Source organism: Neophocaena asiaeorientalis, unplaced genomic scaffold (assembly GCF_003031525.2).
Source record: "Neophocaena asiaeorientalis asiaeorientalis breed wild unplaced genomic scaffold, Neophocaena_asiaeorientalis_V1.1 scaffold124, whole genome shotgun sequence".
Classification (NCBI taxonomy): domain Eukaryota; kingdom Metazoa; phylum Chordata; class Mammalia; order Artiodactyla; family Phocoenidae; genus Neophocaena; species Neophocaena asiaeorientalis.
In genome coordinates, this window is record NW_020174135.1 from 11,922,623 (window position 1) to 11,994,711 (window position 72,089).

General features: G+C 40.3%; 2 protein-coding genes and 1 non-coding gene across 3 annotated transcripts in view; all 3 read left to right on the forward strand.

Moving 5' to 3' along the window:
- The first annotated feature begins 13,990 nt into the window (after positions 1–13,990).
- On the forward strand, positions 13,991–45,124 carry VPS4B (vacuolar protein sorting 4 homolog B). The gene is made up of 11 exons (XM_024754840.1): positions 13,991–14,265; positions 25,193–25,304; positions 26,626–26,782; positions 29,893–29,960; positions 33,816–33,935; positions 36,395–36,551; positions 36,942–37,090; positions 37,593–37,674; positions 38,952–39,171; positions 41,894–42,034; positions 43,649–45,124. The coding sequence occupies exons 1-11, from the start codon at positions 14,239–14,241 to the stop codon at positions 43,748–43,750; spliced, it is 1,335 nt and encodes a 444-aa protein (XP_024610608.1). The 5' UTR covers positions 13,991–14,238; the 3' UTR covers positions 43,751–45,124.
- A 3,366-nt stretch (positions 45,125–48,490) lies between these two features.
- LOC112406217 (small nucleolar RNA SNORA70) lies at positions 48,491–48,622 on the forward strand. The gene has a single exon (XR_003004511.1). It is a non-coding gene; the product is annotated as a small nucleolar RNA SNORA70 (small nucleolar RNA).
- Positions 48,623–65,162: 16,540 nt separating this feature from the next.
- The window catches only part of KDSR (3-ketodihydrosphingosine reductase), a 39,075-nt gene continuing 32,148 nt past the window's right edge, over positions 65,163–72,089 (forward strand). The window contains exons 1-2 of the mRNA XM_024754880.1: positions 65,163–65,359; positions 70,244–70,333. Coding sequence (XP_024610648.1) covers positions 65,252–65,359; positions 70,244–70,333 — 198 coding nt within the window. The 5' untranslated portion in view covers positions 65,163–65,251. The remainder of the gene's footprint in view (positions 65,360–70,243; positions 70,334–72,089) is intronic.

The window sequence follows — 72,089 nt, forward strand, 5'->3', positions numbered from 1 at the left end:
AGTAGGAGAATTGATTAGTGAATAAGTTCTTACATAAAATGAATACACTGTAGAGATAAGCATGCCCGAAACTCACCAGTCGCATATGTATATTTACGTGCAGCAGAGGGAGAGGTGGCACCTCACATATACCAAGGCGCTGCTCTCTCCCAGTAACGTGTTCCATCTGAAACGTGCCACTAACCCTTGATGTTGGCTGTAACTGTTGAAGAAATTGGACTTTACATGGACGTATCATCCAACCAAGTTCAGGTATCCAGTACATGACACCCACTTTTCTCCCCTGTGTTATGCTAGGAAGAATGTCCACAGCAGAGATGAGCTTATGAACTGATTGCATAATAAGAATCTTCTGCGAAACTTCTGTGCACGAACCATGTGGTCGGCACCATCCTGCCCCCACGCCTGGCCCGGGCCTCTCCTCTCCCGCTGCAAAGGACCAGCTCAAGAGTTCATGCATCTCAGTAGGCAGCCCGGTCCAGCCCAGAGCAATCTCTTCTCGCGCCTGCAGCATCCGCTCCCTGTAACACTCAGCTCACACTTGTCTCTCGGGACTGTCTACTCTGGATGCTGCAATGGATTATAAACTCTGAGAACAGGGATCGTGCCTTATACAAGGGGTTGCCAGTGAAAGCATCAAAGCAAGTACGAATCAGTGCCTACTTATGAGAACCAACAAGAAGTCCCAGGTTCAAGAACAGAGAATGGCAGATGCTCAAAAGTGGAATAAGTTAATTAATTCAAAGTTGATTCCAGAATCGAGCGTTACTCTGTAAAATGTGAAGCGTTTCTCACTTTGCACCTTACAAGAATCACTATTGCTCCAAACACGATGAAGGGAAGTGGCGAGGTTGGCAGAAACCTGCCTGCTGTTCTGTGTTTGCCTGCGAGAAAGAGGAAGCATCCGACAGCATCCAGATGTGGCTAAAATGTAGAAGCACAGAGCAGTGGTGAAGCGACATGTCAGGAATGGTGGCAAAAAAATAGAAGCCTGAAAAGATTAATAAAGAAAAATGCCATGGTGAGAAGATTCATCCAGTCCACACTGTAGCCCTGTAAGTTAATTTGGGGCCTGCTGGAGCTAACTACCGGTGGAAACCATGGGCATTAAGTGTCAGAATTAACTCTAAGATCTGAGTAAAAGGTATTACAGAGGTAACATCCAATACCTTTGTAAAGTAATGGACTCTTACTGGAGTCCATTAGTAAGTTTTCCTAAAATTTCATATCTGATCACCATCTCCATTACAAAAGATAGTATTATGCTGTCTACCACAAAGCTCCCCTAGAAACTGTAGATTGTTATGAAGTCTATTTTATTTTCCCACAGGAATAATGCTACACCTTGGCATCAAGTGGTTCACGGAGGTGAAGATAAAAAACACCACCACTTATTGAATGTCCACAATGGGCCAGACATTGTAGTTCATTATCTCTTACCTTTGCAGAGACCTTGTAAAGTAGGAATTATTAGTCCAGTTTTAAAGATAAGAAAACTAGGTTTCAGAGCAGTTAAGTGCCTGTCCTTGGGTCTCACCTCAAAATCTCTAATACTTAATGTTATATCACAGTGCCTCAAAAATCTGGCATAAAAGCAGAGATAAATCTCTAAGCATCCACAGTAATTTCGAGTAATATAATTATGCTACACTTTGAAAGGTTGGTGCAAAGCAATAAGAGATTTTAGAGATGATCTAGCTCATCCTCATCACAAACAAGCAAACTGAAAACAACAGAAGCTAATAATGACTTTCCTAAGGTCAAAAAGCAAAGGAGTTGCATAGCTGAGTATAGACCTGGGGTCTTCTGATTAAATCACACCGAGTTTCATCCAAACTCTTCTCTTAACTCTCTAAGAAAGTCCACGAAGCTGTTGAGTGGGAGAGTCAGGATTAGAACCTAGGACGTCAAGACTTCAAGCCCAGAGGGAGCTCTTTCTACCACACGACAATGTGCAGACACTACACAGTAAAATTACAACATCTCTGCGGGCATTTCTCAGACACATTTGCGTCGTAATACCCATTACTTAGACAATCAATGCACAATGCTGGCCTTTTTCATTTGGAAAATTTAGAAGGAGCTTGGAGGGTTAGATGCCTTTCACATAATAGTCAACTCAATTTAGATTTGTTGATTGACATATTGTCCACTTGGATCAATTACATGATACTTTACACTCTGGGGTCTTTGAAGAGAGCCAGCTTCTAAATAAGTTAAAGTCTCCATCTCTCTCCAAGGTATATATTTCCCCTGACCTGAATCTACTCCTTAGGGGCTCTTATAATATCCCTTTTCTGGAATTTCTCACTGGCACAATAAAACCACTTTCTTTGGGGGTATTCCTTGCCTTGATAGGGGTATATACTTTCTCTTTTAAGAGGGAACCTGAACTTTTTGCTCCTACAAAGTCCCACCATTTTAAAAACAGGTCCTAAAATGAGAAGAATGAAAGCTGAACTTTCCAGTCTTTTCACATCTTTATTTGTAATTTCCCCTAGCTTGACATCTCTTACTACAGTGTTTTAACAACCGGTAAATACCTGATCATAACAATATGTGGAAGGTACTTGGCATTAATGCTACGACTTGCTGCTTTCTCTAATTTTTACAGACCTAAGTTGTCCAGTTGTAAAGTCTATTACACAATTATTTTTCAGATTGCTACTAGTTGTCACTTATGTGTTACTGAGTGTCTTTTAAATAACTGTTTGGCCCAGCGCTTTGTTTCACTAGATTGGGTAAGCCTAGGAACCCTCCAAGAGTACCAGGGGTGGAGGATGGAATTTTGCGATGAAAAACACAGCCATTTTGCAACTTCAAAAATATCATTGGCCAGGAGTTGCCCTTGGGAGTAGTTTGTCTGGCGTAGAATAGCTTATTTTCCCAGCATGACCTTAGGATATAATTTGGTAATGAGATCATTTGGCAACCTTGAGCTTTAATACAGTGAAATTAAATAATTGAATTGGCTGTGGTTTTTAACCTATGCTTACTCTTCCAAGGTGGAATCTGGCCAAGACTGTGAATAAACACTTGAGCTTTCAAGACTTCCATTTTGTGATTATAATTTGAATAATGAGAAAGGACAACCCTCCTCAGTGGCACAGAGTGTTTTTTTTAATTTTTTTTTTTTTTTTTTTTTTGCGGTACGCAGGCCTCTCACTGTTGTGGCCTCTCCCGTTGCGGAGCACAGGCTCCGGACGCGCAGGCTCAGCGGCCATGGCTCACGGGCCCAGCCGCTCCGCGGCACGTGGGATCCTCCCGGACCGGGGCACGAACCCGTGTCCCCTGCATCGGCAGGCGGACTTTCAACCACTGCGCCACCAGGGAAGCCCCACAGAGTGTTTTTTATGAACAAATGTAAATTCCTCCATTGCTTCTAAAGTGCCCTCTCTAGGCACAATTCAGACCCAACTTTTCTATGATCACAGCAGACAACATTTCTCACCACTTTTTTTTTTTCACTCATAAGGTCTACATTGTATTTAGTATTCATTTTGCCCAGTGAAGACGGCTTTCTGATTGTAACTGCTCTGATTTTCCAACTATATTAGAAGTTTTGCGGAGAAAGGGTCATGTTTGACTTCTCATTTGGATTCATTGAAACATCAGATTCAGGTCTGACTACTTAATAGGAGCTCAATCAGTACCAGTTGGTTGAGTGATTGAAAAGTACTATTGGTTCAAACATAGGTACATCACCAATTCTATTGTTTCCTCTTAAAATCCCAGGGTTTACATTTATTTACACATATAAATAAGAATTCCATCCCACATACTTTAATTCCCAAGACCAACACAATTACAAACAGAATAGAAACAGGAGTATTAAATGTCTTATCTAGTTAAAATATTGACCTCAAGATGCGTTGAAACAACAGCTGCCAATAAAACATTTTTTAGGCTTGGCGATTCTTGGTTTTTCATTTCACCATTGAAATGTATCCTTTTCAAATCTGTTTTTAATTACAGATAAATCACAAGGAAGAAAGTTGCCAGCTTTTTTTTTTTTTTTTTTTGCGGTACGCGGGCCTCTCACTGTTGTGGCCTCTCCCGTTGCGGAGCACAGGCTCCGGACGCGCAGGCTCAGCGGCCATGGCTCACGGGCCCAGCCGCTCCACGGCATGTGGGATCCTCACGGACCGGGGCATGAACCCGCGTCCCCTGCATCGGCAGGTGGATTCCCAACCACTGCACCACCAGGGAAGCCCCGTTTATTTTGTGTTACAGTGGTCAGGTTGACCTCTTACTCAGGGGTCCCCAATCCTGCCTCAACACCCCTCTCTACCCACAGTATTACGCTCATCATTACTCAGAAATTTACCATAGTGCCACTTACTGTTTAGCTGGTAATTAAATCATGACACGTACACAAAACCACAACCAATTTTTTTTTCTGACACAATGATATCTCTTTGAAAATGTCTGCGGATATAAGTCTACACACTTTGAAAAGGAAGATGGAAACAAAGCTTAAGGTCTCAACAGATTTGCTTAAAGTTGATAATAATGAGTTTATAAAGGAGTGAAGAGAGCATTCCACTATTTTCAGAAGAAGAAAAAAAACACTAGTAAACAGACATCATATTTGAGCCCTCTCCTATAAAACACATAGTTGCTACTCTCATAGTGTATTCATTTTCTTTCTGCTTAATCTTGTTGTAGAGTTGACTTAATTTAGCAATCAAATGGGACAATGAACAACTAAATTAGGCTGTAATTCTTGGGAAAATCTTGGCTTAGATAGCGACAGGCAAAATTCCTTTGCTAATCTAGACAGTCATTACTTGATGTCGTTAATGTTGTCATTTGGGAAATCGTGCTATCCCATGCTGGGTGTTATTAGAAATGGAACCTAAACTCTCCTAAATCCTTCTCCTAAAACTAGTCCATGAGAAGTACATGGAGGTTGATTTTTTAACTAAAAATGATTCCATCCCCACAATCTCACCCCAGATCTCTGTTGATTTGGTGGTAGCAATCTTGGGAGATTTTCCCTGCTCAAAAGACAACAAGAACAAGTCATTCTGGAGAAGGAGCTCTCAGTGGACAATAAGAGCTTCTATAGCTAAACCAATTTTGCTGCTAGAATATGTATTGGTCAGCATCTCTCTAAGGAACAAAGAGGTGATTCCTCTTTCTAAACCAAATGCTCTACTCCATACAATTTTGCAAGCCATAGATATTTCATTAAGCCTTTATTTATATGCTTCTGTCTTTAGTCACTCCACTTTTTTTCTTTTTTTTAGTTGAGATATAGTTGATTTACAGTATTATATTAGTTTCAGATGTACAACATAGTGACTCAAAAATTTTATAGATTATACTCTATTTAAAGTTATTATAAAATATTGACCATATTCCCTGTGCTGTGCAATGTATCCTGGTAGTTTATTTATTTTATACATAGTAATTTGTACCTCTTAATCCCCTTCCCCACCTTGCCCCTCCCCCTTCCCTCTTCCCACTAATAACTACTAGCTTGTTCTCTATATCTATGAGTCTGCCTCTGTTTTATTATATTCATTCATTTGTTCTATTTTTTAGATTCCATATATGTGATAAAATACAGTATTTTTCTTTCTCTGTCAGTCACTCCATTTTTCTAATTACCTATTTTAATGAATGTAATACTTATGAAAGTCCTGTAAAACATAAATTAGATAGATAGAGAACCAACAAAAATTTTATATAGTCTTTATAATATGAAATCTTACATATTTCTCTTATGTTAAAATATTAATTTTTCCTATCTCCCTTATAGAGATGTCTTGTAAAATATTACTGTGGTGGACATACTCTAAGGGACACCCAATGAGTCATACCCTTGTATAATCCCCTCCCCTTGAGTCCAGACAGAAACTGTGACTTCCTTCAAACCAACAGAATATGGCAAAGGTGAAGGGATTTTGCAGATATAATGAAGGTCCTAATAAGCTGACCTGGAGTTAATCAAAAGGAAGGTTATCCAGGGTGGTTCTGACTTAATCAGGAAAGCCCTTTAAAAGAGGGTCTGACCCTTCCCTAGAGTCAGAGACTTGAAGCAGCCGAGACTCGTGTGTGTGTGTGTGTGTGTGTGTTCCTGGATTTGATGAAGTGAGCTATCGTGAATTCTGCCAACAACTTCAGGGAGCTTCAAAGTAGTAGATCCTTCCCTAGCTGAGCCTCCAGATGAGAACACAGCCCAGGTTACATCTTAATTTCAGCCTTGTGAGACCCAGAGCAAAAGCCCAGCTAGGACATGCCTGGACTTCTGACCTACAGAAAGTGTGACATAATAAAAATGTGTTGTTTTAAGCTGCTGAGTTTGTGATAATTTGTTACACAGCAATAGAAAACTTACACAATAACATTTAAAATGATTATTTATGAAGCACTACTAGCATTTCCTTTAAAGTTAGGAAGAAGTCAAGGATGACTATTCTTGACACTTTCAACATTGTATGGGAAAGAGGCAAAGATATGGCTATTTGCAGATGTTGTCATTGTTTACCTAGAAACTCCAAGAGAGTATATTGATAATCTATTAGAAACAACATGTCTGGCAATTTAACCTAAATATAATCCCATGGTTTCCTACTTATAGACCATAACTAGCTAGAAAATATGAGAAGAAAATATACTACTTATGATGGCAACAATAGCACAATAAAATACCTAGAAATAAGCCTAAAAGAAATGTTCAGAAACTATCTGAAGAAAAAAAATGAGACTCTACTAAGAAGCATACAAGAAGACAGAAAAGACATCACATGTTTTTGAAACCTGAAGGAAATTCAGTATTTTAAAGATCCCCATCTGCCTTAAACAAATCTATCAATTCAGTTACAAAATCAATAAGCTTTTTAGGTGGACCTTGACAAAATGACACTAAAGTTAACATGGAAAAGTAAATATAAGAAAATCTTAACTATCTAGAAAACTATTGATAGCTAACATTTAGTGGGTGTGAACCATGTTCCAAGCCCAGTTCTGCCATATGCTAGTTTCATTTAATTCCCCCATTAGACAGGTAGTATTATTTCCACATTTTATAGATGCAAAAATAGCAGCTTAGAGAGATTAAGTGATTGCCTGACACTTGCTGGAGCCAAGATTTGAACCAAGCCTTCTAGCATCAGAGCCTGAGCCCTTGGCTAGTTTTCCATTCTGCTTAGGGTGAATCAGGCAGGCAGCTCCACAAGATACTGTATTACAAAGCTACTGTCATAAAAACAGTTTTTCTGGCATAAGAATAGGTGGTGAAAAGGAATATTTTTAAAAATCAAGGTTTCAGACAAACAGATCCTTGTGAGAAATTGGTATATGATAAAGGTAGCCATTCAAATGAGTAGAGAAAAGAAGGATGTAAATAACATTGGGGGGAACTGACCACCCATTTGGAATAAATAAAAATAAAACAACAAAACCAGACCCTGAACTTAATTGTTACACCAAAATAAATTCCAGAGAGGTCAACGATTTAAATGAAACAATGAAACCTTGAAAGTACGTGAAGAACACACAGGTATACTGTGGTCTCCGGTAACCTAGTAGTGAGTAAGGTTCTTCTAAACATAGCAAAAGAAAAAGAATGATAAATGTGACTATATTGAAACTTACATTCTCATACCCAAAACAGGTAATAACTGAAAGAATAAAATGTGAAGATATTTGCAACACATATCACAAAAGATGAAATTCCTTAATATACAAAAGACTAATAAATCAGTAAGAGAAAGATGAAGAGATGCACACTACAGTAGAAAATTGGACAAAGAATTTAAATAGGAGTTCGACGCAAATGTGAAATGCAATTTTAAAAAAATCTCTTGTGGAGAATTTAAAATATACAGAAAAGCAGAGAAATTGGTCCAGTGAACACCCCCTCACACTCTGCACTTATTCACAGCTACAATGGTCAACAGACCATCTCTTGTTTCACTCATAACACATGCACACACTCTCCCTCCCCCCCACCAACCTACCCACTGCTACACTGCATTTTTATGAAGCAAGTCATTTCATCTGTAAATATATCAGAGAGTTTATCTAAGGCTATAAAATGCTGTTTCCTATTCTATTGGTAAAGATCAATTAATTGGAATTTGAGAGAGGGAGAAAGCTGAAACAACTATAGCTCCTACTCTGAGAGGGAAAAGGGAGCTTTGAGAAGAGATCAAATATTTTCCACCTTCCTTCAACAAGTAAGACACTATCGGCCAAAATCACTTGAATACTGAATCCAGCACAAGAGCAAAGGAGACATTCTTGGAGAAAACGTTCAGGAAGAGACTTGGGTTGAGCAGTTTGTACATATGTACATTATCTGTGGTCCAAGGACCCACAGTCTGGGGGATGATGACTTAGCTTGCAAACTTCTAGAGGGCAGGCACCTCACCTTTTCTTCAGAGCTGATGCCTTAGAGGATATTCACCTTAGATAACACGTGATGAAGAATGGATGCCTCAGTCCACACGCCCGTCCTCAGAGGGCTGACTGATGTTGATAGGTCGGTTCCCACACCCACCTATCCAGCCGGGACTCTCTGTAGCTTCATATGAATAAAAGGAACAACAATAAGTGGGAAAGGGCTGGGCCTCCAGGTGACCAGCACATTCAGAAAGGTATGCTGCCTGATATGGAGAACAGGTTTTCTGCCTGAGATCCCCGATGAGTCACTTCCTTCACATGATCAGCCCTGTCAGTGCTTTGCCTTCCTTACTGCTCTGTCCCAGGGCAGGGAGGGAGCTGGTGACACAACAAGCAGAGACCTGACTCCTGAGTGGACATGAGCAGGTTGCCCACTCCTGCTGTGAGGCCTTCAAGATTATGCATTTCCTTTAAGATGGTCTGAGATGGATTTGGTCCTGAATGGGCTGGATGTGAGACCCTGTGGAAAGATGAATCCACAGATGCCACCTACCAGCCAAAGATCATTCACGAGGAGACTTCATTTTGTTTAACACACCTTGGCTCCTTAAGCACATACTCTGCGTGTATATGTGGGGAGTGAGGGCATGGGGTGGGGGGAGGGGTTATAAAAATGAATAAGATGAGGGCTTCCCTGGTGGCGCAGTGGTTGAGAGTCCGCCTGCCGATGCAGGGGACACGGGTTCGTGCCCTGGTCCGGGAAGATCCCACATGCCACAGAGTGGCTGGGCCCGTGAGCAATGGGCGCTGAGCCTGCGCGTCCGGAGCCTGTGCTCCGCAACGGGAGAGGCCACAACAGTGAGAGGCCCGCGTACCACAAAAAAAAAAAAGAATAAGATGAAGTCTTAGGCCTTTGTGACCTTACAGTCTAGAAAGAAGGAACACTATTCGGGTGAGGCTAACAATTTCTGAGTATCTGTTATGCTCCAGGCACCGTATTCGGCACTTAGCCTGCATTATCTCAGGACAATTCAAGGTCCCACAGTGCTATGAGTTCAGAGAGGTTCTGAAGGTGTCTTGAGCAAGCGACATTGGAACAGGCACTAGAAGAATAGGTATGATTTTAACAGGTTGAATTTGAAAGCAATTGAGGGAAGGAGGATGTATTAATTAAAGTCCAAATAGCAGCTGTGCTTCAGGAACGGGGACTATGCTGTTTGGCTCTGCAGACTCTGTTTTCTAAAAGCTAAGACTGTCGCAGTAGCCTCCTGCTTCATCTTCCTGCCTCCTCTCTCTCCCTGGTCCCTCCTACAAAAACAACTGCGAGATTCATCTTCCTAAAACCAATACAGGTCTCCCCCGCTTTTTGAAAATTTGCTTTGTGTCACTTCGCTTTTACGAAAGACCTGAGTTAGTACCTGTTTTTGCTAACTGAAAGAAATCTGAAGAGGATTTTTGCTTTTACGGAAAAATCAGGAAAAAATATAGTTCAGTGTTTGTTTCACAGTGAGTTACAGAGTTACCACTACGGAGAGTGGCACCGCCAAACCCCTTCCCCGGAACTACGCTCAGCATCTCAGCATGGAGCCGCCACTGCTTTGAACAGTGTCTGTGAGCCCCTGTGCTTTATCTCGATTTATTCTGTGTGTCTGTTAGCAACATGTGCCCTAAGGTGATGGTTTCTTTGCTTTATGCCATGTTGGCTTATGAAGCTTTCATAGGAATACTCTGCTTTCGGAGAGCAGGGGAAACTTTTTATCTGACCAAGTCAGGACTCTACTAGCTACTTTCTTCTAAAAGGAACAAAGTTAGGCAGGGAGGGAAGGAGGGACAAAGGCGGGGCGGGGAACTTTTCAATGAATCCTTACTCCCTACAGAACAAAGTCCAGACTCCTTATCTCCAAAGCCTTGAACACCTGGCAGTGCCCACGGGTGCCTTTTTAGCTTCCTCTCCAGTCACTCCTTCCCCGCAGCTCCCCTACATTCCAGCCATCCCTCAAACACATCATATACTTCACCCTTCCATGCCTTTATTCATGCTTTTCCTCTGCCTGAAATGGCCTAACCTCTGTCAAAATCAGTTTTAAGATTTGAAGATTCAGTTTAACTGATCCCTTCCCTAAGAAATTCCTAACCACTCCTTCCAAATTCAGCATTCTCCCTTCTGTGGCACCACGATGTGTCCTGCCTCTGTTCTAGCACTTGTCACTGTCCATCTTCTGATACTGGACCCGAAGTCAGGTTCCCTGGGTTCAAACTCCAGCTCTGCCACTTAAGAGCTACATGGATTGGGGAAATTCTATCTCTCTCAGACTTGGTTTCCACATCTGTAAAAATGAGATACTTCACAGAATGATCTACTTCACAGAATTAGGAAATGAGAAAATACATGTGAAAATACTTTGTAAACCATAGAGAATATAACATTTTTACATTTACATATTTAAACATGTTACACTGGAAAAACTCAGTTCTTCCCTGCTAGGTCTTTCTTCCCTGCCTGTCTTTTTTACCGACACATGCTGTACTTCACTTCTGATACTTCGGGTCACCAAATACTTGAAGGCTTTTCCTCACACCAAGCAATTCTCTGCGACACCAGGTGGGTGGTTTGCAATTTGATTCAATTCTGACACTATCTACCTGGAGAGAGTGTCAGATCCCACAAGTTAAGGGCTCAGTCCCACAAGACTGCCACACACACACACACACACACACACACACACACACACACACACACACACACACACAGTCCTCGGATGCCAGTCACAAGACAGGGATGCTACCTGTGCTTCTGACCAACTGGCTATAGATCGGAGGTTACGATGACTCCCTCCTCAGTTTCAATTAATTTGCTAGAGCAGCTCACAGAACTCAGAAAAACATTTTACTTGCTCTTACCGGTTTATTATAAAAGGTTATGATAAAGGATACAGTTGAACATCCAGATAGAAGAGATGCATAGGGCGAGGTATTTGGGAAGGGGCGAGGAGCTTCCATGCCCTCTCGGAGCCCAGCACCTCTACGTTCACCAGCCCAGGAGCTCCGTGAACCTCATACTTAGGGGATTTTTATGGAGGATTCATCACATCACATAGGCATGATTGATCATTAACTCCATTTTCAGCCCTTCTGCCTTCTCAAGAGGATGGAGGTGGGGGGCTGAAAATTCCAAGTTTCTAATCATGGTCTGGACTTTATGGTGAACAGTCCTCATCCAGGAGCCCACCCAGCATCACCTCATTAGAACAAAAGACATCTCGATCACCCAGGAAATTCCAAGGGTTCAGGAGCTCTGTGCCAGGAACCAGGGGCAGAGACCAATATATATTTTCTATTTATCTCACACACATAAAAGGTAAAAAGTTTCTATTCCATTAGAAGGTAAGCTCCCAAAGAACAGGACTTTTTAAGGAAGCATTTTATTTTAAAATAATATTTACAAAAGAGTTGCAAAGATATAGAGGATTCCCATATATGCTTCACCCAACATCCCCTACTGTTAACAACTTAAATAACCATGGTATACTTATCAAAACTAAGAAATTAGCATCGGTATAATACTATTAGCTAAAATACAGACTTTATTCAGATTTTATCAGTTTTTCCACTGTCTTGTTCTGTTCCAGGATCCAGTCCAGAATCCCATATTGCATTTAGTTGTCAGTCTCCTGCAATCTGTGACAAGTTTCTCAGTCTTTCCTTGTTTTTTCATGACTTTGACATTTTTGAAGTGCACTGGTTAGGTATTTTGTAGAAGTTAAAAAAAAAACTCAATTTGTATTTGTATGGTACTTTCTCATGATGAGACTGAGGTTATAGATCTTTTAAAATACCGCAGGTGACACTCTCCTCATTGCATATCAGGGAGCACATGGTATCAACAGGACTTATTACTGTATTGGTGATAAAAGAGGAAATTTTGACTCTTTGGTTCATATCCAGCACCTAAAACAGCCTGGAACATGGTGGTACTCAACTGTGGTACTCAAATGAATTCTCTTTTCATTATTACATGTCTTGCCTTCCACTAAATTGTAAAATCCTAAATGGCAAAGACCACACCTTATTTGTCTTTGTAGGTTCTTAATGCCCAGTAGACTTGTCTTCAGTGGGTGTTCAGTAAACATTTAGGGATTGAATTGAAAGGTTAATTGGAATCTGCTTGTATCTTCAGGCAAAATCAAGCTTGAAAGTCATTAAGGAACCAGCGACTTATTTTAAGCAGCTCAGTTAAATAGTTTAATATTTATTAAATGTCTATTATGTGCTGATATTCTAAGGGCTGGAGTCCCTATAGTATTTTATCAGTAACTGGAAGGGGATAGGGTGGGTAGGAAGGAGAACTGATAGACGCAGGCAGAGAGGGGGCTTTAGCTTTGAGCCTGCATGATGGAGATTTGGTGATATATTATTCTAAGGAGAGATCAGAGAAGGAAGTTTGGGGTTTAAGATAATTAATATGGCTCTTAATGTGTTGAATTTTTATTGTGGGAAAACCCTATGGTTTTTTGGAGCTCTCTGGGAGGTAGCTATAAATGCTAGGCAGAGGACAGGGCAGGCTAGAGATTTAAATTTGAAGCCATTTCTATTCTATTGCTACCTGGAGCCCAGGAAGGGGATAAGATGAGCAGAGCTTGAGTAGTGAGAAAGAAGAGGACGTCAGACTCTTGAGGAAATTCTGCCCTTAAGGGTAAGAAGGGGAGAAAGTGAAGAGGTTAGAGGAAGGACATTAGGACACTATCCGGAAGAGATTTCAAGAACTGGGTAGTTGACAATACTAAGTAAGAAGCGAGGGAGGGAAGTTCTTTATTTAGGGGGCACCAGATGTTTGGAAAGAATGAGTGGGAAGTAAAACGTTGGAGTGATTAAACATCTATTTTGCTTTCCTTTAAGAAGCTGAACTATGAAAGGAAGAAAAAAAAGAGGACTGTGCCCGCAAACAACAGAATGCTGGAAAAAGGTCTTCTTTTAGTTCTGCCACTAATCCCTGACATCTGTGGTCCCGCATAAAGCACTCACCTGCTCAAGCCATTAACCTTCCCTGTAACGTTAACTGGAATAAATAATATCTGATCTAACAGTTTCACAAGACTTGTGTTCAGAAGCCTGCATCCCCACCAGACTGCCATAAGCTCCTTGAGGGCAGCGCCATACATAACTTTTATTGAAATTCTCGGGGCTTCCTAGAGCCATGACAATAACTATTGAGAAAATGCTTGCGGGATGAAGTGTTCGCTTATCACTCTGCAGTGCGCCTAACCGCGCAGCACTAGCATTCTCCACAACCCTGAGGTAGGTACTTTAATTACCCCCACTTTACACAGGAGTAAATGGTAACGGACCCAAAGTCCCCAACCAGCGGGTCTTGGAGACGGGATAACATTTTTCACAAGATTGACAGAGCACTCTCCATTCTCCGTCAAGTGAAAGAAGCCAGAAACAATAACTCATCTCAAAGGATAAGACTTCCGTAAAAGGAAGAAAAGTGTATAGCGCTCAACCCCGAACGGTCTCCCTGCCCCTAGGCCGGGGCCGCAGTACGCCTGCGCCCAGCCTGACTTCCGCCAGGCCTCGGCTGGCTTAGTTCGGGACTGGGTGGCGCGCGTGGTGATGACGAAAGCGGAAGTACTGAGGCTAGAGGCCGGACGAGAGCCCGGAGGGGCTCAGGGTTGCGGAAGTTTTGTGAGGGTTTGGGGGGGGCCGCTGGCTTTTGAAGCGCAGTGTTGTTTTGGAACAAGTTCCGGAAAGGAGGCCGCCGCTTGAGGTCCAAGAGCCACCGGTCTGCGCACGTTTGGGGCAGCTCCGGGCTCGACTCGACGTTGCCACTGTAGGTTTCCTCTGCCCCCGTTCCTCCTCGAGGAACCGCCTCGTATCTCCGCCATGGCATCCACCTCGAGCAACCTCCAGGTATCGCCATCCTCCCGCCCCCTGGAGAGCCCAAGCCAAGGGGAGGCGCTGGGCGTGGGGTGGGAAGTGGGGGGCGGGGAAGAGGGAGGAAGCGGTGGCGCGCCGGCCCAGAGGCAGGTGGGAGAATCGGACGCTTTCCGCATGCTTCCGGGGTTTCCCAAGCCCACTGGCTTTGTGGGACTTCTGACTTTTGTTGAGGCTTTTGTTTTTGTTTTTTCCTTTTCAAACCAGCCGAGTTTGAACCGAGCTGGGCAGAGCTTTGAACAGAGGCACGAACGCTGCAGTCAGTGTAAGGGAGAGAGGAAAGAACATAATGTATCCAGTGCATTACTCTGGACCAGTTGAAAATAGGGTGATTCGAGTTCTCTCCTAGTTCCTCAAGCTGGTGTAGCAAAGCCTTTCTTTTCGAGCTGTCAGGTGAATAGAAACGTGAGCACAGTCTCAGAATCTGAGGAATCCGTGAATTCATTGAGCTATACGTTCAGGTGCACGCTAATGGCTCCCAAAATATAGTATATAAGTAAGATCATGGAGTTTTCTTAAACTCCTTTGTGTCTTCACTTTCCCACCCCTACCGCAGTGAGTTCAGTGTTTTGTTCATAAAGCATGTAATCCTGATACTTTAGACTTAATTGTTAGACCTCTGTGGAATGGAATTCATGGAGATGAGAAATTTTTCAAACAGTGTCTCCCATCCCTAGAATGGATCTGGGGCTTCAGTGGAGTTTAGAATATGACTTAACCTCGAGAGCTCCAGTCCACTAGTCAAGTTTGGGACAAAAGAGTAGCATGAATCCCTATATTGAATCTTTGTCTTGATCTTGCAGTTGAAAAGGCTTTTGTTGAGTGCCTGGTATAGGCACCTGGGATAATTAATAGAGGATCTACTGAGCCCAGGATAATTGATCCTGAAGAAAAATCACTGAAAGTAGACTGATTTAAATCGAGATCAAATTTTCACCAAAAAGGAGGTGGGGCACTTGATTGGGACTTTTATCTTGAAAATCAACCCAAAAGATTATGAAAATAAATGTTTTATGTCTTTAACAAAATATAATTGCAACGTGACTTATTTCTTAGAATAAAGAATAAGTCATGTGTTGACTTATGTGTATTTTTTCCAACAAGATTTCATTAAACTAAGATGCAACAATCTTCACTTAACATTAGTTTTTTGTAGCCCCATTCAGAAGGGGTTTTTTTGGTAAATGTACTTGGAAAAAGTATTGGTCATTTGATAAAACTGTTGTTCCTTTGAGGATCAAAGGTGATTTCTTTTGAAATGCCTTGTTTTCATCCTTGTTGGTTTGTCAGTTAACTGCATAGTTTTATTCCATCATCTTTAAAAAATGTTTTTATTGAAGTTTTATTGATTTACAATATTAGTTTCAGGTGTACAGCATAGTGATTCAGTATTTCTACAGATTATACTCCATTAAAAATTAATACAAGATAATGGCTGTAATTTCCTGTGGTATACGATATATCCTTGTTGCTCATCTATTTTATACATAGTACACCAACTTTTATTTGTCAAGAGTTTGCATGTGATTTGGGCATTCTACAATATAATTTTCATCTATTTACTGATCATTTTTATTTTGCAACATTTGCAGTTTCATTCTGTAATCCTTTGCATCATATTTAGATTGGATTGTGGATGTTCTTCAGTGAATCAGCTCGAGATTGACCCATATTAAAGGCATAACTGATAGTGTTAAACAGAGGGAGAGATAATGAGTTATACTTTTATCAGTGGTTGGGTCACAGATGTGCTTTCTCATTCAGCCTTTTCCACCTTCTAATGTAGGAAATTTGGATGAAGAATATTCAACTAATGAATCGATTTCTCACTGAACAAGGCAAAATCCCCATAGCCAGATGCAGTAATGCTCTAATAGAATTAAAGGTTAGTGTGGGAGGGCAGAAAGGAAGGGCTTGTGTAACTCTTCAAGGATAAATGAGAAATGTTCCGCAGAGAAGATGATGTGAGCTTAGATAAGAGTGAAAGGTACTGACACTAATTTTCTGCCTGGTGTTTGATGTGATCTCATTTAGTCCTCAAAACAACTCTTCAAGGTATTACTCCAGTTTCACAGTATAAGAAACCAAAGCTTATTAAGTTTATGATTTGCCCAAAGACATACAGTTAATTAGTATTGAAGACTTGGATTAGTTTTGAATCCAGGTCTATCTGCTTATAAGTTTGTGCTTTTTCAGTATGAAGTCATGCCTTCTTGGACAAGAAAGTGGAATGCATTCCAAGCAGAGAAAAACAACATATGCCTCAGTCTAGAAGTGTAATAAACCTCGCAGAGGGTTGGGAGAAACTGCAGGTTCATTGTGTATAGAACTCAAAGTTTACTCAGTCCTGAATATTTACTTTTCTGAGTGTCTACTATGTCATGCATTTTGCTACATGTTGGGGAATCATAAAAGAAATGGATCATCCTTGATTTCCAAGGGCTTATATTCTGATGTGAAAACATCAGACATAAAGGGACTACTAGGATACTTTGTGACCTTTGGAAGGATGTACAAGAGGCAGTGGAAATTTAGAGGAAGCAGAGGCTAGGCCTCCTGGGGGTGCTGGGAAGGACTTTGCAGTTGGAGGACCACAGTGACTGTGCTGAGTGTTGGACAATGGGATAGGGTATTCCAGGTGGAGAGCACACTGTACACGGGGGTATGAAGTCTGAGCCATCTGGGTTGTCCCTGTAGTTTGGTGTGACGGGAACGGAGTGTGCCAGGTGAGGGGTCAAGCCTAGTTAAGCCACATGACAAGGAGCAGTGTGTACTGCATGTAGGTGATTGGTCCCCATCCTGCTGTCAGGGGAGTCAGAGAAGGCAGTAAGCTCACGTTTTTGTTTTAGAATGAAACCATTGTGTGTGTACAGGGCACAGCTTGACAGTGGGGATTACAAGAAGAGGGGGCATATTTGGGGCCAGGGTGGTCCTGAACTTCTGGGACTTGAAATGCTTGTGGGGACAGTCAGGTAGAACTGTCCATTGAGCAGCTGGGTACATATGTATAGAACTTAGGCTAGGCTGGGAATAAGGATTTGGGAGTTAATAGCATATGGATGGTAGCAGAGGTGTGGCCGTCTTGGAAAGTATAGAATGAGGAAATACAAGGACCAAGGCACAGACCCAGTGGAATGTCAGCGTTTAAGGAGAGAGAAAAGGGAGCCTGAAAAAGAATCGTGACATAGCCAAGAGTCAAACCTGGAGAGGATGGTGTGTTGATGGCCAAAGGAGGCCATGTGAGGTGTCTCTTACGAGGGCTAAGTGCTCACCTAGTGACCCATAACTAGATAAGTGAGAGATCTCGCAGTCAAGGGGCAGGAAGCATTGCCATGGGAGGAATCAAGAAACCGAGATGAACTTCGGGTTCTCTTTGGGGCTTCGCTGTGGAGGTGAAGAGGCAAGTATTGAATAAGATGGTACCTACATGGGAACCTTAGAATTGGGGAGAGCTGGTGTGTTTCTGTTGGTGTTTTGTAGCTCTGAGTTCTAAGATAGGACTTGCATACATTTTTATGCTAAGGAATGCTCCCCCAAAAAGGGAAAGGTTAGGTTGGGGAGAACAGTTGAGCTGTTAAAATCGAGGGGACTGAATGTCTGAGGAGGAAGGTAGGAATGGGCTCCAGAGCACCAGGGAAAGAATCAGCCTTGAAAGACAGGGGCTGGGACAGCTTTCCTCCTGAGATGGGTGGGTCTGGAATTTACCCAGTTTCCCAGGGTTTTCTAGCGTGGGCACATCATGGTCTCCTAATCTGAAAAGGACAATCCCAGGTGTTCCCAGCCTTTGTGCCTCCATATTGATGACTGGATCCTGGCTGACCCTGAGATTCAGTCAGTCTTGTGCCAGCCTCTTTGCAAGACTCCAGAATATAAAAAAGCTAGTACAACAGGCATGACTCCTGTCCTCACGGAGCTTATATTCTAGTGGGAGAGGACAGGCCAAAACAAAACAAAACCTACATGCACAGAAACAAGCCACTGGAAGGATTTTAAACAGAAGAGTGGCGTGTTTTAAAATTGAATAAATTTGGGAATCATCAGCCTGAAGATAATCAGCTTCAGTCATTGAGAACAGCTCACATAGGGAGGGAGGAAAGAGAAGGACGCCCGAGCCCTGAGGAGCCCTGATACTTCAGCGTCAGGTTCAAGAAGGAGAGTCAGCAAAGGAAACTGAGCAGGAGCTGTCAGTGGCGGGAGGAAAGCAGGCAGAGTGGCGCTTGGGAGCTCGGCAGAGGGCAGCGCTCCAGAGGGAAGTGATGCTGCTGTAGAATACTGTCGAGAGATCGAGGTGGACGCAGAGCTGGTCTTTGGATCTGGCACCACAGAGAACCTTGATAGGAGCAGATTTATTGATAAGATAAGGGACAGAAGCCCAGATTGGCAGCTGAAGGGTAAGGAGAAAAAAAGGAACTGGAAAGAGTAGAGACTGCGCTGGTGAGGTTTGGGTTCTGAAGGTAGCAGAGAAGCAGAACCAAGCTGAAGGGGGTTTTAGTGTCAGGGCTAGCTGAAGGAGGGCTCTTTGCATGCCTGCGGTGCAAGTCCCCTTCCTTGTGGAGCTTCCCTGTATACTAAAGGAGATGGCCAGTAAGTGAATATGCAGGGGAACAATGATAAACACAGCAATGGGATAGAAGTGCAGGGTGAGGGGAGGGCTGAGATCAGGGGTGGGGCGCAGCCTTTGAAATAGGAGAGGAGGGAGGGCCCCTCTGAGGACCTGGCATGTGAACTGTGACTGAAAATGAGACCCTTGTGCATCCATCTGGGGAAAGACAGGGAAGAGTATTGTGGGCAGAGGGGTCCTAGTCCACAGGCTGCCTGAGTGAAGGAGGACTAGAGGGTTTCAGGTGAGACCCAGACAGAGCCAGGGCTCAGGTAGATCATGACCCAGCATTTGGGATTTATTGTTTGCAGTGGGAAGCCATCAAAGGGTGCCCTTCACTGGTGCTGTGTGGACTTGCGTATCAACTGTGGAAGCAGGCTGACCGCTTAGAGGAGGCTAGGCGGTAGGTTTGACAGATGTGATAGTGGATTGAGCTAGGGTGGTAGCGATGGAGACAGTCTGGATTCTATCCTGAAAGAATAATTGGCACTCCCAAACCATGCAAGACATGGTTAATTTTGTTTCAAATGAAAAATGCTAACAGAAACAAGGGTAAAGTGGAGCATTCATCAGGGGAAAAACAGATGCATATCCTCCAATCATCATCTTTGATTAAAGGTTTAACATGTGCTGTCCAGTATAGTAGCCACATGTGGCAATTTAAATTTAAATTTTACTTAAATAAAACTTAAAACTCTTCAGTCACATTAGCCAAAAGTTTCAAAAGCCATATGCTCCCGTATTGGACAGTGCAAATACAGATGCATCCATCATCAGAGGAAGGCTGCTTTAAAGTGATTGGTACCATATTTGGAGCTAGATTTTTAAATACTGATGTACGAGTTTTAACAAATGTCATTTTGGTTCCTAAAAGAGGGCTGACAGCAAATGAGGGGAATGCATAGCTGAAGAGGTGAATGGCACAGCAATTCAAAATAGCATAAGAAGGAAATTATAGCCAGGAAAAGGAAGAGCTTACTTCTGCTACATGACTTAGCCTCTGAGCCTTCTGGATAATTTTTATAAGACCAGGTACACCAAACCACCTGTTGACCAGGTGCTGTGACTCCACCCTTTATATCCTGCTGAGTTTACCAAACTTGGAAATTTAGCTCCAAGTTCAGGCTATTTGAACTGTGAAACATGTACTGCTACATTTTATCAGTTCTGAGACACACCATTTATTTTTCTTCCCTCCTGCCACAGCAGAGGGAAGGCCTCTTCCTCCCATTTATCCCATCTCTATGCAGTCCATGAGCAACTGCTTCAAAATACAATATTTTCAACATATGATTAGTTTTTGGATTATTTGAATAATTTCTTACCTTAATTGTATGCTTATTTTTAATATAGCATAGCCATGATTATTTTTTTCTACTGGCTCTTATTTCTGTTGAATAGTTTTACTACCTAAATTAATACAGGTGGAATGTTTCAGGAAATGATGCTTGTTCTTAATTTGTGTGTGTGTGCATATTTTAAAATATTAAAGATAGTTTTCTTAATGAAAATTTTATTTTGAGATGATTGTAGATTCACACGCAGTTGGGAGAAACAATACAGAGAGAGCCTGTGTACCCTTCACCCAGTTGTCCCCAATGGCAGCATCTTGTAAAACTATATAGTACAGTATCACAACCCAGATGTTGACATTGATATATTCTACTGTCTTACTCAGACTTCCCCAGTCTTAAGTGTGTGTGTGTGTGTGTGTGTGTGTGTGTGTGTCACAGAGTTCTGTCGAGTTAATTCCTGTATCCCCCCGCTGTAGTCATGATACAGAAGAGTTCTCTCCCAAAGGATCCCTCTCGTTGCCCTTTTATAACCACAGTTACTTCCCTTTCTCTTCCCCCCCCGCATTCCTGTCTCCTGACAATACTAAACGGCTCTTCACCTCTGGTTTTGTCATTTGAGGTTATGTGAATGGAATCATGCAGTATGTAACCTTTTGGGATTGGTTCTTTTCACCTAGCTTAATTCCCTCAAGATTCATCCAAGTTGCGTATATCAGTAGTTCATTCTTTTTTGTTACTGAGTAGTACTCCCTGGTCTGGGTGTACCGCGGTTTAACCATGAAGGGCGTCTGGAATGTTCAAGTACAAGAAGTTTTTATGTGAACGTAGTCTTTATTTCTCTGAGATAAATGCCCAGGAGTGCAGTTGCTGATTCATGTGGTTGCGTGTTTAGATTTGTAAAAAAAACAAACCTGTTTCCCAGAGTGACTGTGCCTTTTTACATCTCAGCAATGTATAAGTGATCCAGTTCTCTGTATCCTCACCACTGTTTGGCATTGTCACTATTTTTTATTTTAGCCATTCTGATACGTGTTTAGTGATATCTCACTGTGGTTTTAATTTGCATTTCCCTAACGGCTAGTGATGTCGAACATCTTTTCATGTGCTAATTTGCCATCTGTATATCCTCTTTGGTGAAATGTCTATTTATGTCTTTAGTTTATTTTCTACTTCAGTTGTTTTTAAACTTGATTTTTGAGAGTTCTTTCTGTATTCTAAGTACTAGTCCTTTCCCAAACATGTGGTTTGCAAACATTTCTCCCACTCTTTGGCTTGTCTTTTCATCCTTTTAACAGGCTGTTTTACAGACCCAAAATTTTTAAGTTTGATGAGGTCCAATTTATCATTATTTTTTTCCTTTCAGGTGTAATTGATATATAATGTTATATTAGTTTCAGGTGTGCAACATGGTTTGATATTTGTTTATATTGTGAGGTGATCACAGTACATCTGGTTAACACCTGTCACCGTACATAGTTACAAAATATTTTTCTTGTGGCAACTTTCAAAAATACGTAAGAGAGTATTATTAATTATAGTCACCATGCTACACATGACATCCCCATGACTGATTTACTTTATGCTGGAAGTTTGTACCTTTGGACCCCCTTCACCCATTTCGTCCACCCCCCGACCTGTGGCAACCACCAGTCTGTTCTCTGTCTGTGAGCTCATTTTTTGTTTTTTGGGGTTTTTTTTTTTAGATTCCCCATATAAGTAAGATCATATGGTATTTGTCTTTCTCGGTCTGACTTATTTCACTTAGCATAATGCCCTCAGGTTCCATCCATGTTTTTGCAAATGGCAAGATTTCCTTTTTTATGGCTGAATAATATTTGATATATATATTTTTTCTTTATCCAGTTGTCCTTTGGTGGACACTTAGGTGTTTCCATATCTTGGCTGTTGTAAATAATGCTGCAGTGAACATGGGGGTGCACATATCTTTTCAAACTAATATTTTCATTTTCTTCAGATAAATACCCAGGAGTGGAATTGCTGGCTCATATGATAGTTCTGTTTTTAATTTTTTGAGGAACCCCCGTACTATTTTCCATAGTAACTGCACCAATTTATACTTCCATCAACAGTACACTAGAGTTCCCTGTTCTCTACATCCTCACCAACACTTTTTATTTCTTGTCTCTTTGATAATAGCCATTCTGATGGATGTGAGGTGATAACGCATTGTTGTTTTGATCTGCATTTCCCTGATGATTGATGATGTTGAGCACCTTTTCATGTACCTGTTGGCCATCTGTGTGTCTTCTTTGGAAAAATGTTTATTCAGATCCACTGCCCATTTTTTGATCAAATTGTTTTAGTTTTTGCTCTTGATTTGTATGAGTATTTTATATTTTTTGATATTAACCCCTTATCAGATATATATGATCTGCAAGTATTTTCTCCCATTCAGTAGGTTACCTTTCATTCTGTTGATTATTTCCTTTGCTGTGCAGAAGCTTTTTTGTTTGATGTAGTCACACTTATTTTTGCTTTTGTTGCCTTTGTGGCGTCAAATCCAAAAAATTATCACCAAGACCAACGTCAAGGAGCTTATCATCTGTGTTTTCTTCTAGGAGTTTTATGGTTTCAGGTCTTATGTTCAAATCTTTACTCCATTTTGAGTTATTTTTGTGTATTGTATAAGATAGTATTCATTTTCATTCTTTTGCATTTGGCTGTCCAGTTTTCCCAGCATCATTTATTGAAGAGACTGTTCTTTCCCCATCATACATTCTTTGCTCCTTTGTGGTAAATTAATTGAGGACATATGTGTTGGTTTATTCCTGGGCTCTTTCTTCTGTTTCATTGATCTATGTGTCTTGTTTATGCCAATATACTGTTTTTATTTTTTCTTTTTATATATTGTGCTTTTGGTGTCAAGTCTAAGAACCCTTTGCCTAGCCCTAGATGGTGAAGATACTCTGTTTTTTCTAAGGATTTTATAGTTTTACTTTTTTGTGTGTGTGTGTGATACGCAGGCCTCTCACTGTTGTGGCCTCTCCCGTTGCAGAGCACAGGCTCCGGATGCGCAGGCTCAGCGGCCATGGCTCATGGGCCTAGCTGCTCCGCCACATGTGGTATCTTCCCCGGACCAGGGCACGAACCTGCGTCCCCTGCATCGGCAGGCGGACTCTCAACCACTGCGCCACCAGGGAAGCCCTACATTTTATATTTAAGTCCGTGATCCATTTCAAGTTAATTTTTGTACAGAGTACAAGGTTTAGTTTGAGGTGTTCTCCCTCTCTTTTTTTTTGACTTATGGATGTTCATTTGCTCTGGAACCATTTCTTTAAAAGCCTATCTTGGGGCTTCCCTGGTGGCGCAGTGGTTGAGAGTCCGCCTGCCGATGCAGGGGACGCATCAAAATTCAGTTGGACGTAGCTGTATGGATCTATTTCTGGTAGTTGTGTGTGGGGTTTTTTTTTTTATTTACAACTTTTGAACTTACAAAACAGAAACAGACTCACAGACTTAGAGAACAAACTTACGGTTGCAGGGGTGGGGGAGGGACAGTTAGGAAGTTTGGGATGACATGTCCACACTGCTGTATTCAAAATGGATCTGGGCTTCCCTGGTGGCGCAGTGCCTAAGAATCTGCCTGCCAGTGCAGGGGACATGAGTTCCAGCCCTGGTCCGGGAAGATCCCACATGCTGTGGAGCAACTAAGCCCCGTGCGCCACAACTACGGAGCCTGCGCTCTAGAGCCCGCGAGCCACACCTACTGAGCCCGCATGCCACAACTACTGAGCCCGCACGCACCACAACTACTGAAGCCCCCAAGCCTAGAGCCTGCGCTCCGCAACAAGAGAAGACACCACAGTGAGAAGCCCACGTACCGCAACACAGAGCAGCCCCCGCTCGCCACAACTAGAGAAAACCCACACGTGGCAACAAAGACCCAATGCAGCCAAAATTAAAAAAATAAAATAAGTTTTAATAAAGTAAAATAAAATGGATAACCAACCAGGACCTACTGTATAGTACAGGGAACTCTGCTCAATATTACGTAACAACATAAATGGGAAAAGAACTTGAAAAAGAATAGATATGTGTATATGTACAACTGAATCACTTTGCTGCACACCTGAAACTAACATAGCATTGCTAATCAACTCTACTCCAATATAAAATAAAAAGTTAAAAAAAAAAGTACTACAAAAGTTGCCCATTTCATTATGGAATTTCTGGAAGATGTGAAGAAGTAGAAAATGAAAAAAACTGAGTCTTATCAAAGATAAGCTCTGTGAAATTTCCTTCCCATCTTTCTTCTGTGCTTTTTAAAAGTTTATTTATTTGTTTGTTTGCTGTTGTTTCAAATACTTGATCTCATGCTATATGTAAAAATTGTATAATGCTTTTTAAAAACTTCCATTATTCATTTTTCCATATTATTACAAATACTGCTTAATATTTAACAATTCTACTTTTTATATTGTGTGGCATCTTTTCGCTATTTAAAATTTAAGTTTTCAAGTTTTGTTTTTGTTTTTTCAAAAGACCTCTCTGGTTTGTCTTTGCTCAGTGAAGCTTTTAGTTAATTACTGAGTTAAAAGATTTGGGTATTTTTCAGACTCTTGGTATTTCATTGCCCTATTGCTTCTGAAGGGGTTTTACCCCATTTAAATTTTACTGTTGTCATATGCTTTAGACATTTGATTTTTGAGAATTTCCATAAATGCTTTTAACTTGAATTTTCATGTTACTTGATTATTCCTTACTAGCCCTGAGCTTGACTTTTGTTGAGTGAAAAATTATGTGAGAATCTCAGTGATTGGTACTAGATAAAGAGGTGTTCAGATAGCATTTACCTATAGAAGAAATGTAATTTGCATTTTATAAATAATTATAATTTATAATACAATGCAGTTGTGATTTAGAAAAAAAAGGTAGATTTGTTTTAAGGTTGCTTTCATTTTTAAAGAAAACATTCAACGTGATTATTTATTTCAAACTTATGCTATGCTTTGATTTTGATGGTATAGTTTTGCCTCCCTTCAAACAGAAAGCGATAGATCTTGCTAGCAAAGCAGCCCAGGAAGACAAAGCTGGGAACTACGAGGAAGCCCTTCAACTCTACCAACACGCTGTACAGTATTTTCTCCATGTAGTTAAATGTAAGGTCATCATTTGTTTTTTTATTTAAAAACACTAAAAAGATTATTCTATTTAATTTATAAAAATTGAAGTACAATGCCAGAAAATTATAAACCATCAATTTGCAAAAGAGTCCCACTAGCTTCTTAGTAGTTTTTAAGTACTCAACCAACAAATGTGCACAGCTGTCATAGTTATTACTTTGTACACCTAAACATATTAAAATGCCGTATAGTCAGTCAGTGGGAAAAAGTTTTCATTTTACTGGTTATGTACCCAGATTATGTAATCTGGACCTACTCATTTTCTAAACATCTCTTTGAAAATAGATGTTTTAAAAATAGGTTGGGGGACTTTCCTGGTGGTCCAGTGGTTAAGACTCCACGCTTCCACTGCAAGGGGCGCAGGTTCGATCCCTGGTGGGGAAACTAAGATCCCACATGCTGTGCTGCGCAGCCAAAACAGAAACAAACAAAAATAGGTTGGGAGACATTTTGTGTATTTCCAAATATGTATTCAGTGTTTACCACCTGCCAGCTTCTGTTCTAGGCACTGAGATACAGCAGTGAGGAAGAAATGGATAACGACCCCTGCCTTCATGGATCTTAAACCTAATGCTGAACATATGTGAAATAAGACATTGAAAAAGTGTCTTTCTGGCAAACTTCGGTTTTTTTTTAAATAAAAATTTTAGCAGTTGGATAATTTAGGATTTTCTTTTGAGCTTCCCTGTTTAATTTTGAGGTTTTTCTGTCACATTAAAGTGAAACTAAGAATTAATCATAACATATAAGATAGGTGGGGCTAATCCCATACACTGCGTATATTGCTGAAGTCTCCTTTTCAAACAGCTCTCACAGGGGCCTTTAGTAAAATTACTGTACTGGTGGTACTCATAATATATGGGATTTCTGTCACTTTTTATACTCTGAAATAAAGCTTATGTAGACGTTGATGGAAATGGTTAATATTGCTTTACTTCTATTTGTCTTATAATTGGTTTTGTTTGAGATAAGCAGCTTTTAGCTGTCTGCACAGAATGTAAGGGAAGAGTATGAAACCCACAGAATATTAAATAATTTCTTATTATTATTTAACATTAACTTATGATATCCTAGTGTCTTGCTCAGAACTCTTTCTGACTCACGCTCACTGTTGGCCCCCAACCCTGCTGGAGGAAGGAATAGAAAAGATTGATAATCATGGATTATGATGAGCTAGAGATGATCTTTTCTCTCTCCTCCAAAATAGATTTTCCTTTTTGGAAAAGTATGTCTAGGAGTTTTATACCTGTCTGTAAAGAATACTAAAGGAAAAATCTTTCTCGTTTCCCTTCAATAGATGAAGCACAGGGTGATAAAGCCAAGCAAAGTATCAGGGCTAAGTGTACAGAGTATCTTGATAGAGCAGAAAAACTGAAGGAGTACCTGAAGAAGAAGGAGAAAAAACCACAGAAGCCAGTGAAAGAGGGACAGCCAAGTCCAGCTGATGAGAAGGGGTATGTATTTTAGAGTGAGATTGTATTGTATCGAATTACAGGATAAAATTTAATTTAATTTGTGAAGGAAATTTCCTTTGTTTGAACTAGGTGTTGGCAAACCGTGACTCATGGGCCAAATCTGACCTGCTGCCTGCTTTCGTAACTAAAGTTTTGTTGGAACACGGCCTCATGCCTTCACTTACCTGTTGTCTGTGGCTGTTTTTGTGCTGTACCAGCAAAGCTGAGTAGTCGTGACAAGGAACCGTATGGCCTACAAAATCTAAAATATTTACTGTCTTGTCGTTTACAGAAAAAGTTTGTGGACCCCTAGTTTACCAAGCTTCGGGGGTGATATACCTCAAATTGCTCTCCTTGACTGCCTGGTAGTAGTAGAAAAAACATTTGGTGGGAATGCTACTCAATTCTTTACCCTCTGCCCATTATGTAATGAAGTTTAAAATTGTAGGAGTAATCTGTGAATTGAATCTTTGACTAGTAGTATTGACTTAGCACTAAGCACACGGACAAAATGAGAAACAACTCTGGTAATGTAAAACAAATTTTGGATATATAAGTTTTTTGATGTGGATTTGCATCAGATTTGCTTTACTTTATCATTGTGAAGAAAGCAACACAGCATAATTTATATAAACATCAAAACTCATTTTTGAAATGTCTTCCTAGATGGGGGATATGTCACTTACAGATGCAGAATTTATATATTCAGCACCTAATGTGCGCATGTCAGGCTCTGTGCTGAGCAGTGGGGACATATTCTACCCAGATCCTCTGATCATTCTATTAACTGGAGCCAGAAGTGGTTCCAAGTGACAACATACTCAGAGAAAACAAGACTCTGGGGTGGGGTCATCTGGCCTAGTTGGATATGAAGGCAGGAAATTCTGGTTAGCATTATAGGATGTAATACTTACAGTTCATGGTAAGCAGTGGTACAAGCAACTTAGATAACCCCTGTGGTCACCAGGCATGGAGTGCCCTGGAGGCAGTGCTTTGGGGGCTTTGTGGCTACTACGAAAGGCCATTTGAGAACTAGAGTTGACAGCCTGCCTCAAATTACATGGGAGAGTTTGAAAAAACTTAGAAGCTCAAGGTTTTATATTCTCTGTTCAAGACATGGTCGGGGAACCGGAGAGTTCCTTTGATACCCTAAGAATATTTTATCTTATAGCTCTAGCATTGGCATGACAAAAATTAGACCCCAGCTGATCTCATAGCTTATTGGATTTCAAAATCAGTTGAACCTCCCTGGGTTTCTTGTGTGAAAGTTGGGACATGTATTGTAAGACTGGGACTCCAGATGAAAATGAAATGAAAGCTGTTGGGAAGGATCAGTTGACCTCAAGTACCTGGACCCCCAGATCTCGCTGAGACCCCCTGGCCCGCAGAAACGTCCTCTCCCCCGGGAGTTGAGCCTCACCTGGTCTTGCTTGGAGACCGTGTAGTGTCCCTCCTAAGATGTCTGCCTAGCAGGGGGATACCAGTTCTGTGTTGGATGGCGGGACCCACTTTAAGCTGAAATGGGGTAAAGCAAAGAAACAATTACCTCTTGCTAATGGATGCACAAAAATAAATGGAGATAAAGCACAGATGCTCACAGACACAGTTCAAAGCTGACACAGTTCAGCTTGGTGATGAGATGGAGTGTGGTTTTCGGAAGGCTCTTGGCGGGGACCCTCTCACTGCTCGGGGTGCGTGCTGCCTCATAAGAGCTCACTGTAAAACAAATGCTATTTTTGTTTTTTGCCTTCTTTAAAGCGATGATCGTCTTTGGATATCTTTCAGTTACTGAAAACAGGTACTAATGTAGGTCTTTTGTAAAAGCAAAGTGGCATAAAGCAAACTTTGGGAAAGCAGGGATCCCTGTAGTGCATTCCCTTACAGAATTCGAGGGCCAGGGAGTCAAGTTTGGATTCCGCATGGCTAGGAGAAATGCCCCCCTCCACCAGGGTAGTTCCAGCAGGGATCCCACTGCTGCCAGCTCCCTTGCCCAGCATTCCGGTGCCAGGGAGTGGGCAGTAGGCCCTGCCACAGCGCCCTCAGCAAAGCAGTGCTTTCACCTACAGGCGTCCCCTCGCATGCAGCCCCTACCTCAGTTGCTTGCTTCTGCCTTCCAGCAGGACTTTGGTCTCCTGTGGAGCCTCAGCTGCAGGGGAGCCTGGGAAGGGCAGTTTTATAACAAGTACGGTCTTTACTGTACAAGAAAACGCAGTAGAAGAAGGTTGGAGTGAATGTCAAGGTGAATCAGTTTGCAGTCTCCACCTTACCCATAAATAACCCCACCACCCTGTGATAACCAAGCAAGCCCATTCTGAGATCAAACCTGTCAATCTTTTTACTCCCCTTTATGTCTTATATGTGAAAACTAATGTAATGCCATATTTTTTGCTTTGAAGATTGCAGTGTATTCTGTCACATGCTAATCCTTATCATTGAATATACATTCTTTCTAGCTTGTTCCCTATTGCAAACAATATGGGCATGATTATCCTTATAGTCAAATCCTTGAACTCATTTAAAATTGTTTCCTTAGAATAAATCCCTAGATATGAAATGTGTGCATTGATCTCCTTGTTCTTTGGGGTCGGTTCATTTTCATCAAAAGCTTCATCCATCCTTTGGAACCCCTAGGCTAAGGGTTATGCACCTTTGTACCTTAAATAGTTGATATTTTGGGGGGTTTTTTTCCTCCTAGTTATGGCTTCTTGTTCTAATATATAGTTTGCCTGGTCCTGATTTTTTTTATTGTTAATTGTTTACAACACTCCTGTAATTCATCTTAAATCTTTTGTGGAATGAGGTGTGGATCATGCATTTATGAATTAATATCAGTACATAAATAGGTATGTCATGGGAATTTGGAGCTAGTTCCTGACTTCATTCTGGTCGTTTTGTCCATTTCCTGTTCATGATTCCATTTTGATGGGTAATATGCCTGCTTACTATTTTATTTAGTATATTCTGAAAAGTAATAAAATAAGCTTAACTTTTAATGTGAATGTCTTACTTTGCCACTTAAATTACGGATATTTCAGGTTAATCTTTTCCTTTATTTTTTGCCTTTGATAGCAATGAGTGATCATTTGAATATATTAAATTCTTTTTATTAGGAATGACAGTGATGGGGAAGGAGAATCTGATGATCCTGAAAAAAAGAAACTACAGAGTCAACTTCAAGGTTGCTTTAGATTTCATTTTTAAATGTACTATTTTATTTTTAAAAAGCTCATAGTGAATTGTCTATTTGAATTGGGTTTTTTTCCCACCTGTATTTAAATGAGGTTCAAGAACTGGCTTTGGTTCCCAGTGGTCACATGCTGGCTTTGTTGAGAACATTTTTATAAGATTTGCTCTATAGGGTCTCTAATGGGTTGGTTTTTTTCCATGCAGTAAAAGTATTGTTTCATTTTATATCTGCCTTAAAAAGCTTACTCTCTTTCATTTTGTCTTATTTGCCCCCTTTTAGAGAGGGTAGCAGTTATACTATTAGCTTACTATAAAATCTGATGGTGTTGAAATTTCCTGTCAGAGGAGCAGAATGCATTAGGACTCACACTTGGCTTTTATTGCTGTTGCTGTAGCTTATTCATTGATGCTATTTTTTTCGTGTTTCCTACCTGCTCTTCCTAATCCGCCTTTTTATCCCATTTCAGCATTCCCATTTACATTTCCCTCTTTCGGCTTTCAGTTTTTTACCTTCCACACCTATAAAAGCCCTTTCTCCCTACTGTGGTGAAGTGGCATGATCCAGAGGGCATAGATTGTAGCTGCGTTCACATCTGGATCCCACTCCGGGATCTGCTGCCTAAATCTGTCTAGTCTTGGGCAATTCCCTAACCTCTCAGAGTCTGAGACCCAGCTCTAAAGTGGAAGTTAAGAATACTTTCAGGGCAATTAAAAGGTTAATGACAATGTAAAAACTGCCTAATATTACATCTGACAGTACGAGGGACTCAGTAAATAGTAGCTCTGTGTATCTAAAAAGGCATCTGTGTAATTGCTGGCTTCTTTAGCTACTGAGACTTGATTGTTCTTTGATATGTTATCTAATGATTTTTCAAGTTGAATTTTATGCTCAGTCATTGGTAACATGTATTTTATTCATTTGAGTCTTGCTGAATAGAACACATATCTGGGAAAGATATCCATTAAGGCCAGACCCTTAATCTTGCTATTCTGATCTCCATTTTGGTAATATTTCTGTCTTACCGACCCCTCTGGGATGTATAGAGTAATACTATAAGGATAGTATTTTGAAAACACTACAGTTAACGAGAGTATTTTTACACGCCAGCGTCAGTGGTGGGTGTAGTCCAAGGGCAGTAACTGAGTTTCCACTGCCTCGAGCAGTGTGGTCATACTTCATCCTCAGTAAGTATTTTTGGGCAAACCAGTGGTCCATGCCAAGTGGCTTTATTTTACTTGTAAGGCAAAAAGCTTTTTTCTATCTGTTCTTTTGGTTTTGTTCCTCCTCTCTCTGGCTCTGCCCCACGGAAGTAAAAATTGGATTGTATCTTTAATTTTGAAAAAGATACAATTTTTAATAATTTAATTAAATAATTTAATAATTAAATAATTTAATCATTTCCTATGAGTGATGATAAGGCCCAAGGATGTATAAAAATACAGATGCTTAAAACATTTAAATGAGGAAATTTATTTGGAATTTCAGGATGAAATAGAATATGAAGGAGTCCTAGCCTTTCGTATCTGAGAATCCTTTTTCTCCATCTTTTAGTTTCATGGTTTGCTGATGGATTTCATCGTATAATATCCTTTTTTGAATCTTTCCTCATTTTTCCTGAAACAATTTTCCAAATCTTTTTACTTCTGTTTTAGGTTATGACATTAAGTGTAATATTTTATTATTAAAATTAAAGTTCATGATTTGAATTTTCTGTTAATTTTGATATTCAGTGACTTTGAGGTTAAATAACATATTAGTATAATAAATAGTATAATCAAAAGAATGGATAAATTTGTACAATTGGGAATTATCAAATTATTTGGCTTTTATTTTCTAATAATCCCTCTCTTTTAATTTTAAAAATCATTAATCAGTGTCTAATAATTGATACTACTTTTGTCTAAATAGTCTTTTATCACTGGACATTCCAAAGTCACCTAGCTTAAATCTTTAAAGAGAAAAGTATTAGTTAAATGTGAAGATAAATTATGACACATTTAGAAAATTCATAACAAAAAATTTTAGTTGACCAGATAATGCTTATATATAAATTTACTTTTGTTTAACTGACACAAAATCCTATCAGATGATGTAATATTTTCCTCATGTAGGGTTACTAATCTGTATGGGACATAGAAAAGAAAAAGTGAATTGGCTATTTTTCTTAATTTATACTTAGTCTGAACTTTTAGAATGCTAAAAGTGTTTATGGTTTCATTTCTTTTTTTTTTTCATAAACTTATTTATTTTCGTCTGTGTTGGGTCTTTGTTGCTGTGCGCGGGCTTTCTCTAGTTGTGGCGAGTGGGGGCTACTCTTCCTTGCTATGCACGGGCTTCTCATTGCGGTAGCTTCTTTTGTTCCAGAGCACGGGCTCTAGGTGTGCGGGCTCAGTAGTTGTGGCTCGTGGGCTCAGTAGTTGTGGCTTGCAGGCTCTAGAGCGCAGGCTCAGTAGTTTGTGGCACATGGGCTTAGTTGCTCCACGGCATGTGGGATCTTTCCGGACCAGGGCTCGAACCCATGTCCCCTTCATTGGCAGGCGGATTCTTAACCATTGTGCCACCAGGGAAGTCCCTCATTTCATTTTAATGTATAGCTAAAGATTTTCATAATTTAGGGAAGTAAGTTGCAGAGTATAGCATTCTTAGAATAATAGATGATCTTTCAAAACAAGAAAAAATACCCATAAAACTAATATCATAGGTAATCAGTAGATTGTGTGAGTGGTGATATTATACTTAAAACAATTACACATCACCTTTGAACAGGCTACTTTGTAGTTTGTAGTTGAGCAATTTCTATATACTGAAAATTGGGAAAGATTTTGATAAAAGATCTGGAAAGTTTTGCCAGCACGCTATAGTAAGAGAAATCTTTTGTGGACTCTTACTGATTTTTACTTCTCCTTACTGCAACAGTTTGCTATGGCTTTTGAATATATTGTGTCCAAAAAGTAAATCATTTGAATGACTTTGTTAATGTACAAAAATTGTAAATAGGTCTATTTAGAAGCCGGATAGAAAATTTGGCAAACCTTGGGAAAGTATTGCATGTCTGTAAGAGTACACCTTCTCCTCTCCATCATCCCTGTCCCTTCCTCGCCCCTCCCTTCCCCTCTCCCTCTATCTGTCCATCTATCCATCTGCCTGTCTATCTTCAGTTAAAGTCGTTAAGTATATTTTCTTTCTGTAGTTAAGGAGAGCATTAGATCACCGTTTCTTTTGATTAAAAGGAGAAATAGGGCTTCCCTGGTGGCGCAGTGGTTGAGAGTCTGCCTGCCGATGCAGGGGACACGGGTTCGTGCCCCAGTCCGTGGAGTGGCTGGGCGCGTGAGCCATGGCCGCTGAGCCTGCACGTCTGGAGCCTGTGCTCCGCAACGGGAGAAGCCACAGCGGTGAGAGGCCCGCGTACCGCAAAAAAAAAAAAAAAAAAAAAAAAAAAAAAGAGAAATAGGAGCTATTCCAGAATCAACGTACTCAAACATTACAACTACTTTTTGTAACGTTTGGTGCTCTTCCTAGCGCTCTAATGTTCATTACGTCATTTGATCTTTCTACTAACCTAAGTAGTTTGGGCACATGGTATTGTTTTTATTTCACCATGAGGAAGTGGAGGTAGAAATGTTAAGTGACTTTACCCCAGGTTATCTGGCTCCCCACCCCAGGTCCTGACTGCCCCTCACTACTCCCTAACAACTTCGTCCTCATCACGCACTTTCAGAAATGTTTTTAATACATAGAACTTTTCCAGACAAAGTTATAATGCATTTCTGTATTTCATCATTATTTCTTGTTCTCTTCTAAATGTGATGGAATAGTCCTCTTTAAAGATGACCTAATTTTTTGTAGGCGCCATTGTTATAGAGCGACCAAATGTGAAATGGAGCGATGTTGCCGGTCTCGAAGGAGCCAAAGAAGCACTGAAAGAGGCTGTGATATTGCCTATTAAATTTCCTCATCTCTTTACGGGTGAGATGACTTTTAAATAATTATTTTTGATGATTTTTTTTTTAAATGTGTTGATGACTGAAGTAAAGTATTGTGAATTCTTGTCATTATATCACAAGTTGTTACCTTAATTCTGTTGTAAGGCAGTGATATACCTTTACACAGATACTTATTTCATATGCATATACATATTTGTAATATATTTATTGCAAAAAAACCTAAATGTCAAGCAGTAGGGCATAGGGTAAATCATGGACATACAGTAGGATACTGTGCACTCATTAGAGTATAGGATACCATCTACATTAAGAAATTTAGATCTACATTATAATTGACATAGAAGAATGTCCACCTATATTGTAAAGATCAAAAAGCAAGTTACATAGTATGTATAGTATGATTCCACGTTGTTAAATAAATGTGTGTGCTGAGAAATAGGTGTAGAAAGATTGACATAGAAATGTTAATGTATGTCTAGGAGATGAGATTATGGGTGATTTTTACTTTCTCTTTTGACTTTGAATTTTTTTGCAGTGGGCATATACTAGTCTTATAAGAGTATTTCCATTTCTTAAACAGAGGAGTTAAAATTATTGAACAGTTTCATATGAAGCACATATCCTCTAGTAGCTCTTTATCACTGCTAGGAGAATATTGCTAACCCACCATCTGGGTACAGTTGAAGTTATAGCTCCAGCAGTAGGTGGTTTGTCTGTGCTGAACCATTCCTTCACATTGTCCTTTCTTTGACTGATAGCCTGTGTTTGTGATATGGCTATACCCACAGTCTAACAGTGAAACAGAGGTTTTTCCTTTTAAAAGCAAGCTGGTTTATGTAGAGAGCAAATCTGTGATATTGGCCTCAAACTGAACAGGTCCAGACAGTGATGTCGTATAGAGCAGTGATGAAGAGCAAGGACCCGTGGGCCACCCGTTGTCCACCTAGCTTCGAGGTACGACTCACAACCTCACTTCAGGAATATGAAACTAACAGTGTAAAAGTTGACATCATAATCCTATAAAGGTACAAAAATATGGTTGAACTCATTTTATGTTGTGTTACTTACACCAGTGTTTCCCAAACATGAGTCCTATATGTGTCATCTTCATGAATTTTTCCATATACGTGTACCATTATTTTTTAAATATTTTTCTTTAAATCACTCACTTTTAGAGCAGACTTTTTATTAAACTGTAACATAATATACAAAGACATGCAGGAACCCATAAGTATTCAGCTTCATAAATTATCAGAGTACACCTGTATAATCATCACCCAGATAAAAAAGTACTGCTGGTAACCTAGAAATCCCTCTCTGCCTCTTTCCTCCCCAGAGGTAATCACGCTTTTGACTTCTAATACCATAGATTGTTTTGCTCACTTGTTTTTACTTAGTAACTTTATTTTAGAAGACTTCTTTGTATCTCTATAAATGGAAAAATTAGTGTTTTTATAGAATGCATTTTAAAAATTACTTAATTGAAAAGTATTTGTATACCACCTAAAAGCATCTCATTGCCACCAGTGGTATATGTACCACACTTAAGGGAACACTGATTTATAATTGCAGACATTTAAAATAGGCAAATAGAATTCAAGTAAAAGTTGAGGCTTTCATAACAATAAACATGATATTTAGTTTTGCCATCAGTCATCTGTATATCATTCTTTTACAGACACCGTGTGTCCACCCACAGTTTACACCTAGTAGGTTTTTTTTAATGTGTATTTGATATTTTATTGCCAGTTGTAACCCAGCCTGGTTTATTTAAGGCAGCATTATAATTTCTCATTAGCAGAATTGAGATACAAAGAATTTACTTGTTCACTTGCTATTATATTTTGGTAACTAGTATTTAAGGTAGAGTCCGCTTATCATTACCCAAGCACTGGAATGGGAATCTGCCACCTGAAATAACCTGTGCTTCCTTGTGGAATCAGGAATTGAGCAGAACTTCACCAGTCATCCAAACTGTGTTAGTTTCACTCCTCCAAAGGTCATAAATATTTTTAAAAGAATATTTCCAGCTGCCCTTCCCCTGTGAGTATAGTTTCTCCTACAGTATTCTGATGTTGAGCAGTGCACATAGTAGATGATCAGGAAGTACCTTTTAACTGAATTCTTTTCTCTTTAATAGACTGGAAGGCCTTGGAAGGCAGAGATCCTTGTATTCATAGTTCTTTGCCTACATGTCGTGGTTTCAATACGTAGTGGTTGAATGAGTGAGCAAGCAAACAAACTTCCCCTTAGAAGGATTATAGCTATATAAACACAGTTTTGACACAGTGGTCTCTAGAAAAACCGAAGTACACTTAGGACATACTTACCTTAGATTGATTTATTTAAATGTTGTTTTATTCTACGGCTAGCTTTAGAGTGGAAACCTCCTCACGGTATTCTTCACTGTGGATGATGTCTCTGGTAACTGAAGTCAACAGTCTTGAAAGTCTCATGTTATTTTTCTAATGCAAATTTTAGGCAAGAGAACACCTTGGAGGGGAATCCTGTTATTTGGGCCACCTGGAACAGGAAAATCCTATTTGGCCAAAGCTGTAGCAACAGAAGCAAACAACTCAACATTTTTCTCAATATCTTCGTCTGACCTTGTTTCTAAGTGGCTAGGTGAAAGTGAAAAGTAAGTAGTAAATTGATTTTTTTTTTTAAGTTTTTCTTTGCCTGGTAGTCACTATTTCAGTCTATAAAGTAATAGGTTTCTTATATCATTAATAGACATTCAAAAAAAGTGCTATTATAAATACAGGTGGTATTCATTTCTGTTAGATTAGTCCCTAGTGTGGAATTTATTTCATAGGGAGAAGATAGCATATATGATATGTGTATGGTTTAGTAAATCATAAAATGAATTATCCAAATGTAGTAATCTTATTTTAGAGATCAAAACGTGATGAGACTTTTTAATCTGTAGAGTTCGTATACTATTGGTATATAGTTTTGTTTTAGGTTTTTCATTGTCATGTGTCATTTACTATTTTTTTTAGAAATTGAAACCTTTATTTATTTTTAGGCAAGTTAAGTACTTATTCCAACTTGCCAGAGAGAATAAACCTTCCATTATCTTCATTGATGAAATTGATTCTCTGTGTGGTTCAAGAAGTGAAAATGAAAGTGAAGCTGCACGTAGAATTAAGACAGAGTTCCTGGTTCAAATGCAAGGTAGTGTTACTGATTTTTTAAAATAGTTTTCTCTTTATTGTATAATCATTATTATGATAGTAATGGGAAAAATTTCAAGCAGAATTTCTCCGTTCTTATAGTCCAAGTCTTATGCCATGTCTCGTTCTGATCCACATGCATACATAATTTTTACCCAGTTGTAATCATCTCGTTGGTATAAAAAGTGAAGAGATTAATATATTCACTTATAACATGCCAGAAACAATATCAATAAAAGGAATATATAAACTTCAAATTAAATCTTTCAAGAAATATTTTGAAAAGAATATTAATAGTATTTTCCCACAGTTTAGGAGATTCTAGGGAATATTTGCATCATATTCTAGTAACAAGAAATGTGGTTAAATACAGTTTTTTTCAGAGAGAAAGTCTCAAGATGAGGCATTTTGACATTAAAGTACCACGTTCATAAGAGAACATATGATGTTCAAAGAACACTTGAAATGACAAATTATTTAAAACATTACCTATTTTGATGCAGGGGTTGGCGTGGACAACGATGGAATTTTGGTTCTGGGAGCTACAAATATACCCTGGGTTCTGGATTCTGCCATTAGGCGAAGGTATGACAATACAGTAAATACCTTATTTCTAATTACAATATAATAAGTGAATATTAATTCCCATTCTCTTTAGTTGAGGAGGCATTCTGATAACTTCAGAATGTTTTTTAATGTGCTCGAACCCTATTGACCCCTGCCTTGGGGAAGAGAGGCAGGCACTTGTTTGTTTGCCTGCTGTGTTAGAGATCCAAGATTTAACACCTACTGGACTCTTTCACGTCCGAAAGTATGTTACCTAATGCTTACTTTAGTTCTAATTAAGCTTAGTAGGTGCACTGATGCTTCAGAAATTTATATATACAGTTTGATATTTCAATGGAAAAACCTTCCATTGAAGGTTTTTCCATTTTGCTAAATATAAAATTTTAGCAAAATGACAATTCTACAAGTTAAAGTATGCTAAGAAAGATATAGTTTCAGTTTAAAAAATTCTGTCTATAATTTTTTAACTGAATATGAAACTTGAGCTACAGGAAAGGTATACAGACTCCCTTACTTTTCACTGCTTCACAGTTCCCTATCCCATTGATTTAATTGTGCATGGTAAAAATGAACACTTCAGTTTTTGCTGCTTTTACCCCATTCACTTGATGGTTTGCCAGAATGTTAGATTACCATCCAGTATCAAGAAAGGAAATGTGCTGGTTATTTTTGAAAAATGGCCTAATTCTAAACCCATCTCTAGAGATGGTGGAAACTTTTAAAATTCCGCTTATTGCCACAGAGAATAATTACCTGGAGAAGAAAATGTCTTCACAGACCCATTTAAATTGTCCCTCATTGCTTCCTCCTTATCTCCAAATGCTGAAATTCTAAGAAGGCAAGCAAAATTATAAGATTTTGAGTGATTTTACTCCTTAGAATTTAGGTAATTCTCTTGTCATCTCTTATTTCACACTTTTAATCATATTAATCCCTTGATCAGGAGTTCAGACTGTCATTCTACAGGAAATTGTAATCCTGTAGGACATGTCGTGTCATGAGTTCCAGACATGTAAACACTCTGGCCAAAATAATTCAAAAATCATGTGAGAAAAACTGGCTATTTTGGTTTTATTTGTTTTTTGTTAATGTGTTCTGGATATTTCCCCTTTATTAACCTAAATATGTATCTGTTTAACTCTGATGGATATGGGCCCACTTAATTTATTCAGCTTAACTTTGTATAAATGAGAATATCTAAATATCTTGTTTCTTCTTGAAAAACTAATTTTTAATAGAAATTAAATAGTATTATATAGTAATATTCTTGATGTAATTTTTTTTTTCATTTTAAGATTTGAGAAACGAATTTATATTCCTTTGCCTGAGGCCCATGCCCGAGCAGCAATGTTTAAACTGCACTTGGGGACCACTCAGAACAGTCTAACAGAAGCAGATGTCCGGGAACTTGGGAAGAAAACTGAAGGCTATTCAGGGGCAGACATAAGTGTCATTGTACGTGATGCACTTATGCAGCCAGTTAGGAAAGTACAGTCAGCTACTCATTTTAAAAAGGTAAGGAACTTTTATCCATCTTTTCATATATTTTTAAAATCAAGCTTTGAGACCATGATTGACTTGTCTTTGAAGAATTTTAGGAAGATTTCAGTTTTGTATAATAAATAAGTAGATTTACATAAAAGATTATGTTTCCATTTCATTGAAAATAAGTTCTCCCAAAGTGTTTTAAAACTTTGTATGCAGTGATTTTTGAAGTATTTATTATTTTGATGTAAATATAGAAACTTAAATCTATGATTGTCTCTGATGTAACTAGACTGTCCTCGAGCAGAATCTGGTACGTTTACACCTCATCAATAAAGTAAAAATAATAATAGCTAATATTCTTTAAATATTCACGTGCCCAGCACTGTGTTTGCTCCATCATCTTCCTATTTCATTTGGTCCTCACAGAAGCTCTACAAAAGGTACATATAGCCACCTGTTGATGGTTAGTCCTAGACTAACATGATTAAACTGGGACTTGGATGTTTTTAACACAGTTTGCCAAGGTACAGCTAGAGAGGATTGGAGGTGTGGTTTTTCTCTAGGTAAGGTGTACTTCAGAAGCCTCAACCATTCTTCTCTCCTGCTCCTCCCATGCACTGTTTGGTCTGCATGAATGACTTGAATGTATATGGTTTGAGAGAGAATTTTGTGAAAAGACTGTAGTCTTGGCATATTCAATTTAAGTAACAGTAGACTAGGTAATTTGGACCAGCTCTCTTGCTGAGGACAGCAGTCTCCAGTATGCTCGTGAACGTAGATATGAAAATCCTGAAACACTGTTAGCAAACCTAATCCATCGGTACATGACAAACTAATATGTCATGACTCTGATACACATATATGTCTGTTATATACCACAGTAAAATTTTTTTTTTAAATGAGGAGCTTGAATTAAAACCTGAATTTGAAGCCTGACTCTACAATTTACTTGTTTTATCTCCTTGACCAAATTGCATTACCTTTTTAAGTCTCAGTTTTTATCATCTCTTAAGTAAGGATGATAATTACTACTTTGAAATGCTCTTATGAAAATGAAATGAAGGAATATTCATAAAACAGCTGTCATGGTACCTGAATAGCCCAGTAAATATTACTCATCTCTTCTTCAGCCATTTCATTACTGAGAGAAATATGGTTAGCTCAGAATCAAGTTTATGCCACAACCGTTGTGTCTTTTCTTAAATTCTCTTGGCCATTTAGAAGGAACTCAGTCCTTTCATACTCAGAACTTTCCGTTCAGTTCTCTGTGTAACTACTAGGGATGGCTTGTATGACCCTAAAGCCAGGCCCTTGTTAGGAGGATAGAGTTGAAGCAGCCAAATTTCGTTTTTCTTTCTTTCTTTCTTTCTCTTTTTGTTTTTTGGCTGTGCTGCACAGCTTGCAGGATCTTAGTTCCCGGACCAGGAATTGAACCCGGCAGTGAAAGCAGCGAGTCCTAACCACTGGACCGCTGGGGAATTCCCAGGCAAATCTCTTTTAACATCAGGCCGTTTGTATCACCAACTATAGTAGATCTTTCTGTGGCTCCATCTTCTCCATTTTTCAATTAGCAAGAACAAGTTTGCCTGTGTATTTTATTTATTAAATGTATAAGTACTAATCTGGGCCCAGAGGTAAGTCAGAGTACAATAGTTAAAAAACAAAAAAATCCCTGCCACTGAAATTGTTGTGAGCAAAGAAAGACAATAAAATACACATAGCAAAGTGAAAATATTTATTTCTCTACCCCTGCCCCAATCCTGAGACAGTATTTAAGATTGATCATTGTAAAACAAGTATTAAGTGTGAAAGCAGTCCTTGGTTTGATACAAGTGTGTTGCCTTCTAAATACTATATGTGACTCTATGTCACAAAGTTTCTTTTTCTGGATGTTATTAAAACTTTTTCTTTTAAATCAGTTATGAATTGTAAGATAGCACTGAAATTACATTCAGCATTTAATTTTGTACTTATATTTGAAGAAGGAGTTTTTGTGGGGAAAGACAAAGATTCAGTAATTTCACAATAATAAACCTTCCAAAGATCACAGAAATTTCTTGGCTATGGAAAACAGAGTAACTTAAAGGAATTTTTAAGTAGGTCTTTATTTTTTTTTTTTTTTTGGAGTATAGTTGATTAACATTGCTGTGGTAGTTTCGTACAGCAAAGTGATTGTTATACATGTATCTATTCTTTTTCGAATTCTTTTCCCATTTAGGTTATTACAGCATATTGAACGGAGTTCCCTGTGTTATACAGTAGGTCCTTGTTGGTTATCTATTTTAAATATAGCACTGTGTTAAGTAAGTCTATTTTTGGTCTCTAGGATTATGACCACCTAATGATCATTAGGAAAAAAAAAAAGAAAATTTTAGCTACAGGTAATTGTTTCTTTATTTTAACTTATTTTCTCCCTATGATCATCTAAGTACTTTATTGTAGGAAATTTCAAATATAGAAAATCATCCAAGAAAAAAATTAAAATCAAGCAAAATCTATCCCATCACCCAGAGCTAATTGCACTTCTTGTTGTATACGCTTCTGTTTATTTTCAGAAGTAAGCATTTTAACAAAACATAAAATAATAGTACATTTTCAGATTTCCTGATAATGGTCTAAATCTTTTTTTTTTTTTTTTTTTTTTTTTTTTTTTTTTTAGCAGACTCTCAACCACTGCGCCACCAGGGAAGCCCTGGTCTAAATCTTAATGTTTATTTAATTTGTTCTGTTGTTGTACTGTTTATTCCAGGTTTGCGGACCTTCACAAGCTGATCCTAACAACATAGTAGATGATCTGCTAACGCCCTGTTCTCCAGGTGATCCTGGTGCCATTGAGATGACGTGGATGGATGTCCCTGGGGATAAACTTTTGGAGCCAGTTGTTTGCATGGTTTGACATTTTGTTTGCTTTTAAGAAAAATTTTAAAACGTTATATTTTATGGGGACTTCCCTGGCAGTCCAGTGGTTAAGGTTAAGACTCCATGCTTCCAGTGAAGGGGGCACGGGTTCGAGTTCTGGTTGGGGAACTAAACCTCTCACATGCTGCACCGTGCAGCCAGAAAAAAATTATATTTTATAATTTGTCAGATAAAATTTTCAGTTTTGTAAAATTAGTTCAAAAAGGTTAATACTAACTACTTAAAAAGTTTTAAAGATTAGTTGAATGTAAAATATAAAAAATAATTATCTTTAAAATGTTTTCTTGGGCTTCGAGGAAATTTTAAGTGAATAAGCTATTTTTAAAAACATACAGGTTTCTGACATTATAGGTCTTATAGCTGGGATATTATCACCAAAATGGTGGGATTGGTTAAAATTTTTTCCCCTGAATCTCAGATTTTGTAAGATATCCAGAAACGCTAATGCGTGAATCATAGTAGTCATAATAGTATTTTCCTGTTTTACTTCTCAGAGCTTCATAGAAAGTTTAAATAATGCACTACTCTTTTAAAAAGTTCTGAAAACAGAAGTTTTATTATAAAAAATTACATTTCTGTTTATATTAGAGGAATTAAAATATTCATAAAAATTACATTGCTGTAGTTTCTATTGGAAGAAATAAAATAATTCATAAGACTTTATTATTTTGTAAGCCATATTAATTTTAGTGAACTTACTGTGATTGAAAAGGTACATTTATTATGTTTATGTTTTCTTATTGATAAACAGTCATTTTTTAAAATCTTCTGCTTTAGTTATAGATTTTCAGATCTATATGTCAAAATTAACAGTAACTTTCAAAGGGGAGACTTTCACATGATGTGTAGACCTAGATATATAGACAAATATGTACATACATGTATATAAGTTTGTATGCATATACAGAGAGAAATATATCTGTAAACATAGATATATTTATGTGTTAATCAACCACAATGCTTATCTGAGAAATTATTCAGAAATCCTTTTTTGTTGCAATCCTTGGTTTATTTTTTAAAGTTTTGGTTCTTTTGACTGTTTGCCATACTGTTTTACAGGAGACATGGCCTAGAAGTTAATTTCTTAATGAATCCTTGATATTTGTATATTTTCTTACCATTTTGATTGTAATTTTAACTAACAGTTAAAATTTTTGATTAGTTGATTCTGATTAAATGGTATTCTTCTGTTTCACATAAGTATAAGTGAATGTATTCCTTTTGAGTTGCACTTGGACAACTGCTCTCTTGTTTAAGAATAAACAGATACGGCCAGAAAAGCGATCGGGGACTTAATTCTGGAGGCCTTGATCATCTGGCTAAGAGGACTGTACTTCCTTAGGGTGCTGAGGAGCCTTTGAAAGTTGTGATCGTGACAAGGCAAGCAACTGAAAGTTTATAAGCAAAGGAATAACTTGGTCAAAGATGTCCTTCAGGAAAACAAGAGAGTTTATCGTCAGTAGTTTATGGCATGATGCAGATTTTCAGATTTAACCTTAGGCAAAAGTTAGGAATGTTGATAATGAAATGTTTTTTATTCCGTTAAATCTATTCCTAATACTTCCCCCCTTCTTTTTCCTGACAGTCGGATATGTTACGGTCACTATCTAGCACAAAGCCCACAGTCAATGAGCATGACTTGTTGAAATTAAAGAAGTTTACAGAAGATTTTGGCCAAGAAGGCTAGACCAAAGACAACAAGGAAGACGTTTACCATGTGTGTTCTCTCTTTCATAGGTATTTTTGCCTTTCTTGGATGGCAGTCAGATTATTTCCAGTAAAACTCTTTTACTGCAGGAAAATAGAGATCTCACTTCAGCATTCATTTAAGTTTTATATGTACTTTTGCTCCATTACCAATTAAATCCTCCTGTTAACAAAAATTATAAAATAATGGGTTATAAGCAAATGAGTGACATAAATAGCAAAAACATAGAAATTACCTAGTAAAAAGAAGATTAAAATTGATTGAGATACAAATATTTTAAATTGTTATAAATAGTGGTCTTTGCAAAGAGCATTCATTTTTTTTTTAACTAAAATGAAGTGGGGCTTATTTCATATTTTGAAAAAAAACTTAAGCATCATTCTTTTCAATGTAAAATTTATTTTATTAAAAAAATTAAAAATGATTTACTCTCAGGGATGGGCAGTAAAACAGCAAAGAGCACTGATTGGGTTTGAAAGGTTTTGAATTGTGTTCTAGCCAAGGCTTTTACTGGTTTTTTGATAGGTTGGCTTTTTTCTCCATGTAGATTTAAATAATTTCTATAAAAGCAGCAAGCTTTTTTATATTTAACTAAGTAATACCTTTTACTGTGCAATCTCAAGAGAAAGACTCTCTAAATTAGGCATTGTCTCTATCTTGAAGAAGAAAATTGTCTATTTCAGTGTCTTTTTGTAGCAAGATTGACCAAAACAGGTGGTTAATAAATGTGTACCTTTTAAATAATTCTGCCATGAAATACTGTAATGGGAACCTTTGCTAAAAGGAACAGCCTCCCTTTGGATTATGGGAAGTTCTTGTGTGTGATGGGGGCGGTGTGTGTGTACATATATATAAATTTTTTTTAATATAGGTTAGCTAGAGTCTTGTCTTTTACCTTTTAAGTTCAGGGAACAGCTCGTCCTGGCCACACGTATGTTATCAGTGTAATGTTTCATGAAGCTTTAGAAATGAGCTGATGTCTCCTTAAATAATAAAATACAAACATGATATTGTATTATTTTAATATCTTCAAATAAATAATCTGAGGGTGTGTGTTATATACTTGAGCACCAACACTAAGTTGTGCCTTGTACATTTGCATTGGCTCTACATGCAAAGGGTTATTAAGTCAGCTAGAATGAGGTAGATTCCTTAATTTACTATAAAGTTCTGCCTTGAAAATGCTATAGGATAACTTGCATTTTAAAGTATATTTGCACATTTTACATATTGTGCTATATGGTTGCCTTTGGGTTTTCTGTACAGATTGTTTTCGTTGATATTAAATGGAAGTCGTAGGCCTGACATATGCTGTTCTTACGTGAAGTAAATTGATACAACCTACTATTGGCTATATTCTGTGTGTGCTTCTTTATTTTGGGATCTTCCGTATAGGAGAAAATATTATCTAAATTGATTAGATACAAAGAAATCACTAAAAATTATTAATTAAAGATGTATGCATGAAAATTCTATTTTTCAGTAACTACTGTGTGAGAGTTGGGAATTAACTTGGCACACCAACACCGAGTTCTTTGCAGATGTCTTACGAGACATTTTACTTTATCCACCTCAGAATCATACAGTATTGCTATTAATCATATCATTAGGATAATTAACATAACTATATTATTATAACTAATAGCTGAAATCCAGATGTTTTTGTGAATCCAAAGTTTGTTTTGAGGAAGTATTTTACTTAAATTGGCCAAGTAGTGTGTAAGTCCAGTGTTGATGATGAGTGGATACTTCATCACTCAGTTCTTACACGTGCTCTGAGAACCGTGCCTCAGTATCCATGTCACTTCTAGCCATAGCCCCATTTTCCACATTTCTGCTTTTAAAACTCTTTCTAGAATCTAATAATTTTAGACTTACTTTAGAATGGTAGAGCATAGGTCATTTCCATGTGTTCTTTATGGGCAGATAAATACTCAAGAGGAAACAATGTTCGGGCTCTGTCTGGACCTTGGCCGTTCTGATTTTGGGTAGATGTTTTCTGAGCCACTAAGTAAACCCTACTTGAGCAACTCTATGAGCTAGCTATTCCCTGGATGTTTAAGAACATTTTTTGGTCTCAGTCTGAAAACTGTATAGGGACCTTAATTATAAAAGTATTTCAGTAGAAAATTGGTTTTTGAGTTTACTGTCATCAACATGCAGAAAGACAGAATGAGTGTATTTGATTACTAATGTGAAGTATCATTTAGCCACTTGCAGCTGCACAGGTGGAAAATGGAGGCACACCTTCCCAGCACAGTGCTGGGAATGTCGCCCAGCTTTGTGAGCTCCCACAGGTACTGGGTGCTCTCCTGCCCCCTTTCTTCTTTCCTCTGCTAGTCCAAATCCCGTGATTTCCATTAAGACCTAGCTCATGACCCATCTAATCTCTTCCAGGAAGAATTCCTAGACTACCCCATCCAACCTTTGGATTTCTTTAGCACCGAGTTGTGACTATCTTAAGATTTTTCTCCAAGTGTCAAGCACACTCTGTTAATTTTGTTTAGATCGTTCAGATTGTAAGCTCTTCAAATAGTTATGTTTTCCTTTGCATTAGCATAGTTCTAGACACTGTTTATTAGGTACTTAATAAAGACTTGAAAAAATTAAGGGAGTTATATCCATATTTTATCTACTTCCTAGATTGTCTGTGAGACTTTTAATAAAATAGGTAATTTGAAATTGCTTTGTTCCTGCTGGTCTAGTGAAGTTGTGGTACATTTTCATCACTGGGAACTGAAATCAGAGGTGTGCCAGAGCTGGCTCATACTGGCTCACAAGAACCATTTTTACACATTGCTGCCCACCTCTTCAGTCACCTCATTGGTAGCTTGAAACCTGCCATGGTGGAAGTGATTTACGCCACAGAAACCAGCAAGTTTCCGTTTACATGCTGCAACGCAAAGCAAGGACTGTAGCTTAGAACTGAAAAATTAATATTTACCACATTTACAGGAATAAAGGGGAAAAGTTATCTTCATAGAGTCATAAAAAGCATTTAATAAAATCCAGCACCCGTTTGTGATTTTTTTTTTTTAACTCAAACTAGGAATTGAAGAGAGCTTCTGAATTTAATAAAGAGCATCCACTAAAGAAACAAAAAAATTCTAACAAACATCATACTTAATTGTGAATTATTGAAAACTTTAACTCCCCAGAGATCAGGAAGAAGACAAAGGTGCCTGCTGTCACCACTCCTTTTCAGTTTTGTGCAGGAGATTCTAGCCAGTGTTAAAAAGGAAGAAACAAAATCGTTATTCTCAGGTGACACGATTGTGTATGTAGAAAATCCAAATTAATAAACTTAAAAAAAGAATCTGAATTTAAGAAGATTACAGGATACAGGCTAATACATAAAAATAATTGTATTTTTATATTCTAGCAACAATTAGAAATTGAAATTAAAACAGTACTGATTAAAAAAAACAATCCTGATTGCAGTAACATCAGAAAGTATCAGATACCTTCAAATAAATCTGAAAGATGTGTAAGACCTCAGCATAGAAAATTATGAAACATTACCACAAGAAACTAAAGAAGACCTGAATAAATGGAGTGGTGGGACCCATTCATGAGTTGGAAGACTCTTAGAAAAATATCATTTCTGGGACTTCCCTGGTAGTCCAGTGGTTAAGACTCCATGTTTCCACTGCCAGGGATCTGGGTTCAGTCCCTGGTTGGGGAACTAAGGTCCCACAGGCCATAAATAAATAAGTAATTTTTAAAATACATATATATATCATTTCTGACCAAATTGATTCTAGATTTAATGCAATCCCAAACCCACATCTGGGTGATACAGATATATGTATGTAGATATGTATGTCTCTGGAAACAAAAATAGGTGCTTAATAAACAGGTTATTGATGATTGAAAAGAAATCTTTTATAGTGTGAATTCGTTTTTTATAACAGTATATTTCTCCCAGCTGTATCTTTCTGTACATTCATCATAACCATTCATCCAGATATCTGTACATATACATAGAAAGATATCTGGAATTACTTTCACCCTACGTTCATTATGTTATTTATGGGTAGTGAGATTCGGCTTGACTTTTTTCCTTTCTTCACCTCTTTCAGGTCCTTTATTTTCAGATTCCACTGAGACCTTCCCTGGTCATCCTACTTAAAATGACAATTCGTCCTGACTCTCCTTATACCCCAATCCCTGCTTTATTTTTCTCTGTAGCACTTATCATCGTCCAACATACTATATAATTTACTACTTTTCTTATTTGTAATTTTTCCTCCTAACGTATATTTCATGAAAGCTGGGATTTTCTTGTCTGTTTTATTGTCGCCTGTACCTTCAGTGTCTGGAACAGTATTGGTGCCTGATGGGCGCTCAATAAATATTTGAGTGAATGAGTCTTTGTATTTTTTTCTAAGTCTGAATACTTTACAATGAGCATGTATAGTTTTTGCCTCTCTCCCTGTTACCCTGCAATTTTTATTTCTTTTAAAAGAGAAGAAAATTAGGAATGAAGACATCAAGAAATTAACAGTGGCTAAATCTGCATGATAGAAATATGGATACTTATTTTTTTCTTTGTTTATATCTTTAAATACTTTAATTTCCAAAAGTTAAAGTAAAAGTTTTTAGGTAAGAATTGCAGTCAGCTTGACAGCTGATCACAGGAATTTGTCTCCTCTGGAACTCTATGAAATAACAGAAGAGGCTTTAAGAAGAGAAAGAGAGAAGAAAAAAGGACAGCATTTGCAGCCAGTTCAGCCGACTGTGCTCTTTTCCCCATGGGCGCCCAGTGTGCAGTAGCTGCAAACAGCCTCCTCGGTAGTGTGTGCAGCCTGTTGCCTGTACAGGTTACTCTAAGGTACCTTGAAGACAGCCCTTTCCAGTCGATATTCATGACTAGCATGCCGTCCCCAATCTAGGCTGCAGACAAGTATGCACAGGGCCTTTGGAAAGCCCGAGGGCACAGGGGCCAGGGTCCACGTTGGCCAAGTCATAATGTGCGTCCGCACCAAGCTGCAGAACAAGGAGCATGTGATTGAGGCCCTCCACAGGGCCAAGTTCAAGTTCCCTGGCCACCAGAAGATCCAGATCTCCAAGAAGCGGGGATATACTAAGGTTCATGTGGATGAATTTGAAAACATGGTGGCCGAAAAGCAGCTCATGACCCTGGAAGACTGTGGGGTCGAACACAGCCCTAGTCGTGGCCCTGGACACATGGCGGGCCCTGCGCTCCTGAGCGCCTTGGCGCCATGCCCTCCTTACTCCTGCCCGCCGGTAAATCCTATTTCCCTGTCAAGAAGAACAGAAAAGATATTCATCAAACAAATGTTCTTTGGAGGAATATTCATCTAAATCACCTACCTGGTTTTGGGACTGGCCCTGGCTTCCTGCTATAGGAACCAAAGTGGGGAGATCCTACTTTTCTTCATTAGGTGGCAGACGTCATGTGGGCCCTTGACTAGCCTTGGTTTATCAGGTGCTGCCACCCAGGTCCTTCAATCTTGAGCACCACCAAGATGGCAGGACGTTAAGAACAGGATCGCAGCAGCATCGATAGCATCTGACTGGATGGTGAAACGGCTAATTACGTCATTGTCTACGGTCTCATGGAATGAAGTGTCCGGTGAGGACAAGACATTGGGGAACTACTTTGCAGCTGCTGTACAACAAAATGAAGGCATGAGAACTTCAAGGACTGCTAATTGGAAACCCAGGGATCCTCTGTGACTGTGCTAAAAGAAACATTTGTATTCAGAGTACTAAAGTAATCAAAAGCAAAACTCAGTATTTGATCCTGCAGGTTGCCAAATTATATCAGTGGAATTCACAGGTTCACCAAGATTATTTTATGTGAACGTAAGGAAATTCAGTAGAGTAGGATCCATACTATCGAAATATGTATATTGGTGAGAGCTTGGAGGATTCTGAGTATCAGGCAGTATCTCGAGAACTATGTGTGGGAATGGATTATGTCGGTGATCAGCCAAGAAAAGAGTCTGATTTCAGATATGATTGAATCTACCAGTATGGGTTCAGTCAACACAGATTCTGAATTTAGAATTTTCATTTGAGCAGCCAAGAGTGATTTTAATTGTTTGCTTTACTGGTTGAAGAAACTGAACTTGACAGTCGACCACTCTGAACTCCAGTTAAGATGATGTGAAAGAAAGAACCCAGTATCTAGGAGGAGAAATGCTGGAGTGGATATATCACGTGAGAATCACTCACAAAGCCACAAGTTCCTGGAGAAGACCCAGAACCCAGCCCCTTGACCAAGGCACTGATAGATGAAAGGAAGGCATCTCAGAGTGGTTTTTTGGGTCCTTGATTTCATTGGAGCTGGAAACGATCTTTTGGTTGCAGAAGCCAAGCAGTGGCAATTAGCCAGCACAAGCCGGGTGGACTTGGTCACCACATGAGGCTGCAGGGCTGGCGTGATAATCAGGGTGGTCTTTCCTGCAGAGATCTTGACCAGTGATTCAAGGGTGGCAGGGTCCTTAGGATCTTCACTAAGGGCTGCTGTGTTGGTATAACCAAAAAGCTGGTAAGCAGAGGTCTTCCCATCATGATGGAGCACCCCACTCAATTTCCAGACCACAATCCGGTCATAGACTCTACACCACTTGAAAGAAGTGGAGACTCTGTATTGTTGAGGAAGGATCCTACAGGAACATCTCAGGTGCACTGGGAGCTTCCCTTCAGCTTTCCCCAAAGGGTCTGATGCTGCTTAAGGCTACCGTGAAATAAAGAAAGGGAATACTCACAAGATTATTGAACACTGGCTCTGAACTATTAGGCATGTGGAATCTTCCCCGACCAGGGATTGAACCCATGCCCCCTGCATTGGAAGCACGGAGTCTTAACCACGGGACCGCCAGGGAAGTCCCTGAGCTAATATTCTTTACCAGAGAATCAGAAAGTCATTGTGGTCCACTATTCAAGAGAGCATCTATGGGAGGCAAGTGATAAGTGGGGTGGAGTTTTGACTGGAGTCTGCACCACAGCAGGCCCAGTGGAACTCTGCACAAGTATCCTCACCGCAGCAGTTCCCCGGCCCCAGGAGTGACGGTTAATGGGAAAAGAAGGGCCCCTGGAACGCCCCCCTCCTGAAAAAGCAGTAAAGCAGTATTTACAGACCTAGGAGAAATCCCACCAATTCGTGCCACTATTCAGAACATGGAAGATGCTGTGTGGTGTCATCTACCAGGGACCCATTTAACTCCTCAGGATGGACAGCGCAGAAAAGTGAGTTTTAGAGAGTATCAGGGCCTACATACTTATGTTCTTCTGTTTGCCTAATATTTCATTAAGATACATCTGAGATCGTTGAGTATTGAAAGAGGTGTGTTAAAAAGGATAGAGACAGGAATTCCCTGGTGATCCACTGGTTAGGACTCCGCACTTTCACTGCTGAGGGCCCCGGTTCAATCCGTGGTGGGGAGCTAAGATCCCACAAGCTGCGTGGGGCGGCCAAGAAAATAATATAAAATAAAATATTTTAAAAAAAGAAAAGTTAAATCCTTTTTTTTTAACATCTTTATTGGAGTATAATTGCTTTGCAATGGTGTATTACTTTCTGCTTTATAACAGAGTGAATCAGCTATACATATATCCCCATATCTTAAATCCTTTTTAAAAAAAGGATGCAGACATTATATAAGCTTAATCTTTAAAAATGGGTAGTAATGCAAGGTTTCAAAAATTGATGAAGAAATAGTGGTTTTAAAATATTAAAAGTTTCAAATGTAACCAATAAAAAATTCTAAATGGTGATATTTACTATCAAAAATTGGGAGGGAGAAGAGAAGGGTTAATGTAAGTGATCTAAGGGCTCATCTATCAAAGAGGAAACAGAATCATATCTAAGGTCAATAAATCTAGATAACCAAGACAAAAACAGTTGCAGGATAAAAAAATTATAAATTATTATCTAAATTATGCAAGATACATGCATGAAGAAAAAACAAAGTAGAAGTACGGCAGAAATCTAGTTTCACTGAGAACTTTGTGTGTACTTGAGTCTGAGCCTCCAATGTTCCTGCTCTCAAGAAACTTACAGTCCAGGGAATTCCCTGGCAGTCCAGTGGTTAGGACTCCCTGCTTCCACTTCAGGAGGCCTGGGTTCGATCCCCGGTCGGGGAACTAAGATCCCACATGCCACATGGCGCAGCCAGAAAAGAAAAGAAATGAAACTTCCAGTCCAGTTAACAGGGTAGACGGGTGAATACACTGTAACACTTGGAGTTCAGTGACAGAGCGATACATAGGGTGCCATGTGGCTATGGAGGAGAGACATCTAAAGAAGACCAGAGGAAAAGAATTGGAGAGAACGTGATTTATCATCCTTGGAGGTAAATATTACATGAACTTTTTATTCTGAAACTAATAGCTAATGGGAAAGAGTGAGCATTTACCCTCATTTCAGAAAGCACAGTACAGTTAGTTTATACCTAGTCAATGAGGGAAAGCTGGCGTTCTCCCCTCTCTCCCTGCTCACTCACTCTCTCAATAAAACAAGCCAGCTAATGAATGTACAGAGAATCACAGATTTTAAACTAGCCTCTGGCAACCCCAATGACATAGTCGATCCAGGCAAGGATCATCGATGATGCTAAAACTATTGAATGAAAGAATATTTACATGAGATCTGTTTCCTATAAGACAAATCATTCAAAATCACAGTGCCTTAAAACACCGTCTTATTTCTCATGACTGCAGTTTAGCAGAGCTCCCTGAAGAGGGCTTGCCTCTGCTGCACGTGGTGTTTGGCGGGGGCGGCTTGACCAGGGCGCAGGGATCCAGATGGCTCCACTCACGTCTGGTGCCTCCAGCTGGGCTGGCTGGGCCTCTCCCCTTCATGTGGTCCCTCATCATTCAGAGTCCACCCTGAGTTCCCTTACTTGGTGGCTTAATCCCGAGAGGGCAAAAGGAGCTTCAAGGCCTCTTAAAGCCTAGGACCAGAAATAAAGAAATACCTCTTCTATCACATTGTATTTGTCAAACCAAGTTACAAGGCCAATCCAGCTTCAAGGGATGAGAAATAGATTCTACCTCTTGTCAGGGGTAGAGGAATTGCAAATAGGAATGGGAGGGGTTGGTGGTGGCAATCTACCAACATTTCCAAGTGTCCCTCCCAGAGTACTTGCTCATTGCAGAGGGGAACATGATCTTTACCAGGAGATATACGGTTGTCAGCACCTTACCCAAGAAATCAAATTGAGTGTGGGCAACCTGACTGCACTGCCTGGTGGGATGCAATACCAAATACACTTAGGAAGTGTTCCTACCAAAAATATGTAATCGGAATCCAGTCAAACCAGAGAGGTTACAGAAAATTCAGGGGAGAGGGAAGTAAATAACATCATGAGGAACCAATCAGTCCAAAGAGAATGTGGAACATCTGCTAGACAACTGGCCTGGTCTCTCCAAAAAGTCAATGTCGTTAAACAAAAAATAAATAAGATTAAAAGGTTGAAGGACTTTTCCTGGATTAAAAGAAACTGAAGACACATAACCCAATAACTTAATGCAATATGAGAACCTGAAAAAACAGCTGTAAAAAAACAATTTGGATATAATTGAAGAAATATGAATACAAACTAGATATCAGATAATATGGAATTGCTATTGTCTTGGGTGTGATAATGGTATTGTGGTTATTGTGGTTATTGTGGGTGTTTCTGGGTGTTTCTGGGGCCCTTATTTTCAGGTGATACGTCCTGAATTATGGACATACAGGGATGAGAGACAAGAGTCCCATGATGTCTGCAACTTACTTTGAAATTGCACATACACACATTCACAGCCCCACAAAAAGCAAATGTGACTAAGTAAATAACTAGGATGGAAGGATTAAAGGTCATTTCTGGAGGAGATGAAATTTAAGAGCCAACTTTAAAAACATGTAGTGGTAGAATCCATCACTGACTGATCTTGATATTTCCCAAGCACTTAACACAGACCCACGAATTATCTATGAACAAGGTCATGGAACCGTGCTTATTGTATACAAGTGATCACCATTCTGGCTGAAATAATAAGCATTTGAATGTAGGTATTCTTGATATGGGAATAGTTGTATCTTGGAAAGTTGCCAAAACTCTTAAGACTTATATCCTATTTTCCCAAAGACTTCTATAAAATTGTCAGTGGATTCTTAAAAGAATTATTTACGGCCTAAGACATCATACGTTGCAATTAAGTACACGAAAGCCTTTTAATGTTGCAACGTATGATGTCTTAGGCCATAAATAATTCCTTTAAGAATCCACTGACAATTTTATAGAAGCCTTTAAACATTCCATATTAAAAAGTGATTACAAAGTATCAAAGGAACTCTAGGTTATGAAATAAAAACTTTAAAACTGAAAATGGAAGAAACTGGTAGCAGCCACATGAAAGTGGGAAGGGCGATGATAAAAATGGTTAACAACGGGTATATTGTGGGCACAGCCCTGGCCAATCAGTACGGCTGTCTGCTCTCTCAACAGCCGTTAATCTCCAAGGCAATATGTCTAGAATCTAAATAAAAGTACACACACACACCCCTTTCCTCTAAGAGGCAGAACATTAGTTCTCACAGATTCCTTCTGCTATAGGTTTGGCTACAAAGTAGAGAAAACACGTTAACAATTTTTTCTGTTACTTTAGGGGATGTTGAAATTATGGGAACTCGCTAATGGCGAGTCTAAATTTCCGTTCACAAACTCCAGTAGACTAAAATATCATATTTCTACATTATCATTAAATCAAACCTAAATCTGCTGTGCTGTCAGGAAAATCACTGTTAGTCTTTATGAGACCTCTTCCTCCAAGGCTTGTACTAAAGTCCAAAAGGCTTACATAGTGCTCAGAACAGGAGATAAATCCCCAGTCCAACAGTGTTGCTGACATTTTTATTATTCAAGTCCATAGACGTCCCTCTGCTATCCCCTTCCGCACCAGTGACGCAGGAGAGAATCTTCGCTGAAGCTGAAAATCTTAGTGCCACGCCCTGTTTGAAGTTTGGCCACTGGGGGGAGCCTTTCACTCCAACCCTCAGATGTGAGGTGAAAAGTCTGTCCCCGTTCCTGCCGGTAGCCTGCAAAATCTCCTTTTTCTCCCGTTGCTCTCAAAGGTATTTCGCTTAATCTCTTTAGTGACATGAGAGATTAGGATTTGTTGGTAGGGGGAGCCAGAAGAAAGGAAAATATTGTACAGGAGATTATGTTTTGCCTGTTTACAAAATACAAAGAAAGCCCTCTATCTTCGAACAAGGGAAGAGAAAATAGAAAAAAATTATCTTAATAACCCTGCCACGTATTGTGAGGTCATCCCAAGAAGGCGTCTTGAGGAAAGTCTAGAGCTAAGAACAACTCTCTCTGAGTTGTAGAATTACTAATTAAACATTTTTTCTTTATTTTCTAAGTTTTATGAAGTGAGCGTTTTTTTATTGTGGTAAAATATACATAACATAAAATTTACCATTTTTTGGTATTTTTAGGTGTACAATTCAGTGGCATTAAGTACATTCACAATGTTGCAGAACCATCAACACTGTTTCCAGAACTTTCCACCCAGACAGACTCTCTGCCCATTAATAATAACTCCCCATTCTCTCCTCCCTCCAGCCCCTAATAACCACTATTCTATTTTCTTTCTCTGTGAATTTGCCTATTCTAAGTATCTCGTATAAACGGAATCTACAACATTTGCCCTTTAGTATCTAGCTTATTAATGCAGCATGTATTAAAACCTTCAAATAGCTTTGGTAAACATTATCCCTTATGAGCTGCATTGTTGGTAACTCAACCTATAATACATTAGATAAGTTAACAAGAAAGAAGAAAGCTCATTTCTCACGATAAAAATGCTACCTAGTGTGATTATAGGCATGTAATGTGAGTCACTGCTATTTCACTCAATTTTGTTATCAAAGCAAGCTAATAGAAAGCTGCCAGTGTAATAGTGTTTCAGTTCTGTTACTTCTGTCACCAGTTATAACTCCACAACTCAGTGATTCAAAACAACGGCAACCATTTCTTTTGCTCTTGAATCTGCCATACGGATAGGGCTCCATGCATTGTCACTGGGGGACGGAGGATGCACTTTGAAAATGGCTTATTCACATGGCTGTCAAGTTGGCGTCAGCTACTGGCTGGGAGTCAACTGGACTGTGGGCCGGAGGCCTCAGTTCTTGTTTACATGGACCCATCCACAGACTGCTTGAGTTTACTCAAGAACGATGGATCAAATGCAAGGGCTACTGTCCCAAGAAAACCAGGGAGACGCTACACGGCCTTTTCAAAGCTATAATTATAAGGCCCGCAGTGTCACCTCTGCCACAGTCCATTGGTCAAGGCGGTCGCAAAGGTCCACCCAGGTTCAAGGGAAGGGGACGTAGACCCCACCACTCAGTGGAATGAGCATCAAGGTCACATTATAAAAGAACATACGGATTGGAGATATCATGGCAGCCATCTTTGGAAAATATAGTTTGTTGCAAAAATAATTCTCTATATTAACCACTTTTATGCATACTTTCTTTTTTTTTAATAATTTTTATAGATTTATTTATTTTTATTTATTTATTTTTGGCCACGTTGGGTCTTCGTTGCTGCTTGCAGGCTTTCTCTAGTTGTAGTGAGCAGGGGCTACTCTTCCATGCGGTGCACGTACTTCTCATTGTTGCGGAGCATGGACTCTAGGCACATGGGCTTCAGTAGTTGTGGCTCACGGGCTCTAGAGCCCAGGCTCAACAGTCGTGGTGCACGGGCTTTGTTGATCCACGGCATGTGGGGTCTTCCTTGACCAGGGCTCGAACCCGTGTCCCCTGCATTGGCAGGCAGATTCTCAACCCAGGGAAGTTCCTATGCATACTTTCTATGAACGGCCTATACAGTGTGTCATTCTTTTTCTCTATGTTTGTTCAGATAATGTTTATTTAATGTATTTTTAAGTCTGTTGACTTTAACAGTAAATCGTTAAAGGTTATATTTTGCATGTCTTTGTTTTGGTTTGTTTTCATTTCATTTTTCTAACTGGTTTGCAACAGAAAGGAAATAAAGAAGGAACCTGGACATTCAACACAATTTGAGAAGCACTGCTCTCAACTAAGAGTGAAAAGGGCAGTACTGCCTGATGTTTGCCAATCGGTCCTGCATAACACAGGGAATTCTCAAGACTCGGAAACAGCACTTGCTGTGGAAGGCAGCAGAGAACGTAATCCTCATCTGTGAAGAGCGGTAGTGTTACTTTCCCTCTGCCTTTGTAAATAACCTCTCATTAGGATAGCTTCTAATATAGTTGTTTGCCTCTATGATTAGACCTTACTTAGCCCCATATCTGCTTCCTTTGATAGGATCTGTTAATGCTTCACCGTAAGCAACGATAAAATTTATATACTTCTTCCTACCCAACTCACCTGATTTGAGTCAATAATATATTTTTTAATGTTTACATTTATAGTGGTAAATATTTATACTTCTATTACTTGATTTGTCTATTTTAACCAGTATATTTGGAAGTCAGGTATAAATGAGGCAATTAGTAAAGTCACCCTACCTTCCACGTGTTTCCTCCTTCCCCTCCCAAAACATGTTTCTTTTATTATTTCTACATTTTTAAGGTGTATAACATTTATATACCATCTTTACCCTAGACCCTACATTTGTTTTAGTCTTCGTTCTACAGTTAAACATATTCATTTGCCAAATTCTCAAAAGACAGTCCTTTTACTATACTTTTCTCAGTCATCTTTTGACCAGTTGAAGCTCCTGCTATAAGCTGAATGTTTGTGTCTCCCAGGCTCACGTGTTAAATCCTAAGGCCCAACATGGTGGTATTTGAAGGTGGGGTCTTTGAGAGGTGATTTTGGCCTCATGAACGGGATAAGGGCCCTCACTGAAGACACCCTAGAGAGCTCCCTTCCCCCTTCCTCCAGGTGAGGACACGGTGAAAAGACACATCTGTGAACCAGGAAGTGAGCTCTTATCAAGCACTCAATCTGCCAGTGCCTTGATCTTGGACTTGCCAACTTCTAGAAATGTGAGAAATAGATTTCTGTTGTTTATAAGCCACCCAGTCTATGGTATTCTGTTATAGCTGCCCAAACAGACTAAGATAATAGCCTTAATACTTTTCTCAAGAAGCACTGATGGGAAAAATATTTCCTTAATGATTACATGTTCAACGGGTGAAATACAGATTAGCTGGATAGAAAACATTCCTTCCTTGAGGATCTTATACATGTATCAGTGTTCTCTCATGTTCAGTGTCACTGTGGAGAAATCTGAAACTAGCCTGATTTCCTTTTTAAACAAATGACCTGATTTTTTTTTTCCTGATTGACCAAAGTCTTCATTCTTTTAAATCCAATGTTTCTTTTCTATAGTTCTACATTTAAGTTCATTATCCCTTCTGTATTAGGGCTCTCCAGAGAAACAGAACAGATAGAAGATATGTATATACATGTACATGTATATAAAATATAAGAAGTTGGCTCCCGTGTTTATGGAGGCTGGCAAATCCCAAGATCTGCAGGGTGAGTTGGCAAGCTGGAGACCTAAGAAGAGCCAGTGTTTCAACTCAAGTCCAAAGGCAAGAAAAATAGGCAATGTTCCAGTTCAAAGGTCATCAGACAGGAATAATGATCTCTTCCTTGGGGTAGGGTCAGCCTTTTGGTTCTATCTAGGCCTTCAACGGATTGGATGAGACCCACCCCCATTGGGGAGGGCCATCTGCTTTACTCAGTTTACTGATTTAAATGTTTGTCTCATTAAATACACTCTCCCAGAAGTTCCCAGAATAACTTTTGACCAAATATCTGGGCACCTGGTGGTCCAATCAAGCCAACACATAAAACTAACCATCACACCACCTGAGTTAATTTTTGCAGAAGGTGTAAAGTTGAGGTCGAGTTTCCTTTCTTTGTCGATGGATGTCCAATTGTCCCAGCACCATTCCTCTTTTTTTTTTAACATCTTTATTGGAGTATAATTGCTTTACATTGTTGTGTTAGTTACTACTGTATAACAAAGTGAATCAGCCATACATATACGTATAACCCCGTATCCCCTCCCTCTTGCGTCTCCCTCCCACCCTCCCTATCCCACCCCTCTAGGTGGTCACAAAGCACCGAGCTGATCTCCCTGCCAGCACTATTTCTTGAAAAGGCTACCTTTCCTCCATCAAACTGCTTTTGCACCTTTGTCACAAACCAGTTGGGTGTATTAGTGTGGCTTCCATTGACCTCTGTATATCCCCCTCTGCCAATACCACACTGTCTTTATTACTGTAGCTAAATAATAAGTCTTGAAGTCAGGTAGACTGATTCCTCCCACTTTTTTTTTTTATGCTTTAGCTATTCTAGTCTCTTTGCCTTTTTATATAAATTTTAGAATAATCTTGTCTATAGCTACAAAAACAAATCTTGCTGGGATTTTGATAGGAAGTACATTGAGATAGTATATCAGTTTGGGGAGAACTGTCTTTTTCCAAATTTTTTTATGGTGGTAAAATACACCTAACATGAAATTTACTACCAATCATTTTTAAGTGAACGGTTTGGTGGTATGAAGTATATTCATATTGCTGTGCAACCATCACCATCTTCATTTCCAGAATTCTTTTAATCTTGCACAACTGACACTCTGTACCCATGAAACCGTGACTCTCCATGACCTCCTCCCCCAGCCCCTGGAAACCAGCATTCTACTGTCTCTCCTTTCTTTTTCTTTTTAAAAAAATTTTAATCTCCCCTTTCCCCCACATCCAGACTCTGGTAACCACCATTTTGCTCTCTATTACTTTGAGTTTGGATTTTTTTTTTCTTTTAGATTCCATGTATACGTGAGACCATGTAATATTGGTCTTTCTGCGTCGCAAAGTTTCTGTGAAATGTTTTCATATATCACTTGGTGTAATGTCCTCCAGGTTCATTCATGTTATCACAACTGGCAGGATGTCCTTATTTTTTAAGACTGACTAATATTCCATTTTATACATTTACTGCATTTTCTTCATCCATTCATTCATTGATGGACATTTAGGTGGTTCTAAAACCTGTTGGTGAAGTCCCAACACGGACTACAGTTCTACAGTTCGGGTGAGAGGTGCTGGGGCTACAGAGGTTGACAGAATTAAGGTGAAAGGTTGGATGAAAATTGGAATGTTGGGGCAGACTGTGTGAAGTGGTTGTGTCTCCTTTACGTGAATGTACTCTGGGGATGGATTTTGTGTCTGATTGGGGAAAGCTTCCCCTACCTCGCACTGTAAATCAGAAGGCAGGTGATTCTGCCCTTCAATATTGATAGACCAGGCTAAATGGGAACCAATAACATTGCCTGCGCCCACACAGGCTGTTAATTGTAAACAGTATGGGAAGGAATTCCCTGGCGGCCCAGTGTTTAGGACCCCGTGCTTCTACTGCCGGTGGCCCAGGTTCGATCCCTGGTCTGGGAACTAAGATTCTACAAGTCTCGTGGGGCACCCCCCCTCAAAAAAAAAAAAAAAAAAAAAAAAAAAACAACCAGTATGGGATACCTGGTTGACAAAACAAACATGTTATAAGAACGGTGTCTAGTTGGTTTATTTGAATTTTGGAGGTGCATATATTTCCTCATCTGGAAATGTTGCTAGATCTTCTCCATAAAACCATTTGAAAGAAATCCTGGAATCTTTACTCAGACTGGGGGGCTTATGGCAAAAGGCTGTGAGCGCCACCTGTCAATGGCTGCTGAGATTTTAGACCAGAGAATTGCCATTTAAGGGGCAATTACTAGCTTGCTATTGGACATTAATGGAAACTGCCCCAATGACTGAAGTACATAAAAATAATCTTGAAACCTGAAATACACATGTTGTCTTGGGTGATGTTAAAGAAGCACTCTAATGGAGAAGACAGTGCCCAGAAGGGTTCCATTAGAAAATGGAACCGGTTTTGCAGGCACACGGCCCAGGGAAATGCAGAGAGGTGCACATGCGTTCACAAGCAGGTAGACTCTTTTGCCCTAGGGCCGACTTTGGAACCACTTGAGGAATTGCTGAACCTGTAGTTACCTGGGCAGTGCCGTCTGAGTAGCTCTGTGTTGACCAAAAAGGAGCTGTTTTGTTTATGGACGGCAGTTTCGAGGTGAGCAGACAGCATCGCGTTGGAAAGGCTACAACTCTGATTGGAAAAGATGAAAACATCAGCTTGGTGGGCTGAGTTACCTGCTGTGAGTCCCTAGATTTGGGTTTTCAAACCAACGCATAGGCAGCGGCTAACGTCCTGTCCATGTGGCTGGGTAGAAGGGCAACAGAAAACTGGCCCATTAAAGAGATGCCTATAGGGGGCACGGCCCTGGGGAAATCACTATGGGAGTTTAAGGAGTTTGTTAAAGTAGAGCATGTCACTGTTCATTAGAAGAACCTCCTTCTAGGATCAGAAGGTGATTGGAACCAGCAAGTGGATATCCTGGTGTGCCCACTTGAGGTGGCCACCTGAGTACCTGAAAAGAGTGGGTATGGGGGGCTGCAGCTCAAAGATGGGCTGAATCTAGACCTTGTCCTCGTGTACCCTCTGGGGCAGAAAATGCCAAGAACTTTTTTTTTTATCTGCCAACAAGAATGGCAGGGGCTGCAGATGGCTATGGGGCAGATTCCCCAGGGGGGAAGGCTCAACACAGAGCTGGTGTTTGGACTGATGCTGGTAGCCCTGGAAGGCTACAGATGGGTCTTGACAGGGATAGACATACTCTGGACTGGGCTTTGCATGCCCAGAGGTAGACGCAAATGCTCAAAATACTATGGAAGGACTGGACCAGAAGATATTGCATGAATTTGGACTTCCAAGTTACATTTCTTCAGATCAAAGAACACACTTTATACTAAACCCATAGTGTCCCATAAAATAAAATTAAATTAAAAATGTTTTTAATGGAAAAAAAAGTAAAAATAAGCCCATAATGTCCAACGATGGGCAAGGAGCTATCACATCAGATGGATGTACCAGGTTGTGCCCTATCCATAGAGTAAAGGTCTAATAGAGAATTGGAACAGGCAATTGAAACGTTTGTAGTCTCAGATGGGGGCGGAGGGGCAGATTTACATGCCTTCATGAGTGTGTGCTGACACTTGCCATGAGGAAAACCAAGAAAGGGTCCCCAGTAGGTAGATTTCTCCACTTTTCTGGGGGTTCCAGAGGCGAAGGGGTGGGGGAGAATGCTGCTATGCCTCTGCAGTTCTTTCCGTGGAAACAAGATGGTGGTACGACTACACTTTTCTCTCTTTTCTCCACATTGCCTCAACTTTCTTATTTTTGTGCCTGATGCAGTGGTCTCAAGCACCAGGGCTCCAACTTTGCATGCTGGAATCAGGGATGATCCCCAAGCAAGAAATTGTAACTATACTTTTAAACCTTTACACCAGAATTCCTAAGGGGCTGATGAGTGAATTATGCCTTCACTCTACCTGACACAGTTGGGATTGATCATGAATGCAGCCGTATTGCCTAGTGGTTGGCAAAGCCCACTCGCTGTGTGCCTGTGTCACCCTGCCCTATGTGATGGGTAGGAGTGGACTGAGAGGAGGATTTTGCTGGACTAGTGTTCGTGCCAGCAGTCCGGAACAGCAGAGTGCTAGGCTGAACATAATATCCTTTCCAACGGGGAAAAGTTTGAGTAAAAGTAAATCACAAATAGAAGAATTGGTAGCCAAGGGGAAAGGAATGAATAAACAGATTATATGACAAGGAAAATCCGAAGCTACATAAATGCCTTGAGCAAGAGATGATACAGTCTCTGAAGAGAGCTCAATTAGAAGATGTCTGGATGGGTGAAGATCACTCCTGTTTTGGGAAACGCATAGAGTCGGATGGAAACTTGCAAACCTGAGTGGCATTTCTTTGGGAGACATTTTGATTGAATGATATGCTAAGCTTGACCAGTTGTTGATGACTGAGTGAAACTCTAGCAAATGTGCTGCTATCTTTTGACCCTTATTTTTCAGGTTCTGTTTACTACTCACACCTCGATATGATGTAACACTGGCATCGTCTTAGCAGCAAGATTGCAGTACTGATATTGATGGTCAAATCTGTTGGGAAATTGAATTAAGAACCTCCTACTCCACACTGCCTCCTTCAAATGTTAGGCATATATTTGTTTTGTTGTAGAAGAGCTTTGGATGGATGGCCTTGCCTCAGGAGAAGGTCTGGCCTTTGCCGTTGGCTTCTTGGAGGTATTCTATCTCAGACCTGATAGAATTGTCCTTGTTTAGATGAGGGCTGGCCAAACTGGATTTTAGGGTGGTCATGCCAGAAAGACCAGTCATGTGATTTAGGTGGAAGTCTCCTGTCATGCATTATCAGCTGACCTGGACTCTGCCTTTAGCCACATGGGCAATCAATCAATCATGCCTAATAATGAAGCCCCAGTATAAACTCTGAATGCCAGAGGAGCTGCCCTTGTTGACAACACTCCATGGATACTGCCACACTCCAGTGCTGGGAGGGTCACATCTGGAGCTCTCCAGACTTTGCCCTGTGCACTTCGTCCCTTGGCTGACATTCGTAAACCATAACCATGAGTAAAACAGATCTCAGTGAGCTCTCTGAGTCCTTCTAGCAAATTATCAAACCTGAGGGTGGCTTGGGAGACCCTCCTCCAAACTTGCAATTGATGTCAGAAGTCTTGGGGACTGTACCCTCAAATCTTGCAATCTGGCTAATTCTGGGCAATAAGTTAAGAAAGAAGGAAAACTCAGATCAATTCCTTTGTTCCCGAGCACCTTAGTATTTCTAAAAATAACTTCAAAAAGGAAAAGCAAAAATACGTGCATTATGCAAACCAAAACCGTAATGAAATGTCACTTTACACCCAGTAGGGAGGCTATAATTAAAAAGACAAATGATAGCAACTGTTGGTAGGGATGTGGAGAAACTGGAACCCTTATATACGGTTGGTGGGGACCGTAAAATTGTGCAGCTGCTTTGTTAAAGTCTGGCAGTTCTGGTTAAACAGTTACTAGAAGATCCAGCAATTCCACTCCTAGGTATATACTCAAGAGAAATGAAAAACTTATACATGAATGTTTATGCTCACAGCAGCATTATTCATAGTAGCTAAATAGTGGAAACAGGGCTTCCCTGGTGGCGCAGTGGTTGAAAGTCCGCCTGCCGATGCAGGGGACACGGGTTCGTGCCCCGGTCCGGGAAGATCCCACATGCCGCGGAGCGCCTGGGCCCGTGACCCATGGCCGCTGAGCCTGCGCGTCCGGAGCCTGTGCTCCGCAACTGGAGAGGCCACAACAGTGAGAGGCCCGCGCACCGCAAAAAAAAAAAAAAAAAAAAAAAGTGGAAACAACCTAGAGGTCCACCAATTGATGAGTGAATAAATGAAATGTGGTGTGTCCACAGAATGGAATATAATTTGGTTATAAAAAGCATGAAGTACTGATACATTGTACCACATGATGAACCTTGAAAACATTATGCTAAGTGCAAGAAACCAGACACAAAAGGCTACACATTCTATAATTCCATTTATATGAAATATGCAGGATAGGCAAATCTACAGAGACAGATTAGTGAGTGATTAGCTAGGGCCGGGCCAGGATGGGGAGGAACTGGGGAGTGACTGTGAACGGGTAAGGATTTGTGTGCGCCTTTGGGGGTGTAACTAAATGTTCCAAAATTGACAGTGGTGACAGTTGCACAACCCTGACTATACCAAAACCCATTACCTATGCACTTTAAACGGGCGAATTGTCTGGTGTGCAAATTAGATCTCAAAAAGCTTTTAATCTTTTTTAAACCCTGCCTTGGTAAAGGAGATGAACTCTGAGCTCAACGAAACTGAATGATGTGGGCGATTTTTAAAACTCCATGTTAAGGCTTTCCCGGTCCTCTGCAAAGCGAAAGTGGGCTGTTACCATTTTCTAAGTACGCCAAGAAAATACGAAATGGAGCCCGGGATTTCAGAGCTCGATCCCCCTCCTTCCATACACTAACGAGGTGACGAGATCCCGGAACCGGGGCTTAGAAGGCTCCGACCCGCCTCCTCCGGCCTCGGGCGGACGGCACCCGGAGCCACGGCGCGGAGGGGCCCGACCCCGGGAGCGCGGCTCGGGAAGGCCCGGCACCCGCTCTCCGCGGTCCTAAGCAGCACCCTCGCCACCAGCCGCGAGCGTCACCCAGGGGCGCGCCGGGGGGCGCCACCCGGGCCCCGTCCGCTGCGCGCTCGAGGCAGCCCATCTCGCCGGCGGAGGGTGCGGGACCCCGTCCTGACGCTGGGAGCTCGTGGACCCCAAAGGGCCGTCCGCTCAATTAGGCGGCAGCCGCGACGCTTTAGCCACTGGAAGCCCCACCCCCCGTGGTCGCGCCCTTCGCAGGCTCCGCCTCTTCCCCTCCGGCCGCCGCCCCGCCCCGCGCCGCGAACCCAAACACCGGGCTCGCACTGCGCGCGGCCGCGCGTGATCGCCGGCGCAGCCGAGCCCTGTGCGCCTGTGCCTGCGCCGCCCGCCCCAGGCCCCGGCCTCGGCCGAGCGATGCTGCTGCTGGCGGCCGCCTTCCTCGTGGCGTTCGTGCTGCTGCTCTACATGGTGTCTCCGCTCATCAGCCCCAAGCCCCTCGCCCTGCCCGGGGCGCATGTGGTGGTGAGTGGCCTCCTGTTGCTGCGCCGCCGCCTCCCGGCCCGCTCGGTCGCCCCGAACCCCGGCGCGCCGGTCCGCGACTCAGGCCGGGCCGCCGACGTCCCCTTCTCCAAATGGAGGGTCACTTGCCGCCCTCCGCCCCGGCACTGTCTGTTCGGAGGGCTTCGGGGACCCTCCCTCCGCTGCCTCTGGCTCCTCCCGGGGCCGGAGAGCGGGGCGGCGCGGGCAGCGCCAGCGAGCTGGGTTCCCGCACTGCAGGGGCTCGGGAGGCTCTCGTTAATCCCCGGGGCATCCCTGGGATCTGGATATTTTTGTCCTCGGGTTTCCCGATGAGTCAACTGAAGAACAGAGAGGCTGAGAAACTTTGCCAAGGACACCGCGGTCGGTGGCGACGCCGGGCAAGGCGCGCGGTCCCGGAGGGGTCGCAAGGAGGCGGGCAGCGGGGAACCGGGTCCCAGCCTCCAGGACCCGCCGAGGCAGCTGGGAACTGGAAGGTGGCCTGTGCGAGTGACAGTTGCCAAAGGAATACAGGAAGTGACTCACCTGGCGGGGGGACGGGATTGCTCTAAACCCGGTGGGCTGGCAGTCCTGGCTAGCGGTGTTGAGTCGCTTCTGTCCTGTCTACACTGCCTGTCTCTTGTGAGCTCAGCCTGGGGTCGACTGACTGCTGTCCCAGTGCAATCCTCTGCCGTCGTTTTGGAGTCAGAGGGATGAGCGGAACGACCTGGCTAGTTAGTGCTTTAGGAATGAAGGGGATGTGGATGGATTTGGTTTGTTTCTTACCAGAAGCTCATGTCTTCAAGGATCCCTTTTCTGCAGGTGGGGCACCTTTCTTAAAACAGAGGGAATGCCTTCTTACCTGCGCCCAGCACGTCACATTTTGCTGTGGCTTTCTGGTCCGTTTTCTTACTTGATTTTCTCACAACCCCGGGGACATTGAGGCGGGAGGTTATGAATAAGCAAAATTTGTTACTAAGCTGGCAGTGCAAATCCTCCTGGTGCCAGAGGTGACATATGGGTGTCTCCGCTAAAATCCGAGCCTCTTCACCGAACTGGGATGGGATGGAATGGTCATTGCTTTTAGTGTGCTTTAAATCGGGACAGAGTTTGTGGATGGGAACATATATTTTCTTTAATTTCTCTCATAAAACTATTAGTGTTTTTCCAAATCCTGCTATTTCTGATGTGGAAGATAGAGGAGGAGGTGAGTGTAAATTCATTACAGAGGGAGAGAAGAGCAAAATTTTACAGTCATGCTAAAGTCTGAAAGTGTCACATCTGCAAGAAGACTTCTGCCTCAAAAGTGTGGCTTTAAAAGTTGGAATTTTCAGAAGTGGTATTTGCAGAGCATAACTTGTAAAAATGTAAAGTCAAAGCAGTAATGAAAAATTTCATTCAGTGTTTTTAAGGGACTTTCAGTTGATGTTGACTCTGGTCCTACCAGCCCCATCATGCTTCTGCAGGCTGTAGATAAGATAATAAACACATCTCCTGGGGTAGATCCCGAAGAATTTCTTATTTTCACTATCCCGTTTTAATATGCCGCTATAAATAATGTGAGGATGACATGAATAATACACATGATGTCACCATCTGTCTTCTTTTTTAATGTCATAAAAAGAGTGAAAGTGTAATTTTTTTTCTTGAGATTTGTTACGACTAGACCCAGTTGTGTTAGAAAAGGGGCCAATGTTCAGAGTGTCTTGCTGATGGGAAAGCGTGAGCAGGCTTAGGTCATAACTTGTTCTGTTTTTAGAGCAATTCTGATAAACTAGTGTTATCTCTCTAATTACAGTGGTAAACCTATTCAGCAAGTCTTACACAGTATATACTTATTTAAATCAGCTGTTTTTTTTTTTTTTTTAAAAAAAGCTGTTTAACTGACTTGGTGAGAACTAGAAAATCAAGTCCTCCCTTTTGGAGAGATGGGTGGGAGCAGCTGTCCTTGCAGCAAAGCACCCCTTCTCTTGCCCTCAATAAGAGGTATATGGTACAAATAAAGAGATAGTAACATTTAAAACAATATTTGCAATGAACAGTAAGAGGGAGTGACAAAGAAAGGAATTAAACTGTTATCTTTAGGGTCTCACATCTCAATTTACCAATGGCCGGGCAACTCAATACATATTTACCATTTTTCTCAGCCATTAGGAAAATCTCTTATGTTTTCTTATACCAATCAAGAGTAACATAGTCTAGATGGACTTATGTATATTCTTAGATACCTTTTATGAAGTAGCTGGCTTAGCCTAGAAGGTCAGTTTCCCATGAACCCTGACCCAAAAGTTGAAGTCTTATTCTTGTTTTTATGGACAAATCTTATAAGGTTACCCCTGTCCTTGGCTGTGCAGTAATTTAACATAGCTTGCTTACCTATTACGGTCTAGAAAAAACGCCAGCAATAATCGGAATATCTACATGGCACTTTAGAGCATATAAATTTTCTCAATAACCTCATCACTTCAGCTTCTATCAATTCATTGAATAACAAATAGTGAAATCTTACAAGTTTTTTTTGGCATTGTATTATTTTTCAGGGAAATGGCATCGTACACCATTTTGCAAATTAATGTAGACAAGTATTTAGCAACTGCTTATGCAAAGTGCTGTGCTAGGAATGAGGGAGATAACTTGGACTTGGTGCTTGTTGTCAGGGAACTTAGAGTCTGGTAAGGGAGCTAAGGCAGGTACAGAAGTAACTGCATGAAGTAGAAGGTGACAGGCAAAGGACAGGACAGAGGGACAGAGTCCGGAAAAAATTCTTGGAGGAGGAGACATTGGAACTGGCCTCTGCGAGTTAGGTAGGATTTGGAAATGCAGCTGTGTGGGAGATGTTGAGTGGAGGGACCTCTAGGCAGCAGGAACAACATCATGAAACAGCTAAGGACATTTTTAGGGACCTTGCTAATTGCTATGGAATTGGAATATCTGGTGAAAATTCATAAGCCAAAACTACCCATGAAATATTTCAATAGCAAGGAGGTCCTCAGAGGCAACTGTTAGCTGGGGCAGCAGGTATATTTTTACAGTAACCGGTAGATAATTGGTTAATTTTCCCAAAGAAATCCCTTCATTAGTGAGAAGTTGAGGCTCAAGAGAAAGTAGGGGCATCCCACGGACATAGGTACATTGTGTAGGAGGATGTCATGATGATTTTAAAATCGTGAGATCGATTGGTCAGAGATATTCTTTACAGCATGATTTATATCTAACAGTAAAATATTCGAAATAATCTAAATGTCTAACAATAGGGAAATAGTTAACTATTTTTTGATACGGCTGTTTAATGCAATATTGTAAAGCCTTTTAGTTTTTTAACCTCAGACATTACAAAATAATGTTTTTTAGAGTAGGATGCAAAAGCGTGTAAGGACAGATGCCTCTCTGACACTTGCTTTCCCCCCTCACCTGACGACTCCAGGCCCCCCACTCCCCTGGCCCATGTTATAAGATGTGTATAGGGAAAATGACTAGAAAGGTAATGTTACATTCGTATTATTAAGTAAAATATATATTGAGTCCTTCCTGTATGCCAGGCCTTGTACTAAGCGCTAGGGATGCAGTGGGGAGCCAAGATAGAGTTGGTATTCTTATGGAGTTTATGGGGTGGTAATGGAAGAGATGGTTGTGAGTCAAATAATCACACAAGTAAATGCATGGCTGTTTGGTTATGGAGTGATGTAAAGCAAAGAAAACAGAGGATGCAGTGCTGCAAAGTGGGTTGCGGTGGGGTAGAGGGCAGTCCATGAAGGCTTTCCTGAGGTAGTGAGGTAGAGCTGAGATTTAATGGGTGAATCGATGCCAGTTAGATGAAAAGAGGGGAGGAGAGCATTCCTGGAAGGGAAAATAGAATGTGCAAAGGCCCTGTGGTTGGAGAGAGCATAGAACCAAAAGACAGCCAGTATGGCTGAGCTATAGATGGTGAGGGTTAGACTAGTGCAAGAAGAAAAGCTTTACTTTTCAGTATTTCCATGTGATCATGTATTACTTTATAATAAGCAGTCATTTAAAATATCATAAGTGTATGCAAGTGATTATTCTTTTCATCTCCTGTAGAGCTGGTCATGCATAGGAGATGTGTAGTAAAGAAATGGTTCATTTGGGTTTGGACTCAAAGGCAGACTAGTGTTTTTTATTTTTACTTTTTAATTTATTTTATTGAAGTATAGTTGACTTACGATGTTAATTTCTGCTGTACAGCAAAATTTTTCATATTTTTTTCCATTACGGTTTATCACAGAATATTGAATATAGCTCCCTGTGCCATACAGTAGGGCCTTCTTGTTTATTCATTCTGTATATAATAGTTTGACCTGCTAATCCCAAACTCCCAATCCATTCCTCCCCCACCCCCCTCCCCTTTGGCAACCACAGGTCTGTTCTCTGTGTTTGTGAGTCTGTTTCTGTTTCATAGATAAGTTCATTTGTGTCATATTTTACATTCCACGTATAGCGATATCATAGGATGTTTGTCTTTCTCTGTCTGGCTTACTTCACTCTGTATGATAATCTCTGCATCCATCCATGTTGCTGCAAATGGCATTCTTTCTTTCTTTTTCATGGCTGAGTAGTATTCCATTGTATATACATACCACATCTTCATCCATTCATGGATGTTTAGGTTGTTTCCATGTCTTGGCTATTGTAAATAGTGCTGCTGTGAACATAGGGGTGCATGTGTCTTTTCGAAACGCAGGCCCGGCTGACAGTGTAATCTTTCCACGTCTGCACTTAAACTCCATTCATTAGGTCTGGGATGAAGATGCTACAGTAGCTGAAGATCTAGTTCCTGTAGGTTGGGTTTTAGAGCCCATCATAGTTATTTTAAATAAACTTCCCACAGAAGGGAAATTTCAAGTGCTAAGATTTCTTAACTTCTGCTTTTAGGTTACAGGAGGCTCCAGTGGCATTGGAAAGTGCATTGCTATCGAGTGCTATAAACAAGGAGCTTTTATAACTCTGGTTGCACGAAATGAGGTAAGTCTTCTAGGTTCATTACTATTCACCTACTAATTCATCGTTACATTGGTCACAGAGGCTATGCGACCGTCACAGTGTTCACACCGGTGGGGAAATCGCTCACGTCTGTGGTTGGAGGTGTGATTCCTGAACCACTGGTTATTTCTTGTATTTGGGACAAAGACTTCTTGGCTGAAGTCAGGTTAGTTCCACAGATATTTTTTCAGTGCCAGCAACTCTTAGGCAACATCATGGACACTGCAGATCTAGGAGCGGCCAAAACCTAGTTAAGCACACACCTGGCCACAGGAAGCGCGGGGGCCGCCACCTCCTCGGAGGTGCCGACAGCAGCCATCATGGGGCTCATTCCTAAGTCCTGAAGGATGACGTGTAGGTGTTTTTCTATAATTTGCTTATGACATGATCTCCATCTCTAGTGAAACCCAGACCCTGCAGGGGAATCTCACTCTTCCCCAGCAGTTTAGCAAAACATGTGTCTCTCTGTGCCGAGTCAACACAAGGTCTGTTTTTCTTTCTTTCTTTTTGTTTTTCAAGTGTCTGTTATTCTTGCCAGAGCCCAGAGCAGTGACACTGTATTCCCACAAGCAGTCATGGCGTCCCCTTGCTTTATGAGTGGGGGACGGACGGACCATGGCTGTCCTGCCCAGTGCTGTCGTTCTGTGCTTGGCCTAATTGCTTGGGTCACAGTGGGTGCTCCAGACATCTTTGTTGGATGAAGAAATGAAGGGAGGGATGATGGAGAGAGTGGGTGCTCCAGGGCGGCATCGTTGATTGGGGGTTTTGGCTTCACCTGTGAATAAGGAGGGCGGTAGTGTGGTGGCTGCCAGGTAGGGGTGCACAGCTGAGCAGGGCTCAGTGAGGAAGGCAAGTCACGGGGGGCCCGGGGGAGATGCGTAAATAATGACACAGAATTAGGCTCGGGCGTCCATCATTTCTTTTAAAAATGAAGAAAGGCACAATTAGCTACCTTTTATTTATCCCCTGACCCCTCCAACAACGCATCTGCTTTGGCGTTGAAGCCACCTTCCATGACTGAAAACACGACTGTGATAAAATGGCATTTTGTGAGATTTAAACAATGCTGATATCTGACAAAAGGCAGATGAAAAACGAGGCAGGGAGTTCAGCATTTCAGGTGCTCAGAAGCTCTTTCTGTGGTCCTGGCATTGCTGGAGGTGAATGAGCCTTCTGGCACTGATAAAGTCTTTATTTTCTAATGTAATTTTCTATTCTGATTTTGGCAAAGTCAGGTGGTGTACATCTTTATTAATAGAATAATATAATTTTATTATAGGCACATTCTTGTTTAGAAAACCCACGTGTCTTTTAGAAGGATTCCCCCCCTTCTGTTCTTCTCTGCTATGGTGATGTATTTAAATTTCAGCTTTTATAGCAAATGAAGGCACTGTAAACTGACCTCTGTCTTCTTGAAAATGACTACAACAAGCAGAACTGAGACCTTGGAAGAATTACACAATTACGTGGGTTATAGCTTTGCTTGTCCTCAGAGTGTCTTCGAAAATATCCAAGCATAAGTTTACCTAGTCCGTCTGAAAACTGATTTTGACTATATTTGCTTTTCAGTAGAGGAGGAAAACATTGGACGATCTCGTAGGAAAGGATTCTTGACATGGAATCACATGTACCCTTAAGTTTGGGAAGCACTGCATATCAGCATGGTTGTTCTTGTTTCATATCTAAGTAACGTCAAATTAAAACATTTATTAGAATTGGTAGGGTGACCCTTAGCAAT

Bases quoted from the DNA above. Each gene is read 5' to 3' on its own strand.
- VPS4B (XM_024754840.1), top strand. From the start codon at position 14,239: ATGGCATCCACCTCGAGCAACCTCCAG. The intron at 33,936-36,394 runs GTGAGATGACTT...TGCAAATTTTAG, and splicing joins ATTTCCTCATCTCTTTACGG to GCAAGAGAACACCTTGGAGG. The intron at 39,172-41,893 runs GTAAGGAACTTT...TGTTTATTCCAG, and splicing joins CAGCTACTCATTTTAAAAAG to GTTTGCGGACCTTCACAAGC.